Genomic DNA, 72,089 nt, shown 5'->3' with positions numbered 1-72,089 from the left:
TATCCTGGCTGGTTAAACTTAATCTTTATCATCCTCCCTCAAAGCATTTCACCTTAGCATGCCAGCATGACTCCCTTCTGCTAGGAAAAAGAAAGTTACAACATAAGAAGTTCACCTACAAATATTGAAAAGATTCACAATTGTAAGATTTACAATCCCATTACAGAAACTATAAATCATACTCACACATACACTTAATTGTTGCACTCACCATAAACAATTCCCCTCTGCATTGCTTCATCTGGAGGTGACAAATTTATAAGTGATTCTGTTACAACTGATCAGTTCTTAAGGACCTTGAGTGGTAGAGTTTCTGCTTAAGGGCCAGATCCAGGAAGATGTGGGTACGCACTGAAGTGAAGGAGGAGCCAAATATTTCTCACGATCAGACACTGATTTTGTATTTGTATAAAAATATGCCTATAATATAAACAATTGTCTCCCCTCTTAAAGTAGTAATATAGGTGTATGGAAACAAAATGATCCCATTAAGTATGTGATAGCTTGCCACCAGCAGTTAACAACTTGTATTAGCAGACATTAATTAATGCATTGTTATTAATAAGAATAAATATGTAAATAGTACCACAGGTTTTGCGTGGTGCTTTACAGTTATTTAAAAAAACGGAGTCCCTGGCCCCCAAATCTTACAATCTATAACAAGAAAACCCAACAAAATGAAGGCAGACGAAAGAAAGGAATATGGAATCATAGAATCATAGAATATCAGGGTTGGAAGGGACCCAGGAGGACCGATCCCCAATTAAATCATTCCAGCCAGGGCTTTGTCAAGCCTGACTTTAAAAACTTCTAAGGAAGGAGATTCCACCATCTCCCTAGGTAACGCATTCCAGTGTTTCACCATCCTCCTAGTGAAAAAGTTTTTCCTAATATCCAACCTAAATCTCCTCCACTGCAACTTGAGACCCTTACTCCTCGTTCTGTCATCTGCTACCACTGAGAACAGTCAAGAGCCATCCTCTTTGGAACCCCCTTTCAGGTAGTTGAAAGCAGCTATCAAAACCCCCCTCATTCTTCTCTTCCGTAGACTAAACACCCCCAGTTCCCTGATCCTCTCCTCATAACTCATATATTCCAGTCCCCTAATCATTTTTGTTGCCATCCACTGGACTCTTTCCAATTTTTCCACATCCTTTTTGTAGTGTGGGGCCCAAAACTGGACACAGTACTCCAGATGAGGCCTCACCAGTGTCGAATAGAGGGGAACGATCACGTCCCTCGATCTGCTGGCAATGCCCCTACTTATACATCCCAAAATGCCATTGACCTTCTTGGCAACAAGGGCACACTGTTGATTCATATCCAGCTTCTCGTCCACTGTAACCCCTAGGTCCTTTTCTGCAGAACTGCTGCCGAGCCATTCGGTCCCTAGTCTGTAGCAGTGCATTGGATTCTTCCGTCCTAAGTGCAGGACTTTGCACTTGTCCTTGTTGAACCTCATCAGATTTCTTTTGGCCCAATCCTCCAATTTGTCTAGGTCCCTCCGTATCCTATCCCTACCCTCCAGCGTATCTACCTCTTCTCCCAGTTTAGTGTCACCTGCACACTTGCTGAGGGTGCAATCCACACCATCCTCCAGATCATTTATGAAGATATTGAAGAAAACCGGCCCCAGGACCGACCCTTGGGGCACTCCGCTTGATACCGGCTGCCAACTAGACATGCAGCCATTGATCACTACCCGTTGAGCCCGACAATCTAGCCAGCTTTCTATCCACCTTATAGTCCATTCATCCAGCCCATACTTCTTTAACTTCCTGGCAAGAATACTGTGGGAGACAGTGTCAAAAGCTTTGCTAAAGTCAAGGAACAACACGTCCACTGCTTTCCCTTCATCCACAGAACCAGTTATCTCGTCATAGAAGGCAATTAGATTAGTCAGGAATGACTTGCCCTTGGTGAATCCATGCTGACTGTTCCTGATCACTTTCCTGTCCTCTAAGTGCTTCAGAATTGATTCCTTGAGGACCTGCCCCATGATTTTTCCAGGGACTGAGGTGAGGCTGACTGGCCTGTAGTTCCCAGGATCCTCCTTCTTTTCTTTTTTAAAGATGGGCACTACGTTAGCCTTTTTCCAGTCGTCCGGGACTTCCCGTGATCGCCATGAGTTTTCAAAGATAATGGCCAATGGCTCTGCAATCACATCCGCCAACTCCTTTAGCACTCTCGGATGCAATGCATCCGGCCCCGTGGACTTGTGCATGTCCAGCTTTTCTAAATAGTCCCGAACCACTTTTTTCTCCACAGAGGGCTGGTCACCTCCTCCCCATGCTGTGCTGCCCAGTGCAGTAGTCTGGGAGCTGACCTTGTTCGTGAAGACAGAGGCAAAAAAAGCATTGAGTACATTAGCTTTTTCCACATCCTCTGTCACTAGGTTGCCTCCCTCATTCAGTAAGGGGCCCACACTTTCCTTGACTTTCTTCTTGTTGCTAACATACCTGAAGAAACCCTTCTTGTTACTCTTAACATCTCTTGCTAGCTGAAACTCCAGGTGTGATTTGGCCTTCTTGATTTCACTCCTGCATGCCTGAGCAATATTTTTATACTCATCCCTAGTCATTTGTCCAGTCTTCCACTTCTTGTAAGCTTTTTTTTTGTATTTAAGATCAGCAAGGATTTCATGGTTAAGATCAGCAAGGATTTCACTGGAAAGGAAGGAACAGAGTAAAAAGAAATGAAGATAAAGTGAATTTGATTAGATTGCAAGCTAATCTTGCAGTGCTGACCTCTTTTTTTAATTGATAATGAGCTGTGATGTGGGAAGAGGAGCTGACAATCCCCCTGAAGTAAAGAGGGAAGGTTGTGAGGAAAGGTTTGCAGGATTGGACCCTGAGCTTGAATAAGATATCCCAACTAAGGAATTGCGGAGATGAGGGTCATCTCATTTCTTGGTGTAGATAGCCCTAGCTCCATTAAAGTCTATGGGGTTAGGACAATTGACACCAGCTGAGGATCTGCCCCATGAAACCTGAGGTAAATACCATAGAGAAGATCCAAGCTGCTTCCCGCACTCCTCAATTTATAATTTGTGTAAACTAAGTAGAAGAGCCCTTTCACCAGATGAACTTTGGAGAGGTTGTACAGTTGTTGGCTGATACTGTATATTAGATGTCAGCATGGTTTTAATATGCATAAACCATGTATGTTATGCCAGTCTGATGTCCTTTGCATTCACTCCACACTGCTGAAGAGACCCACTACAACGTAAATATTTTCAGCATGATTGTGTGAGGTAAGGGGTGGTGTGCAGCTTTGCTGAGCCAGAAAGAGCCAGGTGAAGAAATAACCACATCACAATTGCTTCCCTGCTCTCCACTCTTGCCCTTCTGTGTATGTATGTGTGTGTATATGGTAAGCTATTGCAGCTTTTGAAATGGTGCAGCTTGCTTTCCCCACTCATGTCTAACCAGCTACATTAGCCAGCAAGTGTGTGTGTGTGGGGGGAGTGGGCAGAGTGAAAGCTTTGCCCACTCCCTGCCCTGACTCCCACTCCCTGCCCACTTGGTTGCACTGGGACCACATGGAGAGCAGGAGCTGCACTCCGTATCAGACCTGAACCCAAGGTCTAGTTAGGACTTACTCTGACTAGCAGGGGTTGAGTGATTTATTCCCCCACTGTGGGACCAAATAAGACCAACAGGCCTGCCAAAGGGGGCAATTTCTGAGGGGTCTGGGTGATTTAAAAGGGCCCTGTGGCCCCCGGCCACCACTGTTGCCATGGTAGCAGTGGCAGCCAGGAGCCCTGGGCCCTTTTAATTGCCTGAGTGGGCCGCAGGGTTCCTGGGCACGCCCAGGGTGGTACTGGCAGTGGTGAAGAGAGCTGGGTTGGGAAGCCCTGGATGTGCCAGAAGAGTACACCCAGCAGCACACCCAGCAGCAGCTCGGCCCATTGACTGTTCTGCCCTGGGGCCTGGAATTGCTGTTGGCGGGTCTGAAGACCAAGGTGCAACCTAACACTTAAATTCTCATCCCTCCTCCCTGTTGAAGGAAAAGGCCCAGGTAGGGACCGATCAAATTGTAGAGGTAAATGTGTGGTTACGCAGGTGGTGTTGGAGAGAGGGCTTTGGATTCTTCGACCATGGGATGTTGCTCCAGGAAGAAGGATTGCTAAGAAGAGATGGGATCCACCTAGCAAAGAGAGGGAAGAGTATCTTCACAGGCAGGCTTGTTAATCTAGTGAGGAGGGCTTTAAACTAGGTTTGTCGGGGGATGGAGACCTAAGCCCTGAGGTAAGTGAGGAAGTGGTATATGAGGGGGAAACAGAAGGAGGAGGATGCAACAGGGGAGGCCTCCTGATTCATAGTGAGAAAGTAGGGAAATCGGCTAGTTATCTTAGGTGCCTGTAAATGAATGCAAGAAGCCTGGGAAACAAGCAGGAAGAATTGGAAGTCCTGGCACAGTCAAGGAACTATGATGTGATTGGAATAACAGAGACTTAGTGGGGTAATTCACATGACTGGAGCAATGTCATGAATGGGCATAAACTGTTCAGGAAGGACAGGTGGGGGAGAAAAGGTGGGGGCGTTGCACTGTATGTAAGAGAGCAGTATGATTGCTCAGATCTCCAGTAAGAAACTGGAGAAAAGCCTGTTAAGAGTCTTTGGGTTAAGTTTAGGGGTAAGAGCAACAAGGGTGATGTCGTGGTGGGCATCTGCTACAGATCAGCATACCAGGAGGATTAGGTAGACAATTCTTTTTTTCGGACAAACTAACAGAAGTTTCCAGATCACAGGTCCTGGTTCTCCTGGTGGACTTCAGTCACCCTGACATCTGCTGGGAGAGCAATACAGCAGTGCACAGACAATCCAGGAAGTTTTTGGAGACTTCCGGGGACAACTTCCTAGTGCAAGTGCTGAAGGAACCAACTAGGGGACGTGCTCCTCTTGACCTGCTGCTCACAAACAGGGAAGAATTGGTAGGGGAAGTAGAAGTGGGTAGCAACCTAGGCAGCTGTGACTATGAGAGGGTTGAGTTCAGGATCCTGACAAAAGGAAGAAAGGAGAGCAGCAGAATATGGACCCTGGAATTCAGAAAAGCAGACTTTGACTTCCTCAGGGAACTGATGGGCAGGATCCCCTGGGAGCCTAATATGAGGGAGAAAGGAGTGCAGGAGAGCTGGCTGTATTTTAAAGAAGCCTTATTGAGGGTGCAGGAACAAACCATACCGACATGCAGAAAGAATAGCAAATATGGCAGTCGACCAACTTGGCTTAACAGAGAAATCTTTGGTGAGCTTAAACACAAAAAGGAAGCTTACAAGAAGTGGAAACTTGGACAGACGAGTAGGGAGGAGTATAAAAATATTGCTCGAGCATGCAGGGATGTAATCAGGAAGGCCAAAGCACAGTTGGAGTTGCAGCTAGCAAGGGATGTGAAGAGAAACAAGAAGGGTTTCTACAGGTATGTTAGCAACAAGAAGAAGGTCAGGGAAAATGTGGGATCCTTACTGAATGGGGGAGGCAACCTAGTGACAGATGATGTGGAAAAAAATGAAGTACTCAATGCTTTTTTTGCCTTCGTCTTCACAGACAAGGTCAGCTCCCAGAATGCTGCACTGGGCAGCACAGTATGGGGAGGAGGTAAGCAGCCCTCAGTGGTGAAAGAACAGGTTAAGGACTATTTAGAAAAGTGGGATATGCACAAGCCCATGGGGCCGGATACAATGCATCCGAGGGTGCTGAGGGAGTTGGCCAGTCAGCCTTACCTCAGTCCCTGGAAAAATTATAGGGCAGGTCCTCAGGGAATCCATTTTGAAGCACTTGGAGGAGAGGAAGGTGATCAGAAAAAGTTCAAATGGACTCACCAAGGGCAAGTCATGCCTGACCAACCTCATTGCCTTCTATGACGAGATACCTGGCACTGTGGATATGGAAAAAGAGGTGAACATGATATACCTTGACTTTAGCAAAGTTTTTGATATGGTCTCCCATAGTATTCTTGCCAGCAAGTTAAAGAAGTATGGATTGCATGAATGGACTATAAGGTGGATAGAAAGCTGGCTAGATCATCAGGCTCAATGGGTAGTGATCAACAGCTTGATGTCTAGTTGGCAGCTGGTATCAAGCGGAATACCCCAGAGGTCGGTCCTGGGGCCGGTTTTGTTCAACATCTTCATTAGTGATCTGGATGATGGGATGGATTGCACCCTTAGCAAGTTCGCGGATGACACTAAGCTGGGGAGAGAGGTAGAGATGCTGGAGGGTAGGGATAGGGTCCAGAGTGACCTTGACAAATTGGAGGATTGGGCTAAAAGAAATCTGATGAGGTTCAACAAGGACAAGTGCAGAGTCCTGAACTGAGGAGGGAAGAATCCCATGCACTGCTACGAGCTGGGGACCGACTGGCTAAGCAGCAGTTCTGCAGAAAAGGACCTGGGGATTACAGTGGACGACAAGCTGGATGAGAGTCAACAGTGTGCTCTTGTTGCCAAGAAGCCTAACGGCATATTGGGCTGCATTACTAGGAGCATTGCCAGCAGATAGAGGGAAGTGATTATTCCCCTCTATTCAGCACTCGTGAGGCCACATCTGGAGTATTGCGTTCAGTTTTGGGGGCCCCACTACAGAAAGGATGTGGACAAACTGGAGATAGTCCCGTGGAGGGCAGCGGAAATTAAGAGGCTGTGGCACATGATTTATGAGGAGAAGCTGAGGGAACTGAGCTTATTTAGTCTCCAGAAGAGAAGAGTGAGGGGGGGATTTGATAGCAGCCTTCAATTATCTGAAGAAGGTTTTCAAAGAGGATGCAGCTAGGCTGTTCTCAGTGGTGGCAGATGACAGAACAAGGAGCAATGGTCTCAAGTTGCACTGGGAGAGGTCTAGGTTGGATATTAGGAAAAACTATTTCACTAGGAGGGTGGTGAAGCACTGGAAAGAGTTACCTAGGGAAGTGGTGGACTCTCCATCCTTAGAGGTTTTTAAGGTCCGGCTTGACAAAGCCCTGGCTGGGATGATTTAGTTGGTGTTGGTCCTGTTTTGAGCAGGGGGTTGGACTAGATGACCTCCTGAGGTCTCTTCCAACCCTAATCTTCTATGATTCTTCTATAATTTCAGTTTTTGCAAATCCTCATGCACATGAATTTGAAATTTACTTCTCATGAACATTTTTTTGTCAGCACAACTCAACTGATCTAGTGTTTACCAGCAAAAATGGAATGTGAACATAGCCAAAGCAAATTTATTAAAAGAATTCAAATGACTAGTCATGAGATTTATATTTTATTTCATTTGTTTGCATTCTGGGACGTCACCTTACCAAAGATTCCCCAGCCATTGTGAATGAGTGCCATTACTTATATGCTTGCTGCTTGCACATCTGGGGTATAAATCAACTTTCTCTGTGTATATCTGGTTGTACCATATTGTCCTATTTTCATCTGTGGCATGGCATAATAAATCTAAGGAGATAGATTTAATTCAACCTCTTTGTTTCTTCCAAGTTTTGCTTTTCTGTAAATCTGTTAATACATATCTGTACTGGGAATAATGGTCTGTAGAGTCCAGAGTAGTGTGTGCCTCTGCCTACAAAGACTGCCTTATCTGTATAGGAATATAAAAATCCTGTTTCAATAGCTTAAATTCATGCTTTAGCTCCTTCAGAAGATTTAAAATCCTTTTCTGCAACTAGCAGATGAACTAATACTGAATAGGGAAACTCTCTCAACCTGATTCTTTGTTACCAAGATCAAGAGATAAGCACATGCTTGTCCATTATCTCAGGCATAGTACAGCTGAGCGCCTCCAAATTCAGTGTGTTAACCTCCCCCGCATCGTTAGGCTACATGACACCCAAGGACTGTTATTCAGACATTCCTGGCACAACTCTAGATTTTAACAGTTGAAGCATTTATGGAGAATGGAGCACCAAGCTTATTTTGATATGGATCAAAGCTACCCCATATGTCCTCTTGACTGCACCAACTGACGGTAATGTAGGACAATAATGAAGCTATAAATCTGGAAGTGCTAAGCCACATTTATTTGTTTTAATATTAATAGTTTTTAATTTAATCAGCATTCAGGGTCTTCTCCAGAAACAATGACTGGGGAATCTATCAATTAAAAAACAAATGTTTTCTTAAAGACACTATAACTGGGAGATACTGGAATAAAACCAGAAAACTGGGCAGGATGAATGTTTATTTTGTTAAAATCTTTTTCTACAAGCCCATGGAAAGTGTAGGAAATAATTTTGCCAACTCTTTGGATTTCTGTTAAGCATCCCAAGCAAGAGTCCACAGTCTGATTTATATGATTCATAGAAGTGGAGTGGACTTTCTATCCATTAGCATTGAGAAAACTCTTTCTCAAGCAATATATTTGTAACCTTTGTATCTTACAAGGTTGCAGAGAAGGAATCGTATGAGAGGAGTGATTCTCTTCATGCAGAAGAATGGGCTTCCTTCAGACTATTTCTCATACTGCCTTATATCATTCCTTATATCAGAGGTTTCCAACCTGTGGTCCGCAGGCCCCTGGGAGTCCACAGACTATGTCTAAGATTTCCAAAGGGGTTTGCATCTCCATTTCAAATTTTTTAAGGGGTCTGAAAATGAAAAAAGGTTGAAAACCACTGCCTTATATTAATTATTAGTATAATATGTCTGGCAACACCCAGCTCTGGTGTGCTAGGCACTTATTTCCAGTAGTACGTACTCTTAGTGTGATGGGCATTTTCCAAACAGATAAGAAGGCCCTGAATCTGCCATAAGTAACTCAAACTTGCAATTACTAGTTTGTATCACAACAGCATGCAGAAGCCGCAGCTGAGATCAGGACCCCATTGTGCTAGGCATTATATAAGCATACAGTAAAAAACAATACCCACCCCGAAAAGCATCTAGTCTAAACAGATATGACAGACATATAGTAGGAGTAACAGGTCCAGACAGTTGATGTAATTTGCTCAAGATCATGCAGTAGCAAAGGTGGGAACAGAATCCAGAGCTCCTGAGTTCCATGCTAGTGTTCATTGGGCCACACTGCCCTCTTGAGTGTAGTGCTTGATAACATGACTAATTGAGAACACACAATTTACTCTAACATGAATTTCTGTGATTTTAAGTCGCTTCATACACTTTTTATATAGCCTATGAAAGAATGAGATTTTACAATTTGAAATCAATATACCCAAAGAGTTCTATAAAATATATTTCTACTGAGTGTACCCTTTCCCCTCCTAAATAAAGTTTAAGAGGTTGTATTACAAGTATTCTGGTGCTATCTTTTGTGGTTAGCAATATCAGTGGATTGCTGAGAAGGGATAAAATTATTTGAAATATAAGTTCTCCATTTATAATTCATTTACAGTCAACCCTTAACATTTATCAGTATCCATATGTTTTTATTTCCTTTTTAAAAAAATATCTTTGTCCCAATGATCTGCTCGTCCATAATGAAGGCAATATTATCAATATTACAATGGTCAACTTGTAGTCATTTACCATGCAGAGGTTTCTTTCTGATACACCTTAGGCCCAGCCCTGCAATTGCCTGTATGCAGGTACATCCCAGCATGCAAATGGATCTCCATTGAAAACAATGAGGCTCCTCAGGAACCCACCCTCACACCCCCATCCCCCAACTCCACAGGCCATAGTTATTCCGTATAGCAAACACTGCAGTAACTCCCATACTATGTTATGCAATTGTGAATACATATTGGCTGTTTAATGGCAATGACTATAGGGCCTAGGTAAAATTCCCTATGCAGATCTTCCATTTTTTCCACATTACAAATGTGTTTTTAACGTTAGATTCTTTGGAAGCAGTTAGCCACAAACAATTAAGATTGCAATTAACGTCTCCCATAACAAAACAAAGATCATTCTTGAATTCTTCAAATTCTTTCCTGGATAAAGGGTTTGAATTTAGTCCTCCATCAGCTCTCACTTTCTGTTTTCTTTTTGTGTTGTACATGTCTGTCTATCTAGGAAATGTCTAATATTATGCCAACAGTTTTAATAAAAAAGAGATATTTAAAATTTGAATAGCTATAGTAAAAAATGATATTAAACACAGTTAATTGTTATCAAACATGAACAAAAATTTATCCTGGTATGAATAATTTTTTTTGCTGGTATGTCAGCTGACTGAATTAAAGTTTTGGTTGGTTAAACTCTCTGTTTGAGAAGACAGCAGCTCAAGTTTAATGATTTTTTCCCCATGGATGTGGGATCAAGCCATGAGTTTTCTGGATTTTGACTGTGTTTATACTTGCTCAGGAGGAGGCAGAAGAACAAGTCATAACATAAGCCTTTATCTAAAAAAGAAGAAACATCTGTTGGAGTGTGGAGCGGTTCATTTATTTTTAAAAGGACTTTGCAGGCTCAGAAGTCATTTGTGAATTGACTGCAGAAGAACACAGACTCACCAGGCTAAAGAGGAGAGGAGATGTAAATGAAGAGCTACAATAATATATAACCAGAATCCAGCTACTAAGGACAAAATAGACTTTCATACAGACAAGAGGGTTAGAGATGAATCGTTCACTGTCTACTTAATTAGTCCCTTGGATCTGACCAAGCTACCTCTTCAGCAAGGTTAACAATATTTAAATATAAGAACAATAGAGAAATTACACAAACACATAAGAGGTTTTAAATCAAATGGTCACACAGACAGTAGATCAGATTCACATGTTTATAATCAACTAAGCCAACTGTCTTTCTTTTCTTTACAACACATAGCTGTGGTTCACTGAGCCAGGGTGTTGAAATTATAATCCATTTATTTGTCTAAAACAACAAAACAATATCATACAGTTTTGCAAATTTAACATGAAATTGATTAAACAGTGTAAGTAACATCGTACTTGAGAATATTAGAAAAAAATATTAGAAAGAAAATTAAAGCATTACAGGATTATGATTTATCTGTTCAATTTAAAGTTTGCCATAATTCAATTAAAATTAACACTTTCACACTGATTAGTGATACTCTTATTCATCTTTTCATGCTTTTGCTTTTCTATGGAGAACAGTGTAGTGTTTGTAATGGAGGTTAGGTTTTTTCATAGGAACACTGACAAAGGTTTCATATTTGAGTGCTTTAGAAACGTAATTCCAATTTAAAAGGTTCCCTGCATCTGGTATGTTTCAGTGAGTGACTTTTCCTATCAAGCAGTTGTCTTTGTGGCCTTGTAATGGGACAGTGAATGCTATTAGTATTCTCTCCCCTAGTTTATTTTCTGATATGAAGAATAGGAGTAATTTATTTCATTTTATAGATGATGAAGTGTTCTCCATCACTTTTTTTATTATTGTTATGTATTGGTAGTTTGTTTTGTGTAAAATGCAATACATGGCAATAACATTTTATGAGAGATACCAAAATATGGAATTGCAACCTTGAGTGTTAGGGAGACTGAAACTTAGGGTTTGTTTGTTTTAAAGAACAAATTTGTTTATATCTGCATTTGTGTGTGCATGTTTATGCATGTGTGCAAGTGTACTTGTGTAAATATTGTGCTCACACATATATTTCAGTCAATATGACTCAGGATCCAAAGAAGCAAAGCTGATTTGCCCCAGCAGAGGCTCTGGCCACTAGTTATTTCAGGGACTTCCTCAGAGCTCTTTTCTCAAACTTCTGTTCTGTCTTTTATAGTTTCTTCGTCTTGGTCATCCTGCTGCTGCATTTAAGTTACCACTTTTATGCCAAAGACAATAGATATCTTTCAACAATGTTTTAATGACTGCTTGTTGTCCCTCTCTGCCTACCTTGATTAAGTAAACTGGAAACTTCATCTTTGCTTCCTTCGTTGAAAGTCTCCGAATCAGAAGGGCTTTTCTTGAGAACATTTTCTTTTACAAATGATCTTCTCTATCTCTTTTCTCACCTGAGACTTCCAGTTTCCTCCACTGTCCATAACCTTGCCATTAGCCTTTGCCTTGAACTTTTCTTCTATTCCCACCTCTCATGTACCTTCACATCAACTCATCATCACTTCTAACATTGCCAGTGTATGGCACTGCGCCCAGCTGGGTTACCCAGGAAACACGTTGATTCAACACACCTTCCAGACAACTTCTTCTGCAGGGCTTCTTTAAAGCCTCAGCCAAATTTTAGCACTGCTCTCTTTTAGAACAGAGCACAGACATTACCACCACCAATGCTACCGTGGAGAATGAATCTGTGGTTGGACATAATGGGGTGCCAATTACTTCCTTCCCCCTCCACGCCGATCCATGGGAGTGAATCAAGCCCTAAGTCTCTACTATTGATTAAAGAACTCAGGGAATCTGGGGGTTTCATTGAACCTTAAAAAAAAGGGAAATAAGACCTAGGTTTGGCTTTCTTTCATTTTAAGAAAGATTTATAACTTCTAAAATTTCTTTTATTTTCATGCTAAATTCCTAATAAGCAAAGTGTGTGTGATGAACACACTTTTGGGAGCACCCAACTTGCACAGGTGCAATTTTGGATTTGTGCACACAATTCAGACATTTCAGACGATGCACAATCACTTCTGAAGATTTGGGACATGTACATGTGCTTTTATAACACAGGCATCGTGGCTGAGTGGTGCAAGCACTGGCCTGGGACTCAGAAGACCTCGGTTTTATTCCTGATCATAACTTTGGGTGAGTCATGTTACCTCTTTGTGCCACACCTTCCCCTCCTGTAAAAAGGAGATAATACTGATACACCTTTGTAAAGGACTTTGAGATCTATGAATGAAAAGTGCTATAAAAGAGCTAGATATTATGAAATAAAAAGCTTGTCTTGTAAAATCAATAGAAACTATGGAAGCTGCCTTTGTGTTTTGACATATCAGTGATTATATCTAGGTATCTTTTGTTCTTCTGTCCTGCGAGCTAGTAAATCAAAACCCAGTTGTCTTAGAAACATGTTACTCTAGCTATTACCCAGCAGTAAGCATTAATGTACCACTGGGGATTTATAGGAAAAATAGATTTAACAAGCGTTCAGGGCCAGCTGAGTCAGCCTGCTACCTGACATAAGTGCATATTAGCAGTGGAGGTTTTAGTGTTTATGACACTGTTGATACAATATTGTTCTTCAAAAAGGATACATTATTTCAGTCATTCCCAGATTCATCTGAAGCTATACTTTTACACACATCTGTGTAGTAGGTATAAGTAAATTTGCACAGGGTAATCTTTAAAAATGACAGATGATCTGCATTTTCTGGTAGTAAACAATTTGTAGCTTGTGTTTACTATATATAATGTATTCTGCTGTGACATTTTTTCTGGTAATGCTAAACAGATGATATCACTATTTAATAGATTGCTGGTGGGCTATCCAGACATGAACAGCTCACCGTTTCAGCTTATTTTCTCTTTATTTTCATGGATTCATGCAGATGTAAAACCTGAAATATTTCTCCGGTAGGTCCTATTTTCTGCAGGTGTGAGCTCTGGAGTGACAGAAATTCTTTTCCTGTTGCAGGACAGTGTAAGAGTTAGGAATAACCTACAGCTGAAGACTCTGCTGCAACAATTGCTCTACAACAATATAAACCCACTACAGAGGCTATCCTAGAGTGCATAAAAAAAGAAGCCAAATTCTGAGGTCTTTTGTAAGATATATATCCCTTTATACTAACGAACTCTGTTACTTTAACTTGCACCTTCTTATCACTACTCGTTATTCATCATATGAGGGTACACCAACTTGGGCTCTCAATGATCAGCAGTGTTGGATGTAGCTCTAGTGAAGGCTAACAGAGTATAAGAGGATCTGTTTTAGGCAACACTTGTGAATTTGGCCCTGTGAGTCTGAAGACGTCACTGAGTTCAACATATTTGTCTACCTGAGCTGGTACAACATAGGTGCAAAAGGGACTGGAGGAAAGTTTACGTTGCACCAGTTTAGACTTCCAGGCTTTCTTAGACTTCCTTATGCCCATGCTCTTCTCTGAATGTGGCTCATAGTTTCCAGAATGTCCTTGTTATAGTCACAGACACTAAATAAACAATGTTGTAGGATGTTGGTGTCTGGAACGGACCATCCTAGTGAACTTCCTGTCTCTAAACAGATGAAGTATCTTTGAACAGGAACTGGCCAAATACTAAATTCAAATCACTTACACTTACAAATCAGGGCTAGATAACAGTTTGGGGGTTAACATCTTTTTTAATAATAGAAAAGCTAGTTTAACTGATATAAGTGATGACTGACTGACTGACTAGCTAATCTATCTAAACGTCTATACCATCCTAATCAACACTGAGTGCCTAAGCTGGGATGGATTATACCTTTATCGTAATTGCCTATACTCAATATACCCAAGCTAAATTATTCTGTTGGTGCCAACTGAATTAATTTTACTCAAATAATAATTTTCTAGCCACTACAAAAGTCTTTTAATATTACATAGGAAATAATTTATTTCTGATTAGCTTTTCATTGGAGTTGGGGCATAGGGCACCTTGCTTGAGCAGGGGTGGGGGGGAGGGAGGATTATGCTTTGGTACAAATGACAGTGATTCTGTCTGTCACAACATTATTTCAGTGGTTGACAGCAGTTGTGATAAAATCATACCTCAGGAGTGAATGTCACCCTGCTTAACATAGTCCTTATTTATACTTAGCAATGGGCCTGAGCCAGGCTGGGCAGCTCCAAATTTCAAACCAAATACATACAGAGTTCATGGGAGTGAGGGTTGAACCAAGGGTCCAGTTAAGACCCATCCCTATTTACAATGCATGGAATCAGGCATTCCTAATCTGAAACTGCCATTCATAATGTATGGTGTATGCACAATTGTCATAACTCATATAGACTCCCTGGCCAAACCTGGAGTTCCTGACTTCTTATGTTAATAAGCCAAATCCTGAGGCTTCTACTGACTCTAACAGGAGTTGTAGTTGTTTACAGCCTTCAGGAGCTGATCCAGATATCAATGGTACTTTGGCTGAGGAAATCCGAGTAAGGGTCTTAGGATTTGGTTCCCTGTGGCAAGATACAGCATTTCAATCATTGCTTCCTGTAGATTGTAACCAATATAGTTCATGCCTATTGGACTAGCTGTGATCGGTTGAAAATGCCACCTGGGTGCTGTGTGTAAATGGTTTTAGTTTACTATTAACATGGGGGGAAAAAAAGACAAAGATATGCACAGTAACTATTCTGAACTCCCAGAGAGACCAATGTAGCAGTTTGAGAACCGCTTGGAGCTCCAATGAGGACCAGTGAGGAGACAAGATACTTTCAAAAGCTGGGAGGAGGGAGAAAAACAAAGGGTCTGTGTCTGTCTGTATGATGCTTTTGCCGGAGACAGAACAGGAATGGAGTCTTAGAACTTAGTAAGTAATCTAGCTAGGTATATGTTAGATTATGATTTCTTTAAATGGCTGAGAAAATACCTGTGTTGAATAGAATGAATATTCCTGTCTGTGTGTCTTTTTTTGTAACTTAAGGTTTTGCCTAGAGGGATTCTCTATGTTTTTAATCTAATTACCCTGTAAGGTATTCACCATCCTGATTTTACAGAGATGATTTTTTTTTACTTCTACTAAAAGTTTTCTTGTAAGGAAACTGAATGCTTTTTCATTGTTCTAAGATCCAAGGGTTTGGGTCTGTGGTCACCTATGCAAATTGGTGAGGATTTTTACCAAACCTTCCCCAAGAAGTGGGGTGCAAGGGGCGGGAGGATTTTGGGGGGAAAGACGTGTCCAAACTCAATTTTTTCAGGAACCCAGATAAAGTTTGGTGGTGGCAGTGGAAATCCAAGGGCAAAGGGTAAAATTAATTTGTACCTTGGGGAAGTTTTAACCTAAGCTGATAAAAGTAAGCTTAGGAGGTTTTCATGCAGGTCCCCACATCTGTACCCTAGAGTTCAGAGTGGGGAAGGAACCTTGACAGTACCTATTTTGTGTTTTGTCAAATCTGCTGTGAAAGTGTTCTTAAAACTAACATGTGCTGGGTCATCATACAAGACGGCTATAACATGAAATATATGGCAGAATGCGGGTAAAACAGAACAGGAGACATACAATTCTCCCCCCAGGAGTTCAGTCACAAATTTAATTAATGCTTTTTTTTTTAACAGGTATCCCCAGCATGGAAGCATGTCCTCTGGAATGGTAGCCGAAGCATGAAGAGGCATACAAATGTTTAGCATATCTGGCACATGAATATCTTGCAACGCCACCTACAAAAGTGCCATGTGAACGCCTGTTCTCACTTTCAAGTGACACTGTAAATATGAAGCAGGCAGCAGTATCTCCTGTAAATGTAAACAAACTTGTCTGTCTTAGTGATTGGCTGAACAAGAAGTAGGACTGAGTGGACTTGTAGGGTCTAAAATTTTACATTGTTTTGTTTTTGAATGCAGTTATGTAACAAAAAAAAATCTACATTTGTAAGTAACACTTTCACAATAAAGAGATTGCACTACACCACTTGTATGAGGTGAATTGAAAAATACTATTTCTTTTGTTGATCATATTTACAGTGCAAATATTTGTAATCAAAAATAATAATATAAAGTGAGCATTGTACACTTTGTATTCTGTGTTGTAATAAAAATCAGTATACTTAAAAATGTAGAAAAAAATCCAAAATATTTAATAAATATTTGGTATTCTATTGTTTAACAGTGCAATAAATCATGATTAATTTTTTTAATCACTATTAATTTTTGAGTTAATCGCATGAATTAATTGCCATTAATTGACAGCCCTAAAAACAGATAAAACAAGCAAACAAACAACAAAGTATGTATCATATTATCTAAAGGGTTTGCCTCTGGCAATATATGTTTTTATAAATAGTTCCTTATGGATCTGAAATACCATATATTTCCATATATGAAATATATGAAATATTACAACAAGGAAGTCATAAACCATGACCTGAACAGGGAAACATAATAGCCTCTAACTTAAATGGAAGGTTATCTTCCACCCAGTGGAAGTTAGGAGTCAGTGCATTACAGACTCAAATTCCAATCTTAGTGCACAATCTTTCTGGCTATCCACAGAACATTGACAGAAACAGGGTTTCATACTTTTACATTTTAGGGTCTTTTGAAAGCAGTTTTAAACTAATACACCTTTGTAAATTGAGGGAAGGAAAACCTTACTCAGAGCTATTGACTGATGCTCAAACCCTCCGCACGACAGGCACACTTTTCTTGTGTCACTTCCTGACTTCTGCTGGTATCCCATTAAACTGCAGGTATACTTCAGACTTATCTGGGGCTCCTGCAAATCTATGTAACTGGTTCCTCCTCTCCTAGGCTCAGTGTGGGGCTTTGTTCCCCTACCTTCACCTTCCCAAATGTATAGGCCAGGTGGGTAGATAAATCCCATAGGAAAGAGGTTGTGAATCCCAAGATAGTATCTGGAGGGAGTTAAGAGAAGTATGGGTGAAAGTTATAAAGAGGATGGGTTTCAGAGTAACAGCCATGTTAGTCTGTATTCGCAAAAAGAAAAGGAGTACTTGTAGCACCTTAGAGACTAACCAATTTATTTGAGCATGAGCTTTCGTGAGCTACAGCTCACTTCATCAGATGTATACCGTGGAGACTGCAGCAGACTTTATATACACACAGAGATCATGAAACAATAGAGGATGGTTATCAATTGTTCTCCATATCCACCAAGGGCAGTGCAAGAAGTAATTGGCTTAATCTGCGACAAGGCAGGCCTAGGTTCAATATTAGCAAAAAACCTTTCTAATTACAGGATTGTTAATTACTGAACCTGGTTATCTAGGGAGGTTGTAGAATCTCCTTTACAAGACGTTTGTAAGAACAGGATGGTGAAATACATGTCAGGGATGGAGTAGGGATACTTAGTCCTGCCTCAGGACACTGGGATGGACTAGATGATTTCTTGAGGTCCATTCCAGCCCTACATTTCTATGATTCTAAGTTTCTTATTAAACAGGACGAGGAAGGAACTTGTGATGTATCCCAGTGAGAGACGCAATAAAGGGGGAGACATTCCAATAATCCAGACGGCCCAAATTGTTACTACCTAGCTCTCAGCCAGCATGGAACAGCTCACACGCCACATACTGTGGCACTGGAGCATAAGAAGTAAACATCACACTAGCATTGTCCTTGATTGGGTGACGCCCTCAGAACTTAGAAGCCCCCTGCAGCCACAGGTTTAGCAACATTGCCTCTACAAGCCCTGCTAAACTGCCAGCATTGCTCAGTTTAGCCTTCCACCCAGGAATGGAAGTTGGGGTGTGGAGATTGCACTTTACCCAATTACTTCATTTTTGTTCCAGGGAATACTTGGAAATTCCAGCAGAATGCTGAGCTTACTTATTTGACTGACTGGCAAATTAAATGGCAAAAATTAAAAGCCCTAAATAGGTTTTAAAAATTAACTTAAAACAAACTCTAATACAAAAGCTGTTTACAACTTCACCGCCCTTATTCTGAGGTTCCTTTTCCCTACAGAAATATTTTCTTTTGATATTTTAATTTCCTTTGGGCTGACTTGGAGGAAAAAAGTTAGGTAGAAACAGATGGTTGTCAGAAAACCAATGCTTGCAAAGCACAATTGAGAATTAGCGTACTAAAACTTGGCACCATCTAGCTTCTCTTGATATAATTGTCAAAAGAAATCTGGCTAGCAATTTTTTTGGAATAATATTTTCAATATTTAAAATGCTGAAACTTTAAACAAACAAAATAAAATTTGTTCAAGTTTACGGGATATGTACTGCAAACCTCTAACGATAATGTTCTAAAGTGCATGCATGTCACCCACAAAAATGTTATTTTAACTCTCTTATTAGTAAGCTCTGTGGAATAGTTAGGTCAGCTGCCTAAATAGCAGGATGGATCATCCTAATAACTTGAAACAACACGAGAATATTAAGTAAGTAACCTATGTCTTCCAATTTTTAATGAAGTTTCTCCACCCACAGACCACTCACTACCTTTGGTTTTATTCCAGCAACAGTGTAGTAGAACTGATCAAGCACTAAGATCACATATGCTATGTCTTCACGGCAAAAAAAGTTGTTTTTTTTATATCAAGAAAGCTATCTTGAGTTAGCTAGCTCAGCGTAAGACCCTGTTAGAGAGAAGGCACAGGTAATTTTTACCTCAGTGTAGCTAGTGCAGGTCAGGTTTATCTCAACTAGCTACATTCAGGTAGAATCTACAGAGCCTTCTCTTCACCAGGATCTTACACTGAGCTAGCTAAAAACCCACCTTTGCAGTGAAGACATAGCCCCAAATCCTTCACCCCTCCAGTCTCTAGCCACCATGTATCCATACCATCCCTAAGTGCAACTGAACTGGAGTAGTACACTAGGCAGGATGTAGAGTGCACACAAGGACCCACAACCTCCAGTTTCATACAGATCTTGCTCCATATGTTTTACCGTGAAGGTGAGTTGAGGAGGAGAAGGAGGAGGAGGAGAAAGACAGCTCCTGGGTGGATATGCGGGTGTGACCAGGGGATTCACTAGCCAGCAACCTGAAAGGGAGATGTGGCAATTATGAGCTATTGCAGATTTTGAGTGACTCCATTGCTAGTGCATTTCCTGGGAGAAAGTTTCTGTCCCCACCTCTAGAAACTATTTACCTGGTCTGTTCACAGGCACCAGGATTTTCCTTGTACATGACTCAGACCTTGTCCACACCTATGTTTTGTCAGCATAAATACATCAGATAGCAATGTGAAAAAAATCACATCCTTAACTAACAGATATACTGGCAAAAGCTCTAGGGTAGATGCAGTTATGGCTGCAAAATTGTCTTTTGGGATGGAGACAGTACACCTTTTTTCATTTGAGGAATTGGTATATAAGATATGAATGAACTCGTAAGCTACATATTCACTATATCTTAGCTACACCAACAAACTCTTTGTAGGGTAGAGTAGAATTATCAAATAGTGAGCAGTTCAGCAAGCTGAAGCTGGGTAAATCATTTAGCTGTGGGTAGTAATGTATGATGGTAAAGATGAAGATGATGGAACCATAGAATGCATAAGGAAAAAAACGTGCAGCAAAACCTACAAAGAAGTGCTGGAATTCAGGAAGAAACACCACAGCGAATGATTGTCTGAGGATACATGTCATAAAATAGAAGAAAGACGTACAATTAAACTGAAATTAAATCAAGAAAGACCAAGAACACAGAAACAGCGACCTCAAGAGGAATATGCCGTAAAGAACAAAGGGGTCAAAAAGAGAGAGCCAGGGAAGACAAACAAGATTCTGTAGACAAAACAGCAACAGATGCGCAGATTCTGTAGCAAAAAATGACATGAAGACACTGCACAACATCACTAGACAGTTGTAAGGAAGAGGAATAAACACCAACTGATCAGTCCAAGATAATGAGGAAAATCAAGACATCAGAACAATTAAATACAGGGAGGCAATATCTTAGTCAACTATTGAATGGTAAGCCAATGGTTAACCTCCCAGACACAGAGGAAGGAGAAGATCTGGATGTTAAATTAGGATCTCTCTCTAAAGCAGAAGTAGAGAGGGCAGTAAATCGGTTAAAAAGTGTAAAGGCACCAGATCTGGACAATATCCCAATGGAGGTCCTTAAGGCAAACTTGAAGAACACAGTAGACATTTTGGTAGGCCTCTTACAAAAGATATGAGAAGAAGAAAAAATGCCAAACTAGTGGGAAAATGCCAAAAAAGGGGACCTCATTCGGTGAAAAAACTGGAGGGGCATTCAATTGCTATCTATCCTAAGTGAAATACTGACACGCATTAACCTTGGCAGACTGAAGAAGGCAGTAGTTTCAAGGCTCTGACAAGAACAGGCAGAGTTCAGACAGGAAAAATTATGCATAGAGCATATAGTAACACTATGCTTCATCACTGAACTGCAGTCACCGCTCTACATGAATTTAATAGATTTCCAAAAAGCCTTTAATATAGTGGATAGAACATTCTTATGAAAGTTGCTACACCACTATGGAATCCCCCAGAAATTTGTGACTATTATTCAGAGGTTCTATGAAAATATGATATGCCAAATAATACATAATTGTGAATTGACAAACCCATTTAAGGTAACTACTGGCATCAGGCATGGATGTCTTATGTCACCTATGACCTTCTTCCTGATAATGGATTGGGTAATGAGAAAGGCTACAGAACAACCAAGGGGTATACAATAGACTTCCACACTGAAGCTCAACTTTGCAGATGACATCAACTTTCTGTCTCATACCCGTTGAGATATAACAGCTAGAACAAATGATCACACCAATATAGAGTTAGTAGGGCTGAAAATGAACGCTGAGAAAATGAAAACCACGAGAATCATCAACATGCAACAAGAAATACCAATAACACTTCCCAGGATTGACATAAAAGAAGTCTGACACTTCACATATCTTTGGCAACATTGTTAAAACAAAAGAAGTGTATTATAACCAGACGACGACATTAAAACCAGAATAGCGAAAGCCAGGCATGCCTGTAAAGCCAGTCTGGAGAAACAGAAACCTTGCCTCCATACAAAGCTTTGATTATGTAACACCATTTTAAAGTCTGTCTATTTTATGGCACTGAAACTTTGAGACTTATCAAGACCTTATTATCTAAATTCCAAGTTTTTTACAAAAAAGCTGCCTTAAACAAAACCTCAACATCAGATGGCCAGAAACAATCACAAATGATGAGCTTTAGAGGAGGACGAAACAGAAACTAATAGGACAAGAAATTATGGAACAAAAATGAAGATGGCTAGGACACACATGGAGGAAAGAACTGAATAACGTAAGACTGACACTGAACTGCAATCCCCAGGGCAAGAGGCAACAAGGTAGACTAAGGAGAACTTGGAAATGCACAACAGAAGTAGAACTAAAAGCTATTAAAATGACTGGGGAAGAAGCAAAGACTGCAGCAAGACAGCTCCAAAGATGGAAGGCAGAGGTAAAGGCACCATGTTCCACATGGAATAAAGAGGCATAAGTCAAGTAATGTATGTTAGTCAATACCACATGTCAGTACATAAAGCAAAATGCCTTGTATTAAAATCTGTGGAGAATTTGTATGTTCCTACATTCCCTTTCTGTGGAAGATCAGTAATTTTCAGTGAATAGCACTATCATCAGGTCCCCATTAATTTCCCTTTGATTTTATGTTTTGTATATATTTGATTTTATGTTTTGTATATATATATATTTGGATGTATTTTAAAGGTTTATTTTTTAGTCTTTTTTTAACCTTTTAAAATATTAAATACTACTAGATAGTTAGACACACTAATTTGTATTGATTCAATGTATTCCTGTGCTACATTCCATTAAATACATTGATATAGTTAGTATATCATGAAAGCAAATGTGGAATCAATTCTAATCCGAACTTTTTTATTTCCTGTACCTATGATGGTATGAGGTACAGAATGAAGACGCCATTCTTACAAACTCTTCTGGTCTGTGCCTAATAATCATGGGGTTGTTAAGTTAGAAACTTATACAATTCTCAAAGAAGCAGATGACAGACCATCTCAGGTCAGCAACAAATTCTTTACAGGGCTGTCAAGTGATTAAAAATATTATTTGTGATTAATTGCATGATTAAAAAAATTATTCACGATTAATTGTGCAATTAATCACACTGTTAAACAATAATAGAATGCCATTTATTTAAATATTTTGATGTTTTCTACATTTTCAAATATATTGATTTCAATTATAATACACAATATAAAGTGTACAGTGCTCACTTTATATTTATTTTGGATTACAAATATTTGCACTGTAAAAAATAAATAGTATATTTCAATTCACCTAATACAAGTACTGTAGTGCAATCTCTTTATAATGAAAGTTGAATTTACAAATGTGGAATTATGTACAAAAAATAACTGCATTCAAAAATAAAATAATGTACAACTTTAAAACCTACAAGTCTAGTCAGTCCTACTTCAGACAATCGCTCAGATAAACAAGTTTGGTTACAATTTGCAGGAGATAATGCTGCCCACTTTTTGTTTACAATGTCACCTTAAAGCGAGAACAGGTATTCTCCTGGTACTGTTGTAGCCAGCATCACAAGATATTTATGTGCCAGATGTGCCAAAGATTCATATGTCCCTTAATGCTTCAACCACCATTCCAGGAGACATGCTTCCAAGCTGATGATGGGTTCTGCTCGATAATGATCCAAAGCAGAGCGGACCGACACATGTTCATTTTCATCATCTGAGTCAGATATCAACAGCAGAAGGTTGATTTTCTTTTTTTTTTTGATGGGTCAGATTCTGTAGTTTCCGCATTGGAGAGTTGCTCTTTTAAAACATCTGAAAGCATTCTCCATACCTCATCCCTCTCAGATTTTGGAAGGCACTTCAGATTCTTAAACCTTGGGTCGAGTGCTGTATCTATCCTTAGAAATCTCACATTGGTACCTTCTTTGCGTTTTCTCAAATCTGCTGTGAACGTGTCCTTAAAATGAACACATGCTGGGTCATCATCTGAGACTGCTATAACATGAAACATATGACAGAATGTGGGTAAAACAGAACAGGAGACATACAATTCTCCCCAAAGGAGTTCAGTCACAAATTTAATTAACGCATTATTTTTTATCAAGCATCATCAGCATGGAAGCATGTCCTTTGGAATAGTGGCCGAAGCATGAAGTGGTATATGAATGTTTAGCATATCTGGCACATAAATACCTTGCAACGCTGGCTACAAAAGTGTCATACGAACGCCTGTGCTCATTTTCAGGTGACATTGAAAGTAAGCAGCAGTCAGCAGTATCTCCTGTAAATGTAAACAAACTTCTTTGTCTTAGTGATTGGCTGAACAAGAAGTAGGACTGAGTGGACTTGTAGGGTCTAAAGTTTTACATTGTTTTGTTTTTGAGTGCAGTTATGTAACCAAAAAAAAATCTACATTTGTAAGTTACACTTTCATAATAAAGAGATTGCACTACAGTACTTGTATGAGGTGAATTGAAAAAAATACTATTTCTTTTGTCATTTTTACAGTGCAAATATTTGTAATAAAAATAATAATATCAAGTGAGCACTGTATACTTTGTATTCTGTGTTGTAATAGAAATCAATATATTTGAAAATATAGAAAACATCCAAAATATTTAAATAAATGGCATTCTATTATTGTCCAAAATATTTAATAAATGTCAATTTGTATTCTATTGTTTAACAGTGAAAATAATCGTGATTAATTTTTTAATCGCACTTCATTTTTTGGAGTTAATCATGTGAGTTAACTGCGATTAATCGACAGCCCTAATTCTTTATTAAATAGTTCTTCAGCAGCTCAAAGAATATTTAAAATGGCTGCTGACATCCCGTCATTTTTAACGTGGACTGTTCATTCTATATAAATGAATCCTCCCTATTGAGTGAATCATTTGTAAGGAATAACTTAATTGATTAATTTAGCCTCTTTTATTCCTTAAGGAGTATGAGCATACTGTAATTTCCTCAGATCTGTGTTACTGAAAATGATGTGTCAAAGATTTTTTGTGAATTTTTGTAACTATCTCTATTGATTTTGAGCTGTACTGCTAATTTATTATACTTGCTCCAAAAGCTATCTTGATTAACTGTGGTTGGTAAGGTAAGCCACATGGGTTTGTTTCTGCTCTCTCACTGTGTGGCTGCAGAGTATTTCTGGAATGTATGCTGACGCATGCAAATGTCATGTTTAGTTTTTGCAAATATGTGCATACACATCATTGACATTCACTTTCAGGGAGCAATAAAATTCAAGTTAGACCAGTGAAATCTGATGAGTGGAATATTTGCTGAAAATAAAGACAAATAATTGAGCAGGGCTATTCAGATCCAAATTTGAACAAAGCTTCACAAAAATAGTTTGCACAGTTTGACCAGCTCAGCTCTATGTCTATGACATTTCTAATGCCTAATCATGTCTACTATATGAGCCATGTCTATGCAAAGTCAGAGAAAATAACCTAACAGAGGTGAGTTTTCCCAGAGGCCTTGTTTTCATTTACCCCCTGGAGACAGTATTTTCAACATAACTCACAGGCTGTGGGAAGCAACTCTGGACATTGTGAATAGCACAGTATTGCACTGTCACCCATTCTCAAGCCTGACTACTTCTTGGTGTAAGGAGTAGAACTAGTCCAATACTACCAGTACTGGGACTTTGAAGGAAATAAAATAATAATCACCCTGAATCTGTGCATTGTATTACAGCGATGTTTGACAGCAACAAAACTGAATTGGGCCAGAATAAATATCACCAAGCACTTCAGCTCTGTTTGTTCTTGAGAAGTGCCTGTAAATAAACAACAAGCTTTTTGGCTGTACAAGTAGTCAGCATGTAAGCCTGTTTATGGTCACTCAGTAAGCCCAGCAGACATTATCGTCTTGTCTGTATACTCCGATGCATTCTGAAAACAAATGGGGAGTGTGCTGCACCCCACCAGCTTCCAGTCCACAGCGCAGGGTGGAGCAAAACAATAGAAAGCTATGGTGGGGCCTTGAAGGAACAAAAGGAGATTAAGCAATAAACACCATCTTGTTTTCTGGACATATTTCTTCTGTACACAAAAAATTTGCTGTGGCACATGTGTTATGCAGAAAAAGCGTGTGGGGAAAAGGGCTGACACCCCAGCACAAAGGAGAGTAAGTAGCATATTAAACAGCATGCCTCCTTCAGAACATGTTAAACTAATGCACCAGTTTCCGCTTCACATCCTGCAATTCCCCCCTCTGAGGGGAGGATTAACACGGCATCTGGCCAGCCCCTGCATGAATACAGCCCTGCTGTATTCGCATGGCTGGCATGGAGCAAGAAGGGGAATAACTGTACAACTGAGCAGGATCCATGGGATGAGGGTTACGGATATCAGCAGACTTCATCCTCTGCTTCATTCACTAGTCTGGCCCCAGTTGGTCAGTTGAGGAAAACTGGATTCCTTCGCTCTGTGCGAGCCACTGAGTTCGTGAATCACCCTGATCCCCTCTGCATACTTTGATTACTGAAATTTATAATAAGCTGTCTCCTACATAATGTTAAAGAAATGGGCATGGCACAGTTATGATGGCTTCCTGACATCTGAGGTTTTTCATGTAGTGAATTTCACCAGATCTCATTCCATTTAGCATTCTTTGGGAGAACAGTGAAGATTATTCACATTCTGTTATAAGCTAGTATGGTATAAGGTTGAGATTCTAGCTTGAGAATGGAAAGAACAAGATCTGAAACAGAATAAGGGCTAATTTAGCACATTTCAAACTCAAGGGTACCTAAGTACAAGGAACTACATATAAAGCATTGAGCAAGATATAGTGTAGGCAGAGTCACACACCATTACATACTCAACACACAGTAGCTTCTATATAGCCTATGAGTCTGTTTAGTGAAAGAAGAGATGCCTGCCTTCAAGCTTTTTGAAAAAACACTGTGAGATGTACATCAGGGTTTTGGATTAAAAATAAAATCTTATGCAATCTCTAACAGTTCAGCATAGCTCAATTTTGCACTGCGTTGCACTGACAGTGCTGGGCATCAGTACAAACCCAATGATCAAATTCTGTTGTCAGTTACACCAGTGGGTTTTCACCAAGGTGTCAGAGATCAGAATATGCCCCCTTGTGTGGACCTCGAATGTACAACTTGCTGTTCTCAAAGTAATAGTGCTACCAGTCAAACAATACTAATACAGGTTCAGGCAAAAGTGCTCTTTATTAAATCTTTGATGTAAACTATGAAGTGTTTAATTATATTGCTATGATGCTTTTATACATCATTTTATGCCTTTGAAGGCATTTTTTTACAGGTCATTTCCCTGGATTTGCAAAGAAGGGAATACGTTTTAGATCAGCAAGTTACACTGTGCTGTAATAATTTTTATAAATTAATCTTCATTGGTGTGTTTTTATTTAGAATATAGAAAGAAAAAGTGTAGGTGATACAAATGCATGTAAAAGGACAGACAGTATCTCTCAAATATTCTTTTTTCCCAGCAAGTAAGTGGCAAATTCAAATGTCAATATAACATTCAGGGCCTAATTCTCCTCTCAGTCACATTACAGCAACTCTACCCTAGTCAGTGGTGTAGAATTGATGTGAGAGGATTTTTGGGCCTTGTGTGTGTGTTTGGAGAAAGAAGGGGAGAACATCTCATAGCATGAAAAAGTAACATAATCTTTCCTATTTGCTGATACAGGAATTCACATCTGTCATCTCAGCACAGTTGGATCTCTCAGAGAAGCCATACTCTATATCAATAAAATATTCCCATTCTGTAAGTCTGTACACTGGGTCAGCCTTTTTATTTTGCAACTGTGGGTGTGCTTGACATATTTCTGCATTCTGTTATTTCAATAGGTTGTTCATTTGTTGATAATAAATTAAGCTCACCAGAAGAAATTCAGATAGCCCCTTGAAAAATTTGTGGAATTTGTCTTTGATGCTTCCATTATCATTGAGTAAATAACTAGAAATACAGTACCTAACTGTTATCCATGTCAGTCTGTTTGACAGCTTTTCTAATTTGATACTCATGAGAAAACTAATACCTCATATTGTCCTGATTAATAGACAAAGAGCCATTCATCATCTTTTGACTGGTGGTTTATGATGAGGTCAAGGTAATCCATCAATATTCTTACTTTTCAATAGCAACTACAACAGACATTCTGCATTCTTCAGTGAGATGATAAAACTTGCCAAGTAGTTTGAGTTGTGCTCTACGTTGTGTCTGAAGGTGTTAAGTTTTCCAGGATTGTAATTGCTTTGGTGACATTAACAATATACTTAGATTTACAATCATATCCTGGACATGGGTCAGTGCTGTTTCCCTATTTCCACTCATTCTTCAAATATACTGTAATATTTGAGATCATCAGAGATATTTTTCCTAATATCTTTTAGTCCATTTCAATGTCAGCAGATGCCTCACTATGACTGACTAGCCCCTTGCTGCAAAAGCTTAGCAAGACAGGTCTGACAGTCCCTGAGGAGTTCTAAGATCTGTGATATCTTCTGCCATCACCATCTGTCAATCATTTACATTTTTGAAACTATGTATCTACCAATGACTTATAGTTTAGCTCTTCATCTCAAATCTTATGGAAAGCATGCTCTTGTTTTAAATATGTTTTTCTCAAATTGCATTATAAATGTGCCACACTTAATTAAACATAACATAACGTTTAGGGTAAACATTATCATTTCCATTAATAAATATGAAAAACCAAGTTTTTTTCAAGCAAAGGAAAACATTTTTATTGCGTTAGACAACAACCTGTGAATAATATTAGGACTAATATTACAATCGAACTAGTAATGTATAATGTAATGACAGTAATGAAAACTCTTACATATACAGGCCAGAGCCTCATTTAGTGTAAATCAATTGTATTATTATTATTACAGTAGCACTTTTAGGCTCCAGCTGAGATCTGGGTCCCACTGGTCTAGGCACTATGAATGTATAGTAAGAATACTCCCTTCTCTAAAGAGTGTACAGTGTATATGTGTGTATAACTGGTCAGACTATATTATATTACATTAGGATCCCTTGCATCTAGGCAACCACCAAATTTTATTTCACCTGTATCTGTCAGAATGAAGCTGTGAGTTGATTGCAATACTTTCTGTGTTAGACAGTTATCATCTATCATTTTTAGACATTCCAAGGAATGTTTTAGTAGTGGTGGCATGAGACCTCCAGCATATGTCCCCCAGACTCAAATCCCCCATAACTCAATTTATCTGTCTATATAGTACAGATAGATGTTTAAGGAACTGCTCAACCTGTTCCCTTGTTTGATTTTGTCGTCTATAACAGACCCTGCCTATACCCCATCTTGTGATTTATTACTTAGTACATTGACCCTACGATGCTGGCAGACCAGCTGCCTGCTCTCGCAATTGAACACTGACAAATGCATAGCTGGAAAACAGTCTGGTTCACCTGTGTGTTAGCATTGTTAAAATATATTAAGATGATAAGAATGTGTTTAGACTTGATGAAAGGCTTGTAGGATGCTGCATGTATTGATCTCACCTGTAACATCTACAGCCCATAGTATAAAGTTCATTGAGTGTTTTCATTGTAAACCTCTGTAATTGTGTAACTGACCAAACAGGAAAGAAGCATTAATTAGTGTGAAGTGTTGGTCCTTCACACAACATGGCCCTTTGAAACCAAATGAGTCATTGTGAAAAACCAAAGGAGAAAGACTCTGTTAATTGTTTCCACCCACACCCATGAAGGGGGGACCTGCACATGAACTCATCCCAACAGCTTGAACTCTGGCAGACAAGAATAGAAATGCCTGGCAAGAAGGAACTGTAACACTATGCTGCTTACAATTCAGAGAGGGCAATATTTCTATGCATAAGCAAGGGATCCCCAAGCTGCTTAGTTTGGGTTAACCCTAGGACATGAGAGCTTGCACATATAGAAACTACTGTCACCTTTTTGGAACTTAAGACTGTAACTCATTTGTGTATGTTTACCTGCTTTAATCTTTGTAAATGACTCTCATTTCTTTTTCTTAGTTAATAAATCTTTAGTTAGTTTATTATAGGATTACATAAGAACGGCCATATTGGGTTAAACCAATGGTCCATTTAGGCCAGTATCCTGTCTTCCAACAGTCGCCAATGCTAGGTGGCTACAAACATTGTCTTTGGGATCTGAAGAGCAATTGACCCGTGACAAGTGACTGGTCAAGTAACTGGAAGTACTTGACCAGGTTACTTCCAGTCACTTGGAAGACAAGTGACTGGAAGTAACCTGAATATTGTTAGGTTTCAGAGGAACAGCCGTGTTAGTCTGTATTCGCAAAAAGAAAAGGTACATGGCAGAGGGGCATTGCTGGCACATGATGGCATATATCACATTGGTGGATGTGCAGGTGATGGCATATATCACCAATGTGATATATGCCATCATGTGCCAGCAATGCCCCTCTGCCATGTACATTGGTCAAACTGGACAGTCTCTACGTAAAAGAATAAATGGACACAAATCAGATGTCAAGAATTATAACATTCATAAACCAGTCGGAGAACACTTCAATCTCTCTGGTCACGCAATCACAGACATGAAGGTCGCTATCTTAAAACAAAAAAACTTCAAATCCAGACTCCAGCGAGAAACTGCTGAATTGGAATTCATTTGCAAATTGGATACTATTAATTTAGGCTTAAATAGAGACTGGGAGTGGCTAAGTCATTATGCAAGGTAGCCTGTTTCCTCTTGTTTTTTCCTACCCCCCCCCCCCCAGATGTTCTGGTTTAACTTGGATTTAAACTTGGAGAGTGGTCAGTTTAGATGAGCTATTACCAGCAGGAGAGTGAGTTTGTGTGTGTATGGGGGTGGGGGGGATGTGAGAAAACCTGGATTTATGCAGGAAATAGCCCGACTTGACTATGTAAAGAGTTGTCACTTTGGATGGGCTAGCACCAGCAGGAGAGTGAATTTGTGTGGGGGGGTGAAGGGTGAGAAAACCTGGATTTGTGCTGGAAATGGCCCACCTGTTGATCACTTTAGATAAGCTATTACCAGCAGGACAGTGGGGTGGGAGGAGGTATTGTTTCATATTCTCTGTGTATATATAAAGTCTGCTGCAGTTTCCACGGTATGCATCTGATGAAGTGAGCTGTAGCTCACGAAAGCTCATGCTCAAATAAATTGGTTAGTCTCTAAGGTGCCACAAGTACTCCTGAATATTGTTGTGATTTTTGGTTTAAGGGACCATTTATCATAAAGGCAAGCTTGCCTAGGTGAGAAGATAGACCAGAGTACCCAAGGGGACTGTCTGTCACTCCATATTATGGCTGTTGTAGTGCTTGAGGAGTTCACACATGATACTTGGTTGGTGAAATGTAAGTATACAATACACAATAAATTTGGGGTTTGTTCCCTGCTTCTTAATAGGCTGCCTTGAGATTGGCAATCATGGTCAGGAACCACTCTAGACAGCTTGATAAACCCATAAGCATTCAAGGTCCTGTTCTTCTGAACGGTCAATAACACAAAAGCAGTTAAGGGTTCTTTGATGCAGAGTGCAAACCACCACCCCTTTCCTTCTGCCCACTCTATCTTTCCTAAATTAGGAATTGAGTGAGTTTAACATTCTAGTTATGTGACTCATACCCCCAAGTTTCAGTAAGACAAAATGTATCAAATTCCTTTTAATAAATGAGCATTTCTAATTCCCCTTGTTTACATCCCAAACTTCACAAGGTATTTAGGCAATTGAAGAAGTTCTCCTTACATTCCTTGATGCCTTCATTCCTTACGTTCAAGCTACCTGAAGTCTCAGTCATATGCTTCAGCACATGTACTGGGCTTGCCCCTTAGTATCTTCCCACCTTTATTTTCCTTAAAAAAGGAAGTCTGAAGAACACCTCAACACATATCTTCCTCTCTCAGCATGTTTTTTTTCCAGATTAATGCACCCAATAGCTCTATACATTATAACTCAAAAAAAAAAAATAAAAAAAGCCAACCAACTCACAGAAAGCAAAATGCACACTTTCAATTTTCTTTTTTTAGGGAATAGGAAAAGGTTCACACTAACAGCTGTGTTCAGTATTCCAGCTAACAAGTCAAAGGTTTATCTATGCTTGATGGTGTCCAGTTGTTGATTCCTATTCTAGTGTCCAGCCTCTGATATCTTTGATTTAAGATTTTCCTTATTTTTGGTAGCAATTATTCTGCAGCAATAGTTTAAAGAAAATGGAACTTCCCCCTCTCTGCCAGATTCTCAGTGTAATGGGACTGAACAGCAGGCAAGGGTATGGAAGCCTCCCTATTCCCCCATCACTGGAAAAGGCTTTTTTAACAGGAACCATTTATTTTTCCCTGCTCAGCAAGAAGGTAAAGTAATTTGCATTTTGGGAGGCTGTATTTAATTCTCCAGGATTCAGCCCCTCTCTCAGGCATCAGAGCAGGAAATGGCAGCTATTCTTGCTCTGTTAATATTCCAGTGGGACTGCTTTCCTCATCGGAATCCTACATACTCTTTTAGTAGTTATGGCATTGCCTTAAATTTTAAGGTTTAAAAGTCTAGACACCAATTTGTCCCCGAAGGGTCAAACTCTGATTCAATTTATTGGCTAGAAAGATCATGCACATTGGATCAGTGCCCAGTGGACCACCATCAAGATCAACCCCCATCTCCTAACATACTCTGGGTGCACAAAGGCGAGACCTGAGGATCTAAGTCATCTATTGCCTGAGCAATACTTGTTCCATGTAACTTTCCATGGTTGTTAACTTATTGAAAATAATTTATTGTTTAATTTCCAGTGGTATCACAGTACCTTAGATTAAACCCAAGAAGCAAATTGGAAAAAGTGGGTAGGAAGAGGAAAAGCCAGCAATTGGCTCCTCCTATCCCAGCATGCCAGCCAGCATAGTTTCTAGGCCAGTAGAAAATTACTCCTCCCTTCACAGAAATATAGGAAGCAGGGAGGTGAATTACCTTCTGGGGCTATTCCTCCGGAGCTTCATCTTCTGCACCATCTCTTGCTCAGGTCTGTGCTTAACAGCACAATCTAGCCCTAAATGCAAACATTCCTAACATCAATGAAGTCTAACATTATGGTGGAGACTCTACATATTCCAAAGTCAGAAAATCCAAAGCTAAAGTTCCACTATCACTTTTAACTTGATCTTCTCTAGCCTATGCAGTAATTTCTGTCGGTCTGTTTGGTGATACATTTACTGCCTTAGTATATGCATTAACTGTGGCCAAATTATGCTTATAGTAGTATGAAATATTAGCAACAGTGTCATACAAACTTCTCCTACTTTCATGTTTTATTACAAATTTAAAACTTATTAAAAAAAATCACTGAAATTCACCAACCTTCTAAGCAAACCTAAGCCCAGTTATGGGTGAATGTGGCTGACATGTGGTTTTGTGTGCAAACTAAGTGAAATGAGAAATTTCATATGGTTTTGATGTGATCGGAAGTTAAACTTTCTTGTCTTGATTAATTTTTGCTTTGAGATTTTGTGTGTGTTCAATTCTGACTTTCAAAGCAACAGTCGGGGGTGCAAGCTGAGATGCATCAAAACCAAAACAAATCTTGTCACAAACTCCTGTGAAGTGAAACCAATGAGTTTTACAAGCTCCAGGGCTTTTATGTATGTAAAATCTCAACCATAATGTGGCATTGATGTCTTTTTTCTTTTCTGCATTTACTTTTTTTGGTTTCTTAAAAGAGAGTGATTGTACATTGAAATAAATGTTCTATATGCACAAAAGTGTACAGATAATGGTAACACTGAAGATAAAATGACATAATGTTACCCATAATTCCCACGCACCCAAACAGTGACCCAGCGCATCCCCTCACATGGTAAATTCCACAACAGGGGTACTGAGAGAAGAAAGCACTGCAAGGTACTTACCCATTTGTGTTGATCCCTCATCATGAGAGGGCTTTTCTCCCTTATGGAGAAGTCTGTGCATCCTCCCCATAAACTGGGTACATCCTTAGTAATCTGTGGGCGGTAGGGCCACCCACTACGAGCCCTATATCCCTTTACCTCTGCATTGACTGTACTCCCCTCAACATAGCTCCATTGGAACATGGTATTAGGCTGCCCTCAGGAAGGAAGGCTCCCCAGAAAATGATACACACCTTAGAACTTTATCATCTTTTCTTCATCATTTTTACAGGTCTAAAGGGAGTGGTGGGCGATGTGCATCTCCCAAAGGCTCTCCTTGGACCTGTCCATAGCTTGCCCAATCTCTACCCTTTCCCAAAGTGCAGATCTCTGGACTTTGGGAGGCTCGCCTTCAGGCGGTCCAAAGCAGTGGCTTTCAACCTACGGTCCGCGGATCCCTGGGTGTTTGCAGACGATGTCTAAAGGCTCCACAAAAGATTGTTGTTACCATAGAACAGCGGTTTTTCAACCTGTGGTCCGTGGACCCCTCGGGGTCTGCAGACTATATCCAAAAGGATTTCCAAAAGGATCCACACTGCCATTTGAAATTTTTTAGGGGTCCTCAAATGATAAAAGGTTGACAACGACTGGTCTAAAGGGTAAGTTAAGGGGTCAGAATTTGGTCAAACTTTGCCACTTTTAAAATAAAATTCTTTGGATGGATAGCAAATAATATTAATCTCAGGTCTTTGATAAATTTTCTGGTAAATTCACAATTCCTGAGTATAGGAGCTTAGAATGAAGGATTCTCCTCACCACTAACTTCCATGTCACAAATGCAAAGCTATAAACTTTCCTCTGCTTTTAAGAGACAAACTATAGATCCTGCCACTTTATACAGTGGCCAGTTTAAAGGATCATGCCCTTAGCTGGTGTAAGTCAGCTTTCAGTATTTGCCAACAATTATTGCACTTTGGTATTTAAGATGCAGTGGACATCCTTCAAAAATTGACTTATAATATTTTACCATTAAGTATGGTGAAATGCCTGAAAATAACAGTACTACCTTACTCACAAGGAAAATATAAAAGGACATTTTTTTAAAGAGTTCTCAACCCTTCCACAGTATTTCCCTGTATTTAAAACAAGAAATGACTGTGCCATTTCATATGCCTTTGTGTGGTAGTCATTGGTAACTGTTCGCTTTTTAATAGCAACTAGTGGATCTAAGTATGTGAAGCAAGATGTTAAAAATATAAATGTGTGGCTGACATGTTGAAATCGCCTTTTATGATGAGATTACTGGTTCTGTGGATGAAGGGAAAGCAGTGGATGTATTGTTTCTTGACTTTAGCAAAGCTTTTGACACGGTCTCCCACAGTATTCTTGTCAGCAAGTTAAGGAAGTATGGGCTGGAAGAATGCACTATAAGGTGGGTAGAAAGCTGGCTAGATTGTCGGGCTCAACGGGTAGTTATCAATGGCTCCATGTCTAGTTGGCAGCCGGTATCAAGTGGAGTGCCCCAAGGGTCGGTCCTGGGGCCGGTTTTGTTCAATATCTTCATAAATGATCTGGAGGATGGTGTGGATTGCACTCTCAGCAAATTTGCGGATGATACTAAACTGGGAGGAGTGGTAGATACGCTGGAGGGGAGGGATAGGATACAGAAGGACCTAGACAAATTGGAGGATTGGGCCAAAAGAAATCTGATGAGGTTCAATAAGGATAAGTGCAGGGTCCTGCACTTAGGACGGAAGAACCCAATGCACAGCTACAGACTAGGGACCGAATGGCTAGGCAGCAGTTCTGCGGAAAAGGACCTAGGGGTGACAGTGGACGAGAAGCTGGATATGAGTCAGCAGTGTGCCCTTGTTGCCAAGAAGGCCAATGGCATTTTGGGATGTATAAGTAGGGGCATAGCGAGCAGATCGAGGGACGTGATCGTTCCCCTCTATTCGACATTGGTGAGGCCTCATCTGGAGTACTGTGTCCAGTTTTGGGCCCCACACTTCAAGAAGGATGTGGATAAATTGGAGAGAGTCCAGCGAAGGGCAACAAAAATGATTAGGGGTCTGGAACACATGAGTTATGAGGAGAGGCTGAGGGAGCTGGGATTGTTTAGCCTGCAGAAGAGAAGAATGAGGGGGGATTTGATAGCTGCTTTCAACTACCTGAAAGGGGGTTCCAAAGAGGCTGGCTCTAGACTGTTCTCAATGGTAGCAGATGACAGAACGAGGAGTAATGGTCTCAAGCTGCAGTGGGGGAGGTTTAGATTGGATATTAGGAAAAACTTTTTCACTAAGAGGGTGGTGAAACACTGGAATGCGTTACCTAGGGAGGTGGTAGAATCTCCTTGCTTAGAGGTTTTTAAGGTCAGGCTTGACAAAGCCCTGGCTGGGATGATTTAACTGGGAATTGGTCCTGCTTCGAGCAGGGGGTTGGACTAGATGACTTTCTGGGGTTCCTTCCAACCCTTATATTCTATGATTCTATGATTCTATGAAATCCTATTCTCTCTCCCAACAGCTTTTATGGTTTTGTGCAGTCTGACAATCTCTTTATTATCTACCATATACATTTTAGCTGTGGTTGATGAAAAGGCAGCTGAAGGGGTATTTTAATTGAAAAGTTCTTGATTAACCACTGCAGTGGTAATGAAGGAAAATTTCAGTGCTGTCTGAAAATTACATCCGACGGCTGGACTGTGTGTTTCTGTACTATGCAATCAACAGCAAGTGAAGTGCTGATTTGTTAAAAGTTATCATTTCATTGTTAATTTAATCTAATGTCAATCCCCTACTTTCCAAAAGATCGTTTTTACAAATGTAAAATGTTTGTTACATATAAGACCCTGTGCTTTTCTTATACTGAACTGAAAAGAAGACAGATTGAGCTACAATTAACAAATGGCACATCAGTACAATGTTTAACACTTGCAAGAGAAACAAGAGGACAGAATAAGAAATACAAGAATACAAAGCTTGATTCTGCAATCCTTACTCTCAGTGAGTAGAACTTATTCATGTGAGTAGTCCCAATATCTTTGCTGAAAGTCATGTAAGTGCTATGGGTTTCAGAATGATCACCCTTGCGAATCTCCCCTCCCTGCCCCAGAATTAGAAAGAGATTGCAAAGTCTGGTTATATATGAACTCAATATAAATGTAATTTGTCGACAGGACAACTCCAAACCTTGGGTAGTTTTAAGTGACACATGTCATCTGACTGGAGTGTTTATGTGACTGCCAGTGTGAATGCAAAGGGTTTAGTGAGACTGGAGAGCAGTAAAAGCTAGACCTGAGTAAATGATGCCAAAATTGCTTGTGGGTATTTGTTCAAATGTGTAAATAATTTAACTCTGGCTATACTTGCATTCCTTTTGTTTTTGCTTCCAATGATCCAGTGGTCAAGTCCTGCTTTGAAAATATTCACAGAAAGCATATTTCAAAGTTGCATGCCTAGGTAGTCACAGAAACTGGATTTTAAATTTTCATGCCTGAGAATTTATTCTGGAAGTATATATAAGCCTATGCAGTAAGTGGTCAGAAACAATACCATGTGACTTTTCTACCTAACCACAAGTAAGCTGCATAGCTTGAATTTCAAAGAGTGATGATCAGTCTAATGAGTAAACTATTAAGAGGAAATTTGATCAATACTTTCATAGATTCACAAATTATAAGGCCAGAGGGATTATTATGATTATCTAGTCTGGCCTCCTGCATAACACAAGCCAGAGGACATCACCCAGAAATTCCTGCGGAGGCCCTAGTCTAGCAACCTAACCCAGACAGGCAGGTTCTTGGAGGCCCTCATGGTCTTCAGTAGGGCAAAACGATCCACCCACAGGATCAAGTTGGAGAATCCAGGACATAATGAATAATTGGAGCAAACTGCAATCTGCTCACAGACATTCTGAGCAGCAAAGGGGGCTAATTTCTCTGAATAAATAATTATGAATTATTCAGACAGCTGTAGTAAAAACACAGAGCAAGATTCTGGATGCAGAGTCTTGGGAGAAGCAGCTGTCTCAGGAACAAAATGTGTCTGGGATCCTGAGCACAAACTTTCTGCCAGAGTTATGAAAGTGGTGCTTTGTGTGAGTTATAACCATAATGCAATTCACTTTTTGTCACGGAGTGTGGGGGAGTCCAGGCCCTGCACCCCTCTTCCTGGGATCCACTGAGACTCTCAGCCAGCCAGTAAAACAGAAGGTTTATTGGACAACAGGAACACAGTCCACAACAGAGCTTGTGGGTACAACCAGGACCCCTCAATCACGTCCTTCTGGGGGAGCAGGGAGCTTAGACCCCAGCCCTGGGGTTCCCTGTGTTCCTCCCCCCCAGCCTCCCAACTGCCAACTAACCCCACCCAGCAGGTTCCCTGCTGCAGCCTCTGTTCACATTCCTGGGCAGAGGTGTTACCTCCCCCTCCCCTGGCTCAGGTGACAGGCTCTCAGGTCTCCCATCCCCAGGGCACATTCCCAGGTCAACACTCCCCCCTCCCTGCTGAGTCACATCGTCACATCTCTCCCCCCTTCGAGACTGAACTGAGCGGGGTCACTGTGACCAGTGACCTGGGGAAGTTCGGGGCCCCCTCTCCGGGACAGCGCATCCGCTATCAGGTTGGCACTTCCCTTCACGTGGACCACGTCCATGTCGTAATCCTGCAGGAGCAGGCTCCATCTCAGGAGTTTGGCGTTGGCTCCTTTCATCTGGTGCAGCCAGGTCAGGGGAGAGTGGTCGGTGTACACGGTGAAGTGCCGCCCGAAGAGATAGGGCTCTAGTTTCTTGAGGGCCCACACCATGGCCAGGCACTCCTTCTCGATGGCCGCGTAGTGTTGCTCCCGGGGTAGCAACTTCTTGCTCAGGTACACGATGGGGTGTCTCTCCCCCTTTTCATCCTCCTGCATTAACACCGCCCCCAGTCCCGTGTCGGAGGCGTCGGTGAACACCACAAAGGGCTTGTCAAAGTCTGGGTTTGCCAGAACTGGGCCACTGACCAGAGCCTCCTTCAGCGCCCGGAAAGCCTCCTGGCACTGCTCGGTCCAGACCACCTTGTCTGGCTTCCCCTTCTTGCATAGCTCAGTGATGGGGGTGGCTATGGCGCTAAAGTGGGGCACAAATCTTCGGTAGTATCCTGCCATCCCAATAAAGGCTTGGACCTGCTTTTTGGTGTGGGGAGCGGGCCAGTCTCTGATCACCTCCACCTTGGCTGGTTCCGGCTTTAGGCGGCCGCTCCCCACCCGATGGCCCAGGTAAGACACTTCCGCCATCCCCACCTTGCACTTCTCCGCTTTTACAGTCAGCCCAGCCCCCTGGAGTCGGTCCAGCACTTGTCTAACCTGGGACACGTGGTCCTCCCAGGTCTGGCTAAAGACACAGATGTCATCAATATACGCCACGGCAAAACTCTCCATCCCCCTCAGGAGCTGGTCCACCAGGCGCTGGAAGGTGGCCGGCGCTCCCTTGAGGCCGAAAGGCAGGGTCAGGAACTCATAGAGCCCCAGAGGGGTGATAAAGGCCGATTTCAGCCGGGCATCTGCATCCAGCGGCACTTGCCAGTAGCCCTTTGTAAGGTCCATGGTGGTGAGGTACCGAGCTCCTCCCAGCTTGTCTAGGAGCTCATCAGGCCTGGGCATGGGGTAGGCATCCGATACAGTGATGGCATTGAGCTTCCGATAGTCCACACAGAACCGGACCGACCCATCCTTTTTGGGGACCAGCACCACCGGCGAGGCCCAAGGGCTGGCAGATGGCTGGATCACCCCCAAAGCCAGCATGTCCCGGACCTCTCTTTCCAGGTCCTGAGCAGTTTTCCCTGTGACTCGGAAGGGGGAGCATCTTATCGGCGGGTGCGACCCGGTCTGCACCCGGTGAACAGTCAGATTAGTGCGTCCAGGCTGGTTGGAAAACAGCTGTCGGTACGGATGCAGCACCTCCCTGACCTCAGCTTGCTGGGCAGGGGTTAGCTGATCCGAGAGGGGAATTGTTTCCAGGGGGGAACCAGCTCTGGTCCCAGGGAATAGATCTACTAAAGGGTCATCTCCCTGCTCTTCCCACTGTCCACACACGGCCAACACCACATTCCCCCTGGCATAATAGGGCTTCATCATATTCACATGGTACACCCGGCGGTGGTGCGCCCGGTTCGACAGCTCCACCACATAGTTTACCTCATTGAGCTGCTTGACGACCTTGAAAGGGCCCTCCCAGGCGGCCTGTAGTTTGTTCTTTCTCACTGGGATGAGAACCATCACCGGATCCCCAGTGGCGTAGGCACGGGCCCTTGCCGTGCGGTCATACCAGACCTTCTGCTTCTTCTGGGCTCTGGCCAGATTCTCCCTGGCCAGGCCCATGAGTTCAGCAAGTCTCTCTCGGAAGATCAGGACATACTCCACCACTGACTCTCCATCGGGAGTGGCCTTCCCTTCCCACTCGTCTCTCATCAGGTCCAGGGGGCCCCTCACCCTCCTTCCATATAACAGTTCGAAAGGCGAAAATCCGGTAGACTCCTGTGGCACCTCCCTGTACGCGAACAGCAGGTGAGGTAAGTACTTGTCCCAATCCTGCGGGTGCTGGTTCATAAAGGTTTTCAGCATCATCTTTAGCGTCCCGTTAAACCTCTCCACCAGCCCGTTGGACTGGGGGTGATAAGCTGAGGCCCAGTCGTGCCGGACCCCACATTTCTCCCACAAGCACCGGAGCAGGGCCGACATGAAGTTGGAGCCTTGGTCTGTCAAGACTTCCTTGGGGAACCCCACTCGGCTGAAAATGGTCAGGAGCGCATCGGCCACGGTGTCTGCTTCAATGGAAGCTAAGGGCACTGCCTCGGGGTAGCGGGTGGCAAAATCTACCACCACCAGAATGTATTTCTTCCCCGACCGGGTCGTCCTGCTGAGAGGCCCCACGATGTCCATGGCCACCTTCTGGAAAGGCTCCTCTATGATGGGCAAAGGTCTCAAAGCCGCTTTCCCCTTGTCCCGGGCCTTCCCCACCCTCTGACAGGGGTCACAGGATCGGCAATACTGCCGGACCGTGGTAAAGACCCCGGGCCAGTAAAAGTTCTGTAGCAACCTCTGCCGGGTGCGCCGGATTCCCTGGTGCCCTGCGAGGGGGGTGTCATGGGCCAGGTACAGGAGCTTGCGGCGATACTTCTGGGGGACCACCAGCTGCCTCCTGATCCCACAGGACTCCACTTCCCTTGTGGGAGCCCATTCTCGGTACAGGAACCCCTTCTCCCACAGGAACCTCTCCTGGCAGCCTCTCCTCATGGTCCGTACCACCCTGAGGTCGGCCAGGTCCCTGAGCTTCCGCAAGGAGGGATCTTTCCTCAACTCGGCCTGGAACTCAGCAGCTGGGGAAGGGATGGGGCCCGGTTCCCCCTCAGTGGCCAGGTCTGAGGCCTCAGCCTCTCTGAGCCGTGCCCCTCGGCCCTCCCTTCCCACCAGGGTAGGGTCCTGCGCCTCCGGTGCGGTACCCTCCCCAAGGTCAGGGAGCAGTGGCCCTCGCCGGCTCTGGCTACGGGTCACAACCAGGGCGGTCTGGGGCTTGCTTGGCCAGTCCTCTAGGTCTCCCCCCATCAAAACTTCAGTGGGCAAATGGTGGTGTACCCCCACATCCTTGTGGCCCTCCTTGGCCCCCCATTTCAGGTGTACCCTTGCCACGGGCACCTTAAATGGGGTCCCGCCCACCCCTGTCAGGGTCAGGTAGGTGTTGGGCACCACCCGATCTGGGGCCACCACCTCGGGCCGGGCCAGCGTCACCTCCGCACCCGTATCCCAGTATCCATTGACCTTCCTCCCATCCACCTCCAGGGGAACAAGGCACTCTCTCCGGAGGGACAGCCCCGCGCCCACCCTGTAAACTGAGCGCCCTGAGTCCAGAGCCTCCAGCCCTCTGGTGGAGCTGGCCTGGGGTACTCTTCCCTCCGGGGCAGGTGGTAAACTGGCAGCCCCCCTTGCCTGGGTCGTCTGCCCCTCGTCCAGCTGGGTCCCTACCCAGTTAACCCTGGGTAGGTTGGGTCTGCTCAGTTTGTCCCTGAGCCCAGGGCACTGGGACCGTACGTGGCCTCTCTGGCCACAGTGATAGCAGCTCAGGTCACGTTGGTCCCCTCGAGCGGGTCGGAGGGGCCCGACGCCAGGCGTTCCCCTTGGGAGGGGGTTCTCCCTATTTCCCCGCTGGGAGGCCCCCTGGTGACTCTCTCTCTGCATCGGGGGGGGCCTGTTCTTTTGGGACTCCTCCCGGCTACCCCCTGACCGACTGTTCACAAACTCGTCGGCCAGCTGCCCTGCGTGCTGGGGGTTCTCGAGCTTTTTGTCCACCAACCACAGCCTCAGGTCGGAAGGGCACTGTTCATACAGTTGCTCCAGTACAATTAGGTCAAGCAGGTCCTCTTTAGCTCGGGCCCCAGCTGTCCACTTGCGGGCATACCCCTGCATCCGGTTGACCAGTTGTAGGTAGGTGACCTCAGGCGTTTTACGCTGACTCCGGAACCTTCTCCGGTACATCTCGGGGGTCAGCCCAAACTCACGGAGCAGGGCCTGTTTGAACAGTTCATAGTCCCCTGCCTCCGGCCCTGTCATCCGGCTGTACACCTCCACGGCTTTGGGGTCCAGTAAGGGGGTGAGAAACTGGAGCCTGTCTGCAGGGTCAACCCTGTGCAGCTCACAGGCATTCTCAAAGGCCGTCAGGAAGCTATCTATGTCCTCCCCCTCCTTACGCTGGGCCAGGAAGCACTTATCAAAGTTCCTTGCAGTCTTGGGTCCCCCCTCACTCACCACAGCCGGGGCCCCACTGCTCTTCAGCCTGGCCAGCTCCAGTTCGTGCTGTCTTTGTTTCTCCTTCTCCTCCTGCTCATGTTGACGTTGTTTCTCCTCATGTTGACGTTGTTTTTCACGATCCTCCAGCTCCCTCATTTTCATCTCCCTCTCCCATTCCAGCCGCCTCCGCTCCAGGGATGGGGAGCTCCGCCAGGAGGATCCCCTGCTGGGTGCTGGGGTCAGGGTGCCCTCGGTATTCGCTGGGCTTCCCCCAACCCCTCCCCCAGACATAGGTAGGAAGGGTCTCGGGATGTCCTCGGCAGCAGTCTGACCCCTCCCAGCCCGGTCAGGCCCCAGGGCCCACGCTGCGTCTGCCGGGCGGCTCCCCTCAGGGACAGGGATCGGGTCATCCAAGCGATCCCTCTCCTCCAACTGGGCAATCAGTTGTTCCTTGGTGGACCTCCCGATGCGCAGCCCCCTCTGCCTGCACAGCTCCACCAGGTCACTCTTAAGGCGTTTAGCGTACATCTCCCTGCTGGCCACTCGCAGGCCGGGCAGCTTCCCACGGTTTCCAGGAAAAGCCCTTAGTGTGCCAGTCCTTCTTGAGGTCACCGCCTCTTTGCCAGGGTCGAGCTGCAGACTCCTCCGCCCCTGGGACTGCTCGCTGCAATCCCCCGGGGGACCCTGTTACTGCAAAAGTCTTTCTCTCTGGTCACACATTCCCAGGGGTTAACCGCCCCCTGAAACCGTCTCTCTCTGAATCTTCAGCACGCCTGGTCCCCGTCAATTCCCCTTCGTTTTACTGTTCCCCAGTCACTTACTGCAGGAAGCGCCGTTCACGGGGTGCAGTAGATCCCACCGCTGCCACCAGTTGTCACGGAGTGTGGGGGAGTCCAGGCCCTGCACCCCTCTTCCTGGGATCCACTGAGACTCTCAGCCAGCCAGTAAAACAGAAGGTTTATTGGACAACAGGAACACAGTCCACAACAGAGCTTGTGGGTACAACCAGGACCCCTCAATCACGTCCTTCTGGGGGAGCAGGGAGCTTAGACCCCAGCCCTGGGGTTCCCTGTGTTCCTCCCCCCCAGCCTCCCAACTGCCAACTAACCCCACCCAGCAGGTTCCCTGCTGCAGCCTCTGTTCACATTCCTGGGCAGAGGTGTTACCTCCCCCTCCCCTGGCTCAGGTGACAGGCTCTCAGGTCTCCCATCCCCAGGGCACATTCCCAGGTCAACACTCCCCCCTCCCTGCTGAGTCACATCGTCACACTTTTGCCATCAGATATACCTGCCTCAGGTGAACATGGTTGTCAATAAATTCTCGGAATAAATTCCAAATTCTAAAAATATGGGATACAGTGTCTCTTCCATGTTATTAATCTCCCTCAAGGAAATAAATCACACACTCCTGGAGTCTAGTTTAGAATTGTGACTGTTCAGATGCTAAGCTAGTAGACACATATTTCACACATATTAATAGTCAAAACTATTACAAAATAGGGGATTGTAAACGGATTCTAATTACAACATTCTCCCTCCATGAATATTTGGGAAATAATACACCACTGTAGACATCTTTTTTTATAAACATATGCAAAAATTAGGGAAAAGGGAAAACTGAATTCTCAATAAGTTAAGATATGAGAATCCTCATTTTCATGATATGAATTAGGGAAACAAGGATGCCAATGTTTTTGCCCTATTTGGGAGTAATGCTAGAGATATTACAAGAGATAATACTAGTAATATCAAGAGATACTAGAAACAGCAGTGAGCTGCTGCTTGCAGATTCAGTCTCTTTTGGCCTTTTTTCTTCATTCACATTCACACTTTGTTTTGTGACCTGACTTCCTTGCAAGAGAGACTACCACTCCCAGCATCCTTTTAAGTAGTGGCTCTCAACCTTTCAAAACTACTGTACCCTTTTCAGGTGTCTGCTTTGTCTTTCGTACCCCCCAGGTTTCACCTCATGTAAAAACTACTTGATTACAAAAATCAGACATAAAAATACAAAAAAGGGTCACGGCACACTGTTACTGAAAAATTGCTTACTTTCTCATTTTTACCATATAATTATAAAATAAACCAATTGGAATGTAAATATTGTACTTACATTTCAGTGTATAGTATATAGAGCAGTATAAAGAAGTCATTGTCTGAATGAAATTTTAGTTTGTACTGACTTTGCTAGAGCTTTTTAGATAGCCTGTTGTAAAACTTGTCAAACATCTAGATGAGTTGATGTACTCCCTGGGAGACCTCTGTGTACCCCCAGGGGTACACATATCCCTGGTTGAGAACCACTGCTTTAAAGTTTTGCCTTTCTTAATCCCACAAGAACAAGCAATATATTGCATAGTATCTGGCAAATCAAACTACCTCAAATCAGCCTAACTGATTTTGTAGCTTGTTTCTGTCCAGGTCAATTTGCACCTTCAAAAGATAAAAGGAAAAGAAAAAAACAAATAAACCCTGACTGGCTGGAGACATGTTTAGAAGGCAGAATTTTGATAGATCAGAATTAAGATGACATTTTTCAAAAGCTCCTAAGTGACTTGGGAGCCTAAGCACCATTTTCAAAAAAACCTGAGGAAATTCAGAGGTAAAGTCTCACTGGAAGCCAATAGGACTTAATTCTTCATGTGTGAAAATGAGACTTAGGTGTTTTTGAAAATGTTACACTTTGTGAATAGATGTAAAGTATTATAGCACAGATAAGAACAATTTTCTATCCAGACTGTTTTTGTATATTAATGGTATTTTTTCACACATACAAAGGAATCTAATATACAACATGTACCCAATACTGTCGTGTTTCTAGCTCAGGAATGTCTGGATACAGACACACAAAAACACAGAGATGCTTGTTTCCAGCGTGACTAATTGGGTTTCCAGAGCTGAGGTCAGACTAATACTGCACCTGCTCCATACTCAAACTGAAAACAATTAGAATTAAACACTCAGAGCAGTTGAAGGATCAAATCTAATATACTGGATCCTGCCATATAGTAAATCAATGTCAATTTATTGCACAAATAAGCACAGATAATTGCATATATAAGGATGCTGGATATATACAAATAGATTTATACATTTTTTCATATTCATAACACTAATATTTTCTCTGTGAACACATTGAGATTATACTAAAGTTTCATTTTTCTCCTTTATTATTTTGAAACAGATTCAATATTTATGACACCTTTTTCTGCATTTCTAATTACTTTAATGGCAATCTAAAGCACTGGGTTTTGCATACACTTTCTTGCATTTTGTAATGCGGATGCATATGCAATTCACTGAATACATGAAAATCCCCATGTAGCCATGCAATTATGAGCCTGTGCAAATGGCTGTCTAATTCTGTCTTTTGCAAAGCTGCTATAAAGTGTCAAACCAGGGCCTTGACACTTGGTAGAAGGAGGAAAGGCAGGCAGCTGGAAGATGCTTTTGAAAAAAGGCACTTGCCCTCTGGAGACTTGCAGAACAGACTCCTTTCTCTAGCAGAGTTTAGGAGACCTGAAGGACAGATTTCTTCTCCAGCTGCAGAGCTGCTGAGGTTTGCAGGAAAGCGGCTTTCTCCTGAGCCGAATAGGAACACCACTGGGGTGGAGCCAGGGCAGGCTGGACGGGCACAGGATTCCAGTGCACCTCAGGAGCTCTAACTGAATTAAGGACCTATATGTCTGCCCTACGAAGATCCTAAATTCCACTAGAATTAAGGACCTCCTCTTGAAAACTCCCTCCTCTCCCTATACTTTAAATGTAACAGTTCCTTGACAGCAGCTCCATGCTCTGGCTTCTAGGCCTGCTATATTCTCAGACGATTCTCCCTATTTACTCCACCTTCAGACATTACCACCAGAGAAAAAGGCATTTTAGAGCCCAAGTATGTCGGCAGCTTGAGGGAAGAGAAGTCCCAAGCTGTTCTGAGTCTGTTCTGAAACGAAAGGGCGGCTTGTGGTGGAAGCATGCTGTCAAGGATTCTCTGCTGTGCTGTGCTTGACTGCATTAACCCATAGGTCTTGCTGCCTAATTCAGATATGTTACGCCACATGCTTGAAGGGCCTTTGAATAGAGTCTATGTGAATGTATTGAATTTCACAACACTTTGACTGCCCCATCCAGATACACAAATTTATACTTTTCCCACCTGCATCAAGGGTTAAATTTTAAGGATGTTTTCTGGTTTGCTCTTTATAATGGGGGTAATGGGCACACTGAAACTTGTAAGCCTACCAGGCAAATAACAGAAAACTCTCTAGCTTTGGAAGGCATGTTTGCTGGAATTTGACATTGGAGCAAACAGTGTTCTGAAATTCTAGTATTCAGATGCATTTATTGAAACTGAAAATAATCTGCTTACCTGGGAATACTCTGAGTCTGACCTGGAGTTTCAAGGTTTTACATTAAACTGCAATTTCTTCAGGACATCTCAGCCCCTTTAGGATGCTGAAGAGTGTAACTATAATTCTCCATGCAGGGAGGTTTCTACATACACGCGTACGCGTACAGACACACACACACAGAGGCATTTATTTTAATTCAGAAGCCAAGCTTTTGGAAAGGAGGTTTCCTTGTCCTGTGTCTTTCGTGCTCCCATTTAACTGAAGGGACTAATGCTAATTTGCTTCATTCTCACTCTTTTTTTTTTTTTTTTTAAGAATAGTGCATTTGAACTCCTGGGTTTCAGTTCAGAGTTAATACAGGGATAAGATCATATGATCTCTAAAATTCCCACCCAGCTGGCTGACTACCTGTCAGGCAGGGAAGTAGCCAAGCATCATTAAGATATCCAGGTTAATCTTCAAATATCATTCACTGGAGTCTTTTCCTTACCAGAGTCTCTCCCCCTTCTCTTTAGGAATGGGGAAATCTTGGACAGCCGCATTTGGCTGAAACTCCCAGGGAGAAGTATTCTTCAGAAAATGGCACAGCTTTCACAGCTCTATAGCTCATGGAACCCCAGGAGACTCAGGGAGAATCTGTAAGATAGCAGCTGTGGGCCAACTTTGGTCTGGTAAAGCTTACAGAGATTATTTTATTCTCCATCTACTCTTTTCCACAGATGAAAAGCAACCCCTCAATACTTTAAATTTACTTATACAATGAAACACAAATCCCAGACCTCGTATTAACTAATTCTCCAATTACCACATGATGTCATATGTAAGTGCAATGACTTCCCCTGTAGGCCATCACTGGGGATAAAATCTAGGACCACCAGCATGAAGAACAGAAGTTATCACTTGAGTTAAAGCAGTGGCAGCTCTAGTAGACTCATCCTCTGAGGACCAGCCACCACAGGGAGATCTATAACACACAATGAATGCTAGATAACATACAGTGAGTTCTCAGCACCAGCAGTAGGTTTTGCTACTGTGTTCACAGATTATTTGCAAAGCATGGCAAGGTTCCAGCCAAACTCTGCAGCATGATGGACAGTAGTAGGTCTAAAAAAAGTTTTATACTGCAGTACCCTGAAAATAACTCATAAATATGTACATCTGATTATAAATCACTTCCAATGGTCATAATTCATAAACGTGAAATTGTATATACTTTTATTAAGGATGAAGGGAACTGAGTCAAATAGGGATAAAAGACTGGGGGCAGATCGTGGAAATAAATGCTGAATCATCCACTGATAAGACTTAAGGAAGCTAATGTAAAAATATTGAACACAAAAGGAATAAAACACTAACACAGTAAGTGAAACTATGTTGTACAGGATTTTCCATGTGTCTACGCATTTCATTCCAAATCCTTTAATGAATACGCTGTGATAGTTCATATCCACTATAAAGCACAAATAATTAATGAAACCTATAAAATATCCTCAAGATGTTTATTTTAGCTAATGAATAAATCATGAAAGAAAGTTTTGCATCACTTAGCCCTTAGGCTTTTCATCTCCTAAAAATTTATTTCCCACAGCTCATTGTCCACTATGTAGTAGTGCATTTATTTTATGACGACTATATATTGTCCCAAAATTCAAAAAGATGAAAGTAGCCACACACAGAATTAAGCACTAAGCTATCTTGTCTTCAAAAGGTTACATCAAGTAATGATTTTTTTTTAAGAGCGCCTCTTCTCTTTGCAAGTGGTGGTGGATTTCTTTTTCCTTTTTTTTTTTTTTTTTTTTTTTTAAAGAAAGCATTAACCTCACCAGAGGAACTCACAACTGATTTTTCTTTATTGGAATATGAAGAATTACTACTAGCAAGAAGAAGAAAGAATATGTCTCTTCCATCAAATTAAAGGAGACTGGATTTAACTCTTTAAATTGATTGTATGCTTTAGTGATTTTTATTCCAGTAAAAGTATTGATCAGTAGATTTGAGCACTCTTTCTTCATTTTACAGGGCATTTCTGCTGCCAACTGTTATTTTAATGTAGATTAAGTTACATGAGGGGAAAAGGTTAAAGTGGACATTTCAGCCTTGATATTTTTTTTCAAGCTATTGAAAAAAATGGAATAAACTTTAACTGGAGTATTAATTAGGGATGTTTAAGCTCTGCTTTATTTTTTCTGTAGCCAAAAGGTCTTTTGGCTTTGATTTAATATTGTCCTGTTATCTGTTTGTAGTTTGCCTTCATATTGAAAAGTAGGAAAATAGTGAGGTAGCTTCAGTCTGATTTTCAGATTTTTCTTAATATATCTTATAGGAATCAGAATAAAAATGCTACTTTATTACCAGAGCAGCATTTTATGGGCCTCCTAAATCACAGTCCACTTTTTTGGGGAGGTTTATTATGTGACAGTGAAAAATTGCTCCAGAGTCAATATTTATAAATTTCAGATGCTTTTTATTTTTTCATGCTAGTAGTCTAAAACTTACCTCATCTTGGAAATGATTTATTCCAGGTTTTTAGTATATAAAATTTGCTTGGCCCCTTTAAAAAAACTAAACAAGCAGAATCATGTATGGAAATTCTAATTGTGTGTACACAGTACCTTGAAAGATGCATATTTCAGTGGGGCACCACTTATGGTCAGTGCAGAAAACACGTGGGCTATATGACACAATGCAGAATGGGCCAGGTTCATCCATGCAAATCCCCAATGGGGAGATTTGGCCCACTGTTCCACATAGTTTTTATCTTTGTCTTATTCTGGCACATAAAAAATATAAAATATTTTACACTGATTCTATAATGGAACTTAAAACAAGCCAGACTTAGCCTCAAATGATGCTTCCTATATTTGGCAGATTAACCATATATGTGTCTATCATGTAACCGGATATACCCAAGTGTAGGGAGCCTAATCCTGCTAACCTTCACTCACAAGAGTGTTCCTTACACAAACTAATAGTCTCCTTGATACTTCACAGTGGAACTGCCTCAGTAGTTGCCTGTAAATAGAAAGATAGACAAACATGCAAACTGGGAGCTGGATAATAAGATGACACCATGTAAATGTTAATGGGATTACTGACATGAATAAGGGACAGCAGGACTGGGGATTATGGTTAAGCATAAATTCTAGATGATGATGATAATGCATTAGTCATAAGGAAAATTTCTGATTGCTTGCCATCCCCTTTTATGTATTGTAATAACTGAGAATAGGGCAGATACCTGGTCCGTTAAATATCAACATTGTTTAAAGTAGAGGTGCGCTTTATGTGTGTTTGAGCCTTGTCCAGTCCGGATGGAAATGTTTGCATAACATTGTGAGGACCTGACCTAGGAAGCCTCACAGAACTTCAGGCCTCAACTACATTGTGTCAGAAACAAAACATTATTAGGTTAGGGAAGAACTACTAGGGCCAAAAGTATCAGTGCAAGATAAAAACAGTTAATTGGTAGAAATGCAGCACATAGACAGATAAAAGGGCACTGTTTGAAATAACTTCTTTTTATGTTTTCCTAACAGGGTTATGAGGTGGGGAGGAAAGAGAAACACTGTCTGAATAGGTTTCAGAGTAGCAGCCGTGTTAGTCTGTATTCACAAAAAGAAAAGGAATACTTGTGGCACCTTAGAGACTAACCAATTTATTTGAGAATGAGCTTTCGTGAGCTACAGCTCACTTCATCGGATGCATCACGAAAGCTTATGCTCAAATAAATTGGTTAGTCTCTAAGGTGCCACAAGTACTTCTTTTCTTTTTACTGTCTGAATAGAAAGCAGAGAAGCCATCAAAATCCCTCCCGGTGCACCTGGCTATTTATTACTTATGTACAAATGGCAAAGGTTTATGTAGATGGCGCCTGTTGAACTCCATGAGTATGTAAAAACAAAAAATGAGAAAAGAGCCTTCTGTGACTACTGTACTTAAAGATATGTCAAGAATTCCCTTAGTGGAGCCACATCTCTTCATGTGTATTCAAGTGTTCTCATTATTTGAGACTAGGTTTGTCCTACATGGAGAGAGAAAATAGATTTCCTCGGTCAGGATGTTATTTAAGAAAAATTCAGCACTCTGGCTCCTAGCCTGTGGCAGCTGTACAGGTTTCCTTTTCATTCACAGCTGGGGGATCTTCCCCACCTGTTGAGCCACATAAAAGAGCCCCAGGACACAAGGGGACACATGCAGGTGTGGGTATCAAAGATCAGAATAGAGCCAAATATATCTAAATCAAGAATTCCCTTGCTGATATCAACATCAATTCACAGGCATTCTCCTGGCTTATTATTTGCATACACTTTTGTTCCTCATGCAAAACAAAAATTGATTCAGCTCTCTGCTGCAGGCTCACAAAACCACTGCATGCTTTTCTTGCTCAGTGATTGCACACCCTACTCTGGACTTGAGATGCCAAAAGATAAAATTTAGGCATCCACATAGCAGGATGCCAAGTGAGGCTTTCTACTCCCTCTCTGACAATAAAGTAACCAAAGATTCTGCCAAACATCCCCTTTCCAGAGATCAGCCAGGACAAGCATATTCACTGCTGGTGCAGAAATGAAATCCAAATAGACACTTATTCAGTGCAAACATCAAGGTAAGTAACTAGGAACTAGAATTTCTTTTTCAGGCAAGATCCATAATGAACAACTGTCTGTTTCAAATCAGACGTCTGCCGCCTGGATCAGACATACAGAGGGAGAGTATTTATCCCTTTCTCCCAAAGTTGAAGTATCTTCATGTGGCAAGTACTATTCTGGGTATCTGTATCCCATACTAAAATGGCAGGCAATGAATGGAGTTACAGTGCAGGCCGAGCTGCTCTCATAAGGAAACAAGTATGACTTCCTCTAAAGGAGCTCAGGTGGGAAGCAGTCAGCCTGCCAGTGTAACTGGCATGAAAGGACCAAAACCAAGCAAATCCCCTCATGGCTAGAGGTCAAGTAGAAGGAGGTTCAACAATTTGCTTCTGAAGCACATATAAAATGTTTGTAGTCATAGTGCTTTTTTTAGTAAAACTTGACATGGTAGATGGGATGGATACCTTTAATTCTGGAACTGGGGCACAGAGTCATATCTTTAACACATGGGCTTCTCATGTTAACAGTCCTACAGAATTTAATAGGGATGAAACTAATGAGATTTCATAGGAACTTAATAGTCCTTTATAGAAATCAGTCTAAAAAATCTCTGTTGTTTAATAGAGAGTGATCTTGCTTCTATATTTTCATTTCAATTAGCCCACAGAATTCTACATCAGGGATAATTCTGTATTGAACTCTATAGAATGGATCAAAACATACTGAAAGAGTATCCTTCTTTAGTATTAAATTCCAGAGGATTTTTCAGTAAAGGATTCAGAAGTGACGGGTACTGTGCTTTGCAGTGTCTTAGGCCAGTTTGCTTTTCCTTCCAAAACTACCCAGTCACTCTAGTTTGTGGTTCAGATACTGCAGTTGCCTTGGAATATGTTTTAAAGAAGATCCCGTTATAGCAAAATGCCTGTTATACTCCACAGACTTATTTGGCTTGAAAGGAAAGTCCAGTGCCTTAAATAACATCCTTGCTACATAGGCACCTATTTGGGAGGTGGTTGTGGCCTAGTGGATAAAACACTGGATTGGAAGTCAAAAGATTCGGGTTCTCTGCTGCTGGTTGTTGTAGAGCCCTGCATGGGACTAGTGTAGAGTCCTGCAGCAGGACTGGGATCCTGTGGATCCCGCAGGACCTGCTGCCATAATAGTGGTAGCAGGTGGCATTAAAAATTGTCCCATGCAGGGCTCTATTCCATTGTTGTGCTTCAGTTTCCGCCCCAGAAAAGGCAGCTAATGTTTACCCACATTTGTAAAGAGCTTGTTGTGATTTACACATAAGTGCAAGGTATTATGTGGCTGCAATTTACTGGTTTAAAAGTAATTTCAAAAGTAGAATAACTGAAATCATTTTATTTAAGAGGATCTTTATAATTAAATGATGTGAGATGTAGTTATGTAGCTGTTTTTTATAGTAAGGGTCCAAACTAATTTTCAAGAGCTAAACCAACTTCATGATGAATAATATAGATCCTAAAAATAATGAGCCTGTGAAAATGGGCCAGATTCTCTCTTGCTAGGTGCAGCAGAGGATGGGGAGGCATCAGAAAGTTGTTTATGACTTCCTGGTGACAGCTTCCCAGCCCAGGCACAGTGTAGTGCAGCCTAGGGGCTGCTCTAATGTGTGACAGCTGCCTATGTTCCCTAAGAGAACCTCTGCCCGCTGAAAAATGCCAAAGACCCAGGGCTGCAAGGAGGCAAGTGTAGGAGCTGTCGGGAATCCCCAACTAGGGGTTTGCAAGCAGAGAAAAGTGAGTAGAGTAGAACAGAAAATCCGATCCAATAGTTTTAGGAGTCACAACTTCATGTGAACAAATGCTGATTAAATAAATAGTCTCTCAGCTCTCTCCACTGCCATTCCCCCCCACCCCCAAATCATTACCTTAAACATAACAACATTCTAGTAGTGCTTTTAGCAATTTTGTAATGTTGTTATCAATCTCTCTGTGTCAGGGACAAGTTGTGGTCTGCTTACGAGTCAGAAACACAGCAGAGTTTCCTCAGATTCACAGTCAGAAACACATCACAATTACCATGGCTTCAGGCGAAACTAGTTATGGAGAGATCATATGGTGTCTGCAGTGGCTGCTGAACCAATGGAAAGATTTTATAGGACTCTTCCTATGTTAAAAATTCCTCAACTTTCAATTTAGATATTTAGTTCAAATTATCCATTGAGGCACACAGATAGTGCACTGGTGGAAACACTAGTTCTGGCCAGATTAGCTGTGTAAACAGAGCTTGTTCTGTATACAGATCTAACTGGTTATCCAGGCAGGTGACAAATATCCCTAAAGGACAAAGAGAAACCAAAGTACTATCCTTGCTGTCAGAGAGAGAGGCGGGGGGGGGGGGGAGGGCGCTTTTACAGCTTTATGTGTTGGTAAACTGGTAACAAGTAAAAACGCAGCTAAAGCTACAGGGCTACATTGGACTACCTCTCAGTAGGTTTCATAGCAAGTATTAAATATCTGTTTATTTCCAGTTTTCTCAAAGGTAACCTCCACAGAAGGTATCACTTTTGTTTAACATTAACGGAACTGGTTATTCTTGTTATGTACAGGGGAGAATATTGATAGGCTTGAAGAACATACATCTGTATCCTTTTGAGAGGCATTAGCAAAGTTGCACATGGTAGGCATGCAGAGGGAGATGGGCTTTCAACTGGAGAAGTCCCAAAGAACGTTATATGGATATGCCATGGGACCATAAAGGAGCACAATGATCTGAAGGTACAAAGCATTGTCATACAAATAATAAATATCAATGATCATCATCAACAATAATGCTGTGCATTTCGACAGACCACTTCATCCAAGGATCTCAAAGCCCTTTACACACTCTAAATTAACCCACAAAATGACCTGCAAGGAAAATCAGAGATATACGTATATCTATTCAAATACTTATGTCACTTCCTCTGCCACTCTGGCAAGCACATAATCATGTATAGGAATGAGAATTCCGCAGTCCCTTGCTCAGTATTAATAGTATTCCATACCTCGATGGGGCAGTGTTGTAGACAAATATTACCCTGATTAATACATTCCCTCAGTCTCTCAAAGGGAAATCTGTAGACTCTCTTGAGTACTGATCTGCCCCTCAGAGAAGACGTGAGACAGGTTCCTAGACTCTGAGAGCCAGATCAAAAAGCCCATCAACTTAATACTCCCACTAACTCGACTGGGCTTGTATCCGGAACTAAGGTTAAGTGTGGGACTGGCCCCATCAAGGGAAGGCCACAAACAGTTCCTCCCCTTATGACCCAGCATATACAAAGGCTAGTCACAGTCTCAGCCTCTACGCATCCCGAGTGCAGGGACTGCTCAGATCTCCTTATAATGCTAGCCCCCACAAAGGGAGTTGGGAGGAACCAAGGGCCATGGTCTAAGCCCTTGCACTAAACAATGGAAGTGGCCAGCCACAGAGATGGGAATGTACTGCATCTCTCCCAGATCTCCAACAGTGGTGCCATAAAGAACAGAAACAATATCATGTGGCTCAGGTGAGTAGTTTCACTCTCCATTATTTGTGGTGTGTAAGATCTCATCAAAACGAGTAATTTGCAAACCCAGAGGCTGAAACTGGTCCACCGAAAGGGCTCATCAAACAGGTGCGGATAGCAGATAGATTTATAAAATCCAAAATCCCAACGCAGAAGATTTATAAACAGAAAAGGACTAAATTTGTGAAATAATCAATTATTTGCTTTGAATAGTTTGCCCAGCTCTGTAATGTTAATTTACTTTATTGTTTACTTTTCAGGGCACTCTTGGCTCCTGCAGTAAGGAAATGTTTGAATTTCCTAATCATTTGATGATGCGATTGTTGTTGGCTTTTTTAGGTTAACTTGCCTATTCAGAACGCACAATGAAGATCAAACTTGTTAGTTGATTTGAGAGCTTTTAGGGGATTATTAACATTGGTGAACCATTCACTGCATTTCTTAGGCAAAGTTACAATAGAATATACAGGTCCAAATACATGGCATCCCCCCCCCCCAGTTCATCTGCAATAGCTTTTACAAAGGTAACAATAACCTCGTGTCACTTTTGTCAGTTCATTTTAAGTAACAGATTATTCCAACAACTGAATACAAAGAATCCATTTTCTTAAACCTTGTGCATTTTAAGAATACCATTTACTTTTGTAAACATGTATCCCCTGCTGTCTGTGAGCACAATTACAGACATATTTCTTAACTGTCACAGCATGCAGAATATAAAACTCCACCTTAATTTATAGAAAGCCTTATCATAATTATTCTTGTATAGTTTTGTTTTAATTAGAAATTGTCCTATTGACAGATTAAAAAGATAGGCCATTTCACATATATTTTATTATGACCTATTTGTCATAAATTGGGAGTTGTATTAAGCATATTATGATTTTTTTCAGAGGAACAGCCGTGTTAGTCTGTATTCGCAAAAAGAAAAGGAGTACTTGTGGCACCTTAGAGACTAACCAATTTATTTGAGCATGAGCTTTCGTGAGCTACAGCTCACTTCATCAGTGAGCTGTAGCTCACGAAAGCTCATGCTCAAATAAATTGGTTAGTCTCTAAGGTGCCACAAGTACTCCTTTTCTTTTTATGATTTTTTTATCATGTAACTATGTTGGACAAGACCTATTGTGTAGCAAAGCTACAGCAAACTAACAAAACACCCATAACAGTTTTTGGTGTGAAAAACTACATTAATGCAATGCTGTAGCTGCCTTTCTTGGACCATTTCCACACCATTGGTTCCAGCCTTGGTCAGAACTTGGAAATATAAAGAAAGGTGACCATATAGAAAATAAAATATAAAAACATCCCAACATTTCAGTGCCTTTGAAGAGGTTGGGTAGGAGATCATTTCTAGAACTAGGCAAAGATTATTTTTTTCCAAACCAGTTCACTCATCCATAAATATTCATATTTATGCAACGAGTCACTAAAACCCAGATGCCATTCTAGTGTTGCTTTCCCATTTCACGGAGCTTAGCTCTTTACAGGAACTCAAATCTCAGATGAGTGTTGTTCTGTCAAAAAAACTTAACATTTTCATGAACATATTCTCCTGCACGTATCAACTACGGCCATGGATGGCTCATTTTCTGTGCAGCCTTTGGAAGTTTATACTGCCCTGTGGTCCCAAATTGTAGCTATCCTTTATGGTTATAAAGAATTCCTATTTGTTTCCAGAATGGAGATATCCTGAATGGCTACATCATCTATGAAAAGACCCAGAGTACCACGTTACCCTTTTTTTCTATTTCTGTAGGGAACATATGTGTCTAGAATGTTCCAGTAAAATGCCCTTCCAGTTACTGAATATGATTGCAATTCATTTTTTATTTATTCTTAGATGCATCAAGTGTAATGAGATTTGTACAGCAAGCCCTCTTACTTTACTGGATGTGTCTGGTATGGTCAAGGACATATTACAACATTCTTGGAATTCTTCTGTCTTGTAATTCAAACACATCAAGGATCTCTCACAGAACAAGTGAGTTCTCATTCATTCAGACAACCCAGTGGTTGAAGAGAGACAATAAATATGTAATCAGCAAAATCAAAAGCAATAAGGAAGCTGCTTCAAGGTTTTATAATGTATTGCTTGATACACATAATATCTATTTTGTGGGTAAATATGCAGTGTGCCTGGAAGCTGAATGACTTTGCTGATATTGCATTTCATATTTTGTTGCAGACATTCTGTTTCTTGGCTCTCTCTGCAGGGAGGGCTCCAACATCTGTTTGAAGACTCTGTGGACCTTTGGTATTTGGAACTACTGACATTGTTGCACTATCCTGTTTACCCAGATACTTGAGGGCATGTAAAAATAGCCTCCTATATGTATACATTCAAACAGCAGTTTAGCCAGTGCATAAAGTTGAGTTAGTACTAACTGGAAAATAGTTTTTTCAACTCACTATATATCAGACAAGTTTTCAAATGTATTAGACAGTTTTCTATCTAAATAACTTTCTAATTAAGAAATGACAGAAACTTTCACTTGGTACTTTAAGACTTTAACATGATTTAAATTTGCTGATTGATTATAATTGATCTATACATGGGTTACATAACTTGAGATATGAAGAGCCTTACTTCTGGGCTGCCTTCATTTAACTATTTTGGTGGCAATGCATAAAACAACTGATGCAAAAATTATTACAGATCCTGACGTAAAAAGACGCTGTCATCTTGAGGCTACTGAGGCAAATAATAAATTTGTGTTTGTCTCCACTGCTTTGAGGCAATTGAACAGCTGTGGTCTGAGGACAAAGTAGAAGGTTAACCCAGTCTGGATGGTCCAGATTTAGTTGAGGTTTCACACACTGGCAAGTAATTTATTTCTAGCCACATCAATGGGAGATCCGTGGCAATACTGCTTTGTGATAATATCTACAATGCTTGGCACCTGCATTTACTATGTCCTTCTTAGGACTTGTCCCCAGCCCATCAGCTCTACTGCCAGTTCTGCAACAATGGCATGAGATGCAAAGTGAAGTACTGGAGTACTGTCATGGATGGTTATAAACTGTTCAGGAAGGACAGGCAGGGCAGAAAAGGTGGGGGAGTAGCACTGTATGTAAGGGAGCAGTATGACTGCTCAGAGCTCCGGTACGAAACTGCAGAAAAACCTGAGTGTCTCTGGATTAAGTTTAGAAGTGTGTGCAACAAGAGTGATGTAGTGGTGGGAGTCTGCTATAGACCACCGGACCAGGGGGATGAGGTGGATGAGGCTTTCTTCCGGCAGCTCACGGAAGCTACTGGATCACATGCCCTGATTCTCATGGGTGACTTTAATTTTCCTGATATCTGCTGGGAGAGCAATACAGTGGTGCATAGACAATCCAGGAAGTTTTTGGAAAGCGTAGGGGACAATTTCCTGGTGCAAGTGCTAGAGGAGCCAACTAGGGGGGGCGCTTTTCTTGACCTGCTGCTCACAAACCGGGTAGAATTAGTGGGGGAAGCAAAAGTGGATGGGAATCTGGGAGGCAGTGACCATGAGTTGGTTGAGTTCAGGATCCTGACGCAGGGAAGAAAGGTAAGCAGCACGATACGGACCCTGGACTTCAGGAAAGCAGACTTCGACTCCCTCAGGGAACGGATGGCCAGGATCCCCTGGGGGACTAACTTGAAGGGGAAAGGAGTCCAGGAGAGGGCCCCTTACTGAATGAGGGAGGCAAACTAGTGACAGAGGATGTGGAAAAAGCTAATGTACTCAATGCTTTTTTTGCCTCTGTTTTCACTAACAAGGTCAGCTCCCAGACTGCTACGCTGGGCATCACAAAATGGGGAAGAGATGGCCAGCCCTCTGTGGAGATAGAGGTGGTTAGGGACTATTTAGAAAAGCTGGACGTGCACAAGTCCATGGGGCCGGATGAGTTGAATCCGAGAGTGCTGAAGGAACTGGTGGCTGTGATTGCAGAGCCATTGGCCATTATCTTTGAAAACTCGTGGCGAACCGGGGAAGTCCCGGATGACTGGAAAAAGGCTAATGTAGTGCCAATCTTTAAAAAAGGGAAGAAGGAGGATCCTGGGAACTACAGGCCAGTCAGCCTCACTTCAGTCCCTGGAAAAATCATGGAGCAGGTCCTCAAAGAATCAATCCTGAAGCACTTGCATGAGAGGAAAGTGATCAGGAACAGCCAGCATGGATTCACCAAGGGAAGGTCATGCCTGACTAATCTAATCACCTTTTATGATGAGATTACTGGTTCTGTGGATGAAGGGAAAACAATGGATGTATTGTTTCTTGACTTTAGCAAAGCTTTTGACATGGTCTCCCACAGTCTTCTTGTCAGCAAGTTAAGGAAGTATGGGCTGAATGAATGCACTACAAGGTGGGTAGAAAGCTGGCTAGATTGTAGGGCTCAACGGGTAGTGATCAATGGCTCCATATCTAGTTGGCAGCCGGTATCAAGTGGAGTACCCCAAGGGTCAGTCCTGGGGCCGGTTTTGTTCAATATCTTCATAAATGATCTGGAGGATGGTGTGGATTGCACTCTCAGCAAATTTGCGGATGATACTAAACTAGGAGGAGTGGTAGATACGCTGGAGGGGAGGGATAGGATACAGAAAGACCTAGACAAATTGGAGGATTGGGCCAAAAGAAATCTGATGAGGTTCAATAAGGATAAGTGCAGGGTCCTGCACTTAGGACGGAAGAACCCAATGCACAGCTACAGACTAGGGACCGAATGGCTAGGCAGCAGTTCTGCGGAAAAGGACCTAGGGGTGACAGTGGACGAGAAGCTGGATATGAGTCAGCAGTGTGCCCTTGTTGCCAAGAAGGCCAATGGCATTTTGGGATGTATAAGTAGGGGCATAGCGAGCAGATCGAGGGACGTGATCGTTCCCCTCTATTCGACATTGGTGAGGCCTCATCTGGAGTACTGTGTCCAGTTTTGGGCCCCACACTTCAAGAAGGATGTGGATAAATTGGAGAGAGTCCAGCGAAGGGCAACAAAAATGATTAGGGGACTGGAACACATGAGTTATGAGGAGAGGCTGAGGGAGCTGGGTTTGTTTAGCCTGCAGAAGAGAAGAATGAGGGGGGATTTGATAGCTGCTTTCAACTACCTAAAAGGGGGTTCCAAAGAGGATGGCTCTAGACTGTTCTCAATTGTAGCAGATGACAGAACGAGGAGTAATGGTCTCAAGTTGCAGTGGGGGAGGTTTAGATTGGATATTAGGAAAAACTTTTCACTAAAGGGTGGTGAAACACTGGAATGCGTTACCTAGGGAGGTGGTAGAATCTCCTTCCTTAGAGGTTTTTAAGGTCAGGCTTGACAAAGCCCTGGCTGGGATGATTTAACTGGGAATTGGTCCTGCTTTGAGCAGGGGGTTGGACTAGATGACCTTCTGGGGTCCCTTCCAACCCTGATATTCTATGATTCTATGATTCTATGAAAGTGGGATTTGATGAGTCTAATGTGATAACAATATGGGAGAGGTGAGGATAGCTGGCATCGGTTTAGAAGGACACACCAGACAGTGGTAAGCTGTTTCTTTAAGGATTTAGACACCTGCAAACTCAGAGAAAGGGAAAAACTTACAATTTCAGAATAACTTCTAGAGAGTATCAAAAGGGATTTGTTTGCATAGTGCTTTATGATAGTCAGAATAAAGGAAATAAAAAGGCTAGTAATTGGCCACTTGGGATATATGGTAATGGTAAATACTCTAATAGAAAACAGATTGTACAAGGAGCAAATCACTTGTCTTACTGTTTCTGCGGTAAAAGGGCATACATCTTCAAACATTTCTCCACTTTCATGCTTAATTTATATAATTACAACATCTGAATAAATCAGATCTCCAAGAGGAGACCTTTAATTGGACTGAGTTCGAAAATGAATCTACCTGGGAAGATAATTGTGAACTATGGCACTCAATATGTGGCATTCTTTTGCCACAGCTAATGGGAACCAGGGGGCCTACAAGCAGAGAAGTTTGAAATCCTGGGTTTTCTAGGCTCTCAAAACCTATTTCTTATCCTGTGCATGTAGTGCTGATCCCACATAAATAGCAGACCTGCACAAAATTCACCACAGACCTGCACAAAATTGCATGAGAAATAACAGAAAATAAGATACAGATTTTTATAATAGTAACTAACCAAGGGAACAGATCACTGTAACCGTGTCTCAGTGAGTCACAACTGAGGATGCCAACTTCAGGACAAACTACTGAGAAACAGGGCAAACACAACCCAAAACTGGTGGTTATTCTTCCATTAGATATACCAAACCAGCAACAAAACTACTGTTTCATCACACTGGCTAACAAGAAGTCATAAAAACAGTTTCTTTGGGCATTCCAGTTCTTATGCCACCACCAAAACCACTGAATTTAAAGGAGATTGGACAAACTACTGAGAAACAGGGCAAACACAACCCAAAACTGGTGGTTATTCTTCCATTAGATATACCAAACCAGCAACAAAACTACTGTTTCATCACACTGGCTAACAAGAAGTCATAAAAACAGTTTCTTTGGGCATTCCAGTTCTTATGCCACCACCAAAACCACTGAATTTAAAGGAGATTGGTTCTTTACAACCAGTCTCATTAAATAAAAGGTTCTTCTGATCCCAAAGGACCACCTACACACCTAGGTCAATATATAGCTTAGATCTTACCCCAAAATCACACTGATACCAATCCTTTAGTATTTAAAATCTAAAGGCTTATTCATAAAAAGAAAGAAAGAAAGGTGAGAGTTAAATTTGGTTAAAGGAATCAAATACATACAGTAATTTCAGAGTTCTTGATGCAGGCTTGTAGCAATCATAGAATAAACTGCTGCCTTAAGTCAGGTCTCTGGCTGCTTCCAAATCATTGGAAGGTCCTCGTCCATTGGTTAGAATACTCCCATTAGTATAGTCCAGAGGCTTGGGCAGGAAAGAGTCTGGAGAAGGATAGAGGCTAAATGGAGGGGTTTCCAGGGCCATTTATATCCTCTGCCATGTGGAGGGAAACCCATTGTTTCAAACAAAAACCTCAGCACAGGTAGTGGAGAATCACAGGTGACCAGCTACTGTTAGGAGTCACATGGCAAGTCACATGTTCATGCCCAATTTCTCTCAGGCATTGCAGGAAGCCATTACCTATATTCCAGACAGTGCATTTACAGGACAGTCCACTCAGTGTAGATGGGCATCTCCCATGGTCCATTGTGAGTTAAATGTCCTTTTGATGGGCCACTCAATTTGAATAGTCTCTCCAAGATGTGCTGGCTGACTACTTCGTGGGCATTACCCCAGAGCAAGCATTTGAAGTCCAGGTATAGAGCCAATATTTATAACTTCAAATACAAAAGTGATACATGCACACAGATAGCATAATCACAATCAGTGAATCATAACCTTTTCATAGACATCTTACATGTCACATTTTATACAAGATTTGTTGCGAATATATAAGTGGTTGCAACAAGGATCTACATGGTCATATTTTAATCAGATAATGGATGTGCTAAATTTTCCAACACAAGGAGTCTTTAAATCAAGATTACAAAATATGTGCTGTAATTCAATCAAAGATTGGGGGGTTTCATGCAGGAATCATTGGGTAAAATCTTATAGGCTGTGTTATGCAGAAGGTCAGACTAGATGGTCATAATCGTCCTGTCTAGCCTTAAAATGTATGAAATCTATTAATTTTCACTTCACTTTACTTCAAGATAATTTAGTATATGAATAATTCATAGTGAATCATATAGTCAAAGCCTTTCACCCCTTTTTTCAGTTCATATGTTGTCCAGGAACAATTTTCGTGAATGTATGCCTTCATTTCTAAATATTTTCTGCAAAAATTTTGGTCTGTAGCTCATTAGTGAGCAGTTTATCAGGAGTGTTCAAAATTCAAAAACAGAAATCGGGACTGTTTACATTTGGATACATAGGTGACATGGCATTCTCTTCCTTGATTGGATGAGACTGGCTCTAGAACTAGGCTTCTGGGGCAAATACTTTTGATAATCTTGAAATCTGCTGCTCAAGCAACTCTATTGCTATCATTTTTGTTGACTATTCAGCACTTTTCATCCTAAAGGATCCCACTTTACGTACTTAGTAATACACTAACTCTGGACCCTATATTTTTCTCATCCATGTAAGTCAGGTATAACTCTAATGAAGCCAATAGAGTTTCAACAGGTGTAAATCCAATGTAGTGAGTGCCGTGTGTGTGTGTGTGTGTGTGTGGCAAATTTGACAGCAGAGATGGAAAATGATGTCAGTTTATAATCCTGCTTTCATTGAAAATCTCAACACAACCTGACCCAATACCTCCATAATAGTATTCTCAGCCATTATGACACCTTCTGAGTGTCGTGATTGGTGTAGCGGGAATGTCAGGATACTCAATTGCCTGCAGCTATTTGCTGGATAGGTTGGGGAAGCCTTTTCTTTTTCTACCAGTGATCTGAATATTGTATGTGTACTATTTTCATAGACATCATCCTTTACGTGCTATAGAAGATAAAACAACAGTAGATTATCTTGATTATTAGTGAGTAACTATCTACAATAGAAGCCACTGAATAGTTTTCTACTTAAACAACCAAGCTCTTTTGCAACTGGTGCTGCCTGTCCGTCATTTTGTTACATAGACGATTGATCAGTGATGCTGCTGCACTTCACTGAAAAAGCTGTCTCACAATACATTTGTCTCTGTACATTATGGTTGGTAGTGTATCAGCAACTCAGAAATTTCCAAAGGTATTCTCTGTATGCTGCTATGTCACAATGGGTCCTAAAAATACACTGTACATTCACTCAATCTTCAAATCATATTCCCACAAGGTTCTGGAACCATGTTCTTTTAAGTCTGATTTCTTCTTGTCAGCATTCTCTGCTAATAGTTATTGACATTTATTTTCCTATTTTTATCTGAATAAATGAAATGTATTGGGAACAGCTACACTATCAAATCAATAAGACATATGGTGCTAGTCTCAATAACAATGAAGCTGTGGATCTAACACTTCCTTTGGGATTTCAAGGCTTATGAAGAAAGTGTTAAGAAGGCATAACAAGGACACTGTATCTGAGAAATATTGGTTAAAGTTTTAGAACAGAAAAATATTGCCCTTCCGGGTTAAAAAAGTAAAAAACAATTGGGATGTAACACCCAAAACTAACACTGACACATTATTGCCCACTAGTTAGTTTTCTTATACCAAACCCAAGGGGTGATGATTTTTTATTAACATCCACTCTGATGTACAGGGTAAAGCCAGCATCACTTCAAAGAAGTCAATGGGGTAGATCCTCCGTTGGTGCAAATCAGCATAGCTCCAGGGGAGTTACACTTGTTTATGCTAGCTGAGGAACTGGTCCAAATATGTGACACTGACATAATCAGTGTAATGGAATCAAGAAACAAACGTTAATTTAAGAAATATCACCATGTAGCTTAGATCCACATTCTCTGTAATATATAAAAAAAGATTTAACAATGTAATCAACAGAAATGTTTTCATAAACATTTTAATGGAATTTAAAATTCAATGAAAACATTTTGCGTTTGGATTCAAGTTTTCCCTTGCAATGTTGCAGCCCCAAAGTGCAGCTTTTAACTGGGAAATGAGAACCAGAAAGCAAAGAGTGAAAAGCAAGTAAGAAGGACAGACCAGTGATGGAGAAAAGTAAATTAAATATTTAAAATCCTTTCAATTTTAATAGAGCTAGATGATAACTTGAAAGTGTGATTTGTGGGAATTAGGGCAAATCTCAAAGCATTTTTCATTTCATTGTTTTCCCCGCCATGCTGATTTTCATTCTCCGCAATTTTTAAAAGAAAAATTGCATTTTCATAATGGAAATTCTCAAGTCAGAAATCGCTCCTACTCTAAGACTATGTCTACTCTATCACTTACTGTGGGCTATCTCATGTCACTCAGGGGTGTGAAAAAGCCAGTTCCTCCCGCTGCCATAGCTACCGCTGCTCATGGCAAGAGCTCTCCGGTTGGCTTAGCGGCTACATTAGAGAGATTATAGTGGCGCAGCTCCACCGCTGTAAACGCTCTAGTGTAGCCTAAAGCCTGGATCGGGTCCAAACTCACCCCTCCACTGCACTTCAGCTCTACCAACAAACAAATCAGAAATATGGGTCTAGCCATTATCAGACTTTGTTGTTCCTATGATGCTTAGTTCAGGGTTGCTGAGACCACTTCCTAAGTTATCCCTGCCTAAGGCCCAAGATATCTGTGTCTGGACAGCCCACAATTTGAACTCAGGTTCCTCACTTATTATTTCCTGCAGTCAGTGGATCCTCTCTATCAGGCTTGATAATTTTGGCAGGTGTTGCTGGGTCAGGTTAAGTTAAGCACCTGTTTCTAGAACAAACCATTAACCCCTTCTTGCCCTGAGATTTGTCCACTTCTTCAAAATCACAATAGTTTGGGTGTAGGAAATCTTGCTTTGCTTCTGCTGTGCCCATTATGTGAATAAACAGAAGACTGCAGGGCTGTCAAGCTTAGATTTTAATTTAGGATCAGGTTGTGACATCTTCATTTGCATGGAGTAGTACCTTATTTCCCCAAGTAGTCTAATTGAAATCAGTGAGGCTACTTGAGGAGTAAATTATTACTCAAGATGTGTAAGGATATTACAGTCAAGCCCTTTGATTGTTAGCCCCTTGGCAGGGACTTGTCAGTTGCATATCCAGAATTTCCAGTCTTCTATACTGTAGAGAATGGTCGGTGGATTTATTTACAGACAGACCCACCAGCCATACTACAGTAACTCCTCAGTTAAAGACAGGTTTCAGAGTAGCAGCCATGTTCGTCTGTATCCGCAAAAAGAAAAGGAGTACTTGTGGCACCTTAGAGACTAACCAATTTATTTGAGCATAAGCTTTCGTGAGCTACAGCTCAATTCATCGGATGCATTCACTTAAAGTCATCCCGGATAACGTTGTTTCATTGCTGATCAGTTAGGGAACATGCTCGTTTAAAGTTGTGCAACACTCTCTTATAACGTTGTTTGGCAGCTTTGTCCACTGCTTGCAGGAAGAGCAGCCCGTTGCAGCAAGCTGGTGGGGGCTTGGAACCAGGGTGGACCGGCAACCCCCCTATCAGCTCCCCACTCCCCTAAGTTCCCTGTGTGGCAGCCGCCCAGCAGGCTATCAATTGCCAGCAGTTCAGCTGTCCCTCCCTCCACTGCCATGCGTTGCTCCTGCCCTCTGCCTTGGAGCTGCTCCCCAGAGCCTCCTGCTTGCTGTGCAGGGGGTGGGGAAAGAGGGGAGCAAATGTCAGGGTGTTCCCCACCCCCTGCTCCTGCCCACCGCTTACCCCATCTCCCTAGAGCAAGGGGGGACGCGTGACAGGGCTCAGGACAGAGGGAGCTTGCTGGTAGCAGCTGCTGTCTCAACTTGCTGATCTACTTAAAAAGGCAACGTACTTAGAGTGGCATCAGCGTACTTAACGGGGCAATGCACATCTGTCTCTCACACACACATGGTTTGTGTCTCTGTCTCTCTCTGCCATGCTGTCTCCCTTCCCTCCATTCGTGCTGCCTTGTAGAGTGTGAGGCTACATTAACAACGTGTTAACCCTTGAGGGCTCAGCTGAGTGCTAATTCATCATTTAGCAGTAAGGCATTCCCTGGGAAACATCCCATCCTCTGACTTCACCACCTCACCCAAGCTTCACAATCATCATTGCTGTGTACAGTATTAAATTGTTTGTTTAAAACTTCTACTGTATATAGTCTTTTGTCTGGTGAAAAAAAATTTCCCTAGAACCTAACCCCCCTTATTTACTTTAATTCTTATGGGGAAATTGGATTCATTTAACATCGTTTCGCTTAAAGTCGCATTTTTCAGGAACATAACTACAACGTTAAGTGAGGACTTACTGTACCATTCTTACTTTGGCCTAATCTCAATCCTCTTGCATTGGAATTCAGGAAGAACAGAGCTCCTCAGCACACAAGGAGTCAGGGCTCTTCTGCTTGAAGTCCCCATATCTTAACATCCTCCAATATCACAGCTGCATTATACCTGCTGCATCTGGGGTACTCCAGAACGATGAAAAACAAGACAGGATTTGCCCTTGTTTTGTTTAATACAGTGCAAAAAATTTACTTCTTGTGCTTTGACCTGTGGTCTGATTTTCCAGGCAACAATACAGAATTATAACTATTTTGTAACTGATTTAGCCAAACAGAAGTGAGGAAAATAGGTAGAAATAACATGCATTTAAGAATTTTAAAAGCAATTAAATCAGCCACTTTCTCTAACTGAGACATAGAAAATTAACATGGTATAAAGAGGACAAGTAATATGGTACAAATATTCATGTATTGCACCCTGAATACAGTGCCATATGTTTTCTGTCATCATAATGAAATTTGTTTATGAATTCCATTTTTAAAAAGTAGGGCTTAATTTGACAAATGGTTGAATAATTGGAGGCAGAGACAGTATCTTGTGGTCTGACACATAACATGCAGTACATTTCATTAAAGAATGCAATTGTCAACTCAGAGGGAAAAAAGCTTATTCTTGGCAAGTCAAAATAAAACTCACAAATACCACTGAACAAGAACAAAAACAGATGAAGCAGCAACATGGTATAATTTATAAACAATGTATAATTTAATAGGATGTCTTCCACTATGACTTACCCAGGATAAAAACCGGTATAATGTTAGCAGTGACCTGCTCAACTTGCCCTGCTAAAAAGACTGAACACTCAAAGTTGGTGGATGTCAACCGGCAGTGACTATTGTATAATGTTCTTAAATGTTTCTTTGAATTCACAGGCTACAAAATAAGTCTGACCAGAACAATCTGTAGCTCACAGCTTATAAATTCTTAACTGCAGCAGACACAACGCAAGTATTCTGAGACCTTACCAATAATGACTTTTGCTAGACGAGAGAAAGCAAAAGGAAATGGCTGTCATCAGTCTCTTAGAAAGAAATGTCAACATTTTCTTTGTATTTTTAATGTTCTGATAAAGAAGAGAATAATGCTTTTCTAAGACTGCTATGATCTGGAGATGTGGCCATTTTGGTGCTCACAGATATTGCTAAGTCCAGGAGAAATTCTCTGCAGTCTATATGACCATAATTTCTGACCTCAATCATGTAGATGCTATATAAGTGCCTCTAAATATTCAAAGGATTAATTAGCAAGAGGTGAAGGGCTAAAATTATGTCCTATACATAATTTTGTTAGGGTAACGTGCTATATATGTCATACATGTAGGACACAGTGTTAACATAAAGACACAAGCCAGCTTACAATTTAAGAGTTGGTTCAATTCCAGTTCTACTTATTTATAGTAAAACTGTTTGAAGGAAAATATACATTATTTTAAAATCTATGTAGTGTTCACTTTTCAATAGTAAAAGGCTGTGTGACAAGCATATATCTCAAAGGGGGAAAAACCTTGAGTGTTGTACTAACCTTGAGACAATAAAATCGTTGAGTGAAGTAAAAAGGAAGAGTCTGACCTTTATCTGTGTGCAAAAACAGACAAACAAAAAAGAACCCAAAACAGTCATTTGTGGAGTTGGAAAAATCTTGAATTGTTCAGTTGAAGTCAACTATGAAGGTTAAAAAGTGTCAGTAAAATCCAGCATTACTCTAAGGTGCTTGAAGGAAATAACCAGCTAAAGCAATAGGATAGTGCCAGCTATGGAAAAGCTTGTCCATCATACAGCATGTGAGCAAATTGTCATGCTTTATAAGACTAATATTAAACACTGGGTAGGCTAGAAGGAGAATATACATGCTGAAGGCATCCATGTGACAAATTGCACTTATCACTGATCTTTAACCATTTCACCTGCACTCCGCCCCATGGTATCTCTACTAGGCCCACAATATTCCAAACCTCTGAGAAGATTGACCTGCTAAAGAACTGTTTTTTTTCCTTTTCCCCCTTGACTCCCAACATGGTCAGAGGCCCAAAACTAAGAACACTGAATTCTGGAACAAGTTTAAGATCTGATATCTCATGATCCATCAGGATTAGAAACAAACTCTCTGTATCACCAGTCAGGCAGGAAACCCTCCTTTCCAAAAGTACAAATACTCTTTCTCATTTTATTTCTTGCCCTGAAAGATAGGGAGATATTAATATTGTTGCTTTGAAACTGTCTAAGTATGGCAAAGCTATTTCAGGTCATTTGTAGACATTTTCAAAATGAGTTTAAATTCTTTTCTCCTTCCAAGACCCGCACATCACACACTGTTAGTATGAAAGTGGGGAGTGCTACCCCTGTTCTCCATGCCCTTCCATAACTGATCCCAGGAGAGGAGCTGCATTATTTCTACCTGGGGCCCTCCTCTGGGCCCAGACAATGGCTTTTGGACCCAGACAATGGCAGCATGAATTCTGCTGTAGAAGGAGGATCAGCAGACAACTCTTAATGCCCTGCAGAAGAGCAATACATCCCCTATGGATCACAAAAATCCATGAAGCTGCAAGCTGGGCACAACTTCCAAAATAGGTGTTCTTTTCTCATCTCATCCCACCAAAGCCATTTCACCACCTTCCAGGAAACACCTCCCATATCTGGTTTGTTTCATTAGGTTTTTCCACAGAAAGGAATAGTCTGCTAATCAAGACAACCTGGTGTTTACAGGTAGAAGGAATAAAAATAATTATTTTTAAAAATCTCTAACATTTCCAGAATAGTTTTTCTATTAAATACATGGCAAATATGTATTCTGTGATAGTGTGGTGTGTTGTAAAAGCTTTATGGGTAATCATTAGGGATGACCCACATGTAACTCAATTGTGGCTTTTCTTACCTATCACCACCACATATGTGTTACAGATAAGTATTTCAACCCTGCATAGTAGTCCGACTCCCAAGTTTCTGTATTTCATATCCCTGGGTACACATGCTAAAATTCTTGGGTTTTCTGGTTACTATAGAAAACAATGCTTTTTATCCCTTTCTTTCAGTTTAGACTTTCTGGGATTTGCTGTCGCTGTCACAGCCCCAACACCAAACGGTCAGTTTCCCTTGTCTAAAGGGATTCCATAACAAGCATAGATCTGAAGTAATGATTCTTCTACTATTGTCACCTAGCAGTAGGGTGACCAGATGTCCTGATTTTATACAGCAGTCCCAATATTTGGTGCTTTGTCTTACATAGGCGCCTATCACACCCCCGCCCTCATCCCTGTTCCAATTTTTCACACTTGCTATCATGTCACCCTACCTAGCAGATGTAGCAAAGCTACTGAGGTCTCCAACAGACTGCAAGAAAAGGAAATTATAAGGAAATTCAGAACACCAAGTGAAGTCAATCGAATCATTCATGTGAGTAAATGTAGGTATGTGTATAAGTGTTTGCTCATGTTTTAAATTTCTGGAAACCATAATCTGCAAAAAAGCCTAAATAGATTAGGGAAAAAGTTATTGCAAATTATTCAGTGATCTTAACCATCAGACACCATAGTTTTCATTTAACTGTCTCAGTTAGTATTTATACACTTAAACCCAGCCTATATGGGAAAATTAGTTCTTTAGTTTCTTAGATAATCCTTGCATAAATACAAAATTATTAAATACATGCATTTGTTAAAGTGAAATAAAAAACAAGCCATTTACAATGGCACTTGCTGGTTTATAATATGATGTGGAAAAAGCACAGGTTTAGAAAAATATCCTGTAAGATGTTAGATTTGAGTCCTAGACCACACATGGCTTGAAAGATCTAAGGTTTATAGAATGTGTCTGTTTAGAAAGCACTGCTTTAAAACAGTTGCATGTTTTTACATGTAATGAATAAATTGTTGAAATAAGGTATTTCTGAAAGTCAGGAAATTAAAAATATAATTAAGTTTTAATGATAAGGTATTGATGGATGGCATGCTTATCCCTCAGCACAAATCTCCTTTGAGCTTGCTTTTATAATACAAAATAATAAACTTCAGAAATGGTGACAGAATACTCTAATATGCATTTAAGTTTGTGTGAACTTGATAATTTGTGTGCTAGTGAAAATGTATCCTATAGGGAAAAATCCTACATTGGCAGGGGGACTGAACAAATGATCTAAGCGGTCTCTTGTCTCTAATTTCTATGATTCTATATTCAGTATAATAAAGAAAAAAAGATATGTGGTTCCAGAGAAAGAGTGAATCATAAAAATGGTCACCTCTGCAGTTAACTCACCCAGTAAATTTATTAGAGCTGGTTGAAATAATTATTGTAATCAATTTATTCACTGGATTTGGGACTTTCCCTTCACAAGTTCTCCACACAAAGATACTTTTTACAATAATCTATATTATTCATAATTAGATAAGCCGATGTCACAAAAAATAATTAGGACAATTGGCTGTTCATAAACTTTCTGCAGCAAATACTCCTTTGACTATTTGGAATTTGCTGTCTGAGCTGAGTGATTGGTCACTTAGGTCATATGATATCTAATCTGCTCCAGCCCTGAGAGATCATCTCCAGCTTCTGAGGTTAGTTTAGTTTGGCAGCTTGCTTTAGTTTTAGGAGCACAGTTTAGATTTTTTTTACTAATTGTCTAACAATTAATACTCAGTCTCATTTGTGATGCAGTCACTTATCTCTATTTGTTTTGTATGACTAATTGCCCTGGTTCCAAGGTCTCTGGCCAAGGGATTTTTGGGAGCTGCTGCATACCCCATCCTATACACAGCAAATGTAATCTATCTGCCAAGTGCATGGAGGGAATCCATTTTTCGCATTTTATGTCATGCTACCACTAACCACCCCCCATCGCCATTAATCATCCCAGCTGCAGTGGGCACAGTTATTTACCTTCATCCATTTCAGAGTATTACCTTTGTTAGTGCACTGGTGTGTGTGCCTAGCTGAGGCTCTTTGATGTTGCTTTGAGGCTCAACAGCTTGGATGGTTCTTGGCCTGTGGACTGAGATTGAGACAGTACTCTTTTTTCTCCTTCCAATATGAATTCAGCTGCTGCTAATAGGTGGGTCAGGCCATAGATGTACCAGTTGGACTTTTTAAAAAATACCTAGTGTCATCAAGCAGTACGGCAAGGCCATGCATAAAGCACTAAGGCCCAGTGCTGGCAGAATTAATGCTCTGCATGCAGGTTTGTAACTGCCACCTCAGAGACGTATGTGAAAAAGAGTGTTATATTGTGGCTATTTATAGGAAACAGAGATTTTAAAATGTTATGATTCCTTCTTCTTGCCTGAGTCAACTGAGAGAGAGAAAGAGAGAGAGAGAGGTTTAGTTCATACCACAGACACCTGTCAGGCAGCAACACCAAGATGATAACAGTGGTTCTGAAGGAGAAGCATCTTCGTAGGACATCCTGGAGGACTTTGGCCTAGTCAGCATGGCCCGTCCACTTCATGAGAATTCACCTAAAGCTAGGGCTTCATCCATGACCAATGGCTATCTGCAGGATATCGTTGTTGTATCTGCTAGTGCCAACCTTTCACCATATTTGTACCTAACATGGGATCTGTGGGCACCCTTTGTTCATATAGGCAGACTGTCCCCCTCAATCATATCAATCGTTTAACTAGAGCAGCTTTTTTGCAGGTCTGGATGTGAAACCAAAACTTATCCAGATAACCAAT

This window comes from Caretta caretta, chromosome 8 (genome assembly GCF_965140235.1).
Source record: "Caretta caretta isolate rCarCar2 chromosome 8, rCarCar1.hap1, whole genome shotgun sequence".
Taxonomy (NCBI): domain Eukaryota; kingdom Metazoa; phylum Chordata; order Testudines; family Cheloniidae; genus Caretta; species Caretta caretta.
The sequence above is the reverse complement of the archived record's forward strand: the minus strand, read 5'-3'. Positions refer to the sequence as shown.